This window comes from Benincasa hispida, chromosome 4 (genome assembly GCF_027475165.1).
Source record: "Benincasa hispida cultivar pf3 chromosome 4, pf3_genome.v1.1, whole genome shotgun sequence".
Lineage (NCBI taxonomy): Eukaryota > Viridiplantae > Streptophyta > Magnoliopsida > Cucurbitales > Cucurbitaceae > Benincasa > Benincasa hispida.
The window spans coordinates 16,686,275-16,758,363 of record NC_143481.1 but is presented as its reverse complement, the minus strand read 5'-3'; the positions used below and the strand labels follow the sequence as shown (position 1 = coordinate 16,758,363).

Here is a 72,089-nt window from a genome sequence, read left to right as displayed (position 1 = left end):
TTTTTTAGGCGCCTTTCTTCACGCTGGCGCATTCTTCTTTCTTCCTTCTCTTTCTTCTTCCTCTCCTTCTTCTCTTCCTCATCTTCATCATCATCCTTCTTCTCTTTATTCTTTTTCTCCTTGCAATGATGAGATGACTCAGCTTCTCTAGCCTTTCTCCCTTTGCTTTTCTTCTTTTTCTTTTCCTCTTCAACTACTTTCGGTTGCGTCTCCACTGCAACCTCATCCATCGCAACTTCAGCCACCGCAACCTCCTCCACCACAACTTTGGAGGTTCCGTCATAGGTTTCTGCATTGGCAGTTACCTCAGGAGTCTCTAAGGTCAGAGTGCCTCGTTCCATCTCTTCTTTGTTCACCATTGCCTCTGGCACCACCACTTCTTCAGTCACCACCATCGCTTCATTCATCACCACTGCCCCCTCCTTCGTAGACAGTGGTTGGTTTACAACCCGTGCCTCGGGTAATCCACCTCCTTGCTCCAGATTGCTCAGAATATTGCCAAACACCTCAGTGTCATCGCATCTTTTCTTCTCGCTCTCGGTTGAGACAGCTGAGGTTGGAATAGGGGTATTTTCAGTGTTTTGCCCCCTCTTGAACAGAGGAGGCCAGATGGACAATGGGTTTCTCCGGGGTCTACCGGCGATTCTCGGGATGGTATGGGGTTGGGCAGCAAGTCTGTGACTGGTAGCGAGGAATGCTGCCTCTCGTATGGCGATTTGGTCAGAGGAAGGGGTTGAGGGTGAAACAGAGTGTTGGGAAGTTGGTTAGCCATGGATGGTAAGCTAGGGAAGACTAAAAAATTCGCTAGGGTTTTGGGAAGAAGAAAGCTTCATATGCTATGACGCTAGGGTTTTCAGTTTGCAAAATGAGGTAAAGAGTTCACAGACGGGGAAGGGTTCCTATTTATAGGTTGGGCCGTAATGGGCCCAACGCGGTTTTCGTGGTGACAGGTCTTGAGATACTCAAAAGGCCCATCGCTCGAACTTCCCTCATTTATGAAATTTCAAAAAAACGTCCTTTCATCTACAGAGTCATTATTGCTTTGGGATACGAAATGATTGGACTCCTCAAATGATAAAAAGAATTTTCTTTAATGTTTTATTCGAATGGACGCAATGTATAGATTAACGCAATGTGTTCACCAACGCAACTGCATCTTCGCAGAGGACGGGCAACAACGCATGCATCCCCACAACATACCCCTTAACTAAACACATTTCTGAAGGATCGGGCGCACAGTATTGCTACCAGCGTAACACTACCTCAACATAGTGCATTTAACCAAGGACAAGCAAAGGACATATACGCGCACAACACACCCCTCGGTTTCAACGCATTTGAGTTGCTTGAACGCAAAACGCGTCTTGCTTGGTTCAAGATGCGTCCATCCTCGCCTTGCATACTAGATGTTGATTGTTTCATTTTATTTTATTATTATTTTCTCATCAACGCAAGTTGTTAAGACTTGCGGCAATAAATTTCTCTTTATTTCTCAATCATTCACGAATTAAGAACCAACAAATTAATTACAGAAAAGTTAAAAGAATTAAAGACGGTATAAAAATAAATGCAAAGGGAATGAATGAAGAATTAAATTCACAAAGTCAAGATACGAATTAAATGAAGAAGTAAAGACAAAATTCAGGAATTCAATAAGATATGAATTTAAAGAAAGCATTAAACATAGATGTGAGATATGGACCAGAAGATGCGTTTCTTTGAATGAGCGCAATCCACATCTCTGCAGGCGGTCCGACTTGCCTGCATAATGTCCTAGGGACATTGTTCCTTTCCATTGGATCCTGGGGCTTCTGAGTTGCTGGGCAACGTTCCTGGTGCTCTATTTCTTAGTTCAGATCCAGCTGGCCCACTTGGATCTCTAAGTTCCGAATTGAAGACGCCTGCGCCTGCATTACTGCATCATTTTTGTCCATATATTGTTTCAGCAGGGCCTCCAATGAGCTTCCAAAGGTGTTTGATGATGAGAGTTACTGGCTATGCAATTGCCTTGGTTGCCCCTGGTTTGAGTTATGGTGAAAAGGAGGATTTCCTCGACTACCACTCTGATGGTTGATTGGCCCCTCTTGGTTAGGATTGCCTCCCTATCCAAAGTTAGGATGACTCCTCCAGCCAGGATTGTAGGTGTTGCTGAAGGGGGTTGTTTTGGATGGCGCATACTTGCTGGATATTCAATGGGCACATTTCTGCTACATGAGCCCCTCCACAATTAATGCAACTTATTGCGGCCACTTGAGCCAGTGTAGCGGATTGCGCTGATTGTTGGGAGATGGCTCCTTGATTAATTGTCATCGATTGAAGGATCGAGGTCACCGCGGCCATCTGAGCAGCCAACGTGGTCATTGTCTCCGCAGGGACAATGGCAGTTTTATTCTTTCTTCGTTTGGCACCTCGGCCTTCATAGCCATCATCAATCCAATCATCCATGTTCCGCTATATGCAATCAAGGATGACCTTGGCCTCAGTATATGTTTTGTTCATAAAACCTCCAGCCGCAGAGGCGTCAGCAACAGCCTGCGTCGATCTATTCAGGCCGTTATAAAAGGTCTCCATCAACATGCAATCGAGTATCCCGATATGCGAGCAGTTTTTCACCAATCTTCTAAATCGCACCCAGGTAGTGCTCAGGGTCTCATTCTCCACTTGCTCAAAGTTCAGCGCATCCTTTCGTCGACTGGCGTTGACGGTCGGTGGGAAGAACTTCTTCATGAATCGCTCTACCAGTTGATCCCATGATGTGATCTCGTTTGGCTCTAGTGAGTGAGCTCACCTCTTGGCTTCGTCCCTCAAGGTGTAAAGGAACAAATACAGTCTAATACTCTCCGGGGTAACGCCAGGTAGTGAGAAGTTGCCGCACATTTCGACAAAGCTGGTCAAGTGGGCATGCGGGTCTTCACCTTGCAGAACCCCAAATTGCCCTGCATTTTGGATCATTTGTAGCATGACCGGTTTTATTTCGAACCTTGCATTCTCCTCAATAGTAGGCCTCGAAATTCCAGGTGAAAAATCATACAAGTTGGGTGTCGTGTAATTCCTCATGTGGATGTTGCGATCAGCAACCAGGAAAACAGGATCCTGCGTTGGTCGTACAACCTCTTGATTTACTAAGGGAACTACATTGTCGTTCTTATCTACCATACTCGCTGCTTTCTTTCGCCTTATCTAATTCTGATGTGCCAGTGCGCGTAAGGTATGCTCGATCTCAGGGTCAGCTTCGAATTCTAGTTCAGCACTAGTACTCATAAACCGTCAAGCTGCTCTCCATGTTGAACAGCCAGTACAACGAGATTTGTCTTGCAAATACCACAAATATACTCAAACAATAAACCGTTAACCACTCCCCGACAACGACGCCATAAACTTGTAAACGCAGAAGATGTACTATGATGCATGTCCATGCCATAAACTTGATGACATAGATTTTATGCGATGATATGTGATACTACTTCTAGATATGCGTTATTAACAAATGTTCTTGTAGTATGTTGTACGTTGTCACAAGTTTCCTTGCGTTGAAACCAAGTATAATTTCATTACAAGTTTCTTGGTGTGATCCGAGGTCGAACACAGGGACTGTTTTAGGTTATTGCGTTATATTCGTGATATATGCGACCAGAGGTTTTTCAATTTATAAAAGAATTTGTGCACAAGTAATTAAACATGCGATAAAGTAAAGTAAAGCGGTAAAAATGCGATAATAACATAAATTGCGTTAAGTAAATTGCGATAAAGTAAATCTAAGCTTAGATGATACAAGATACATGATTCATGATACAAGATACTGAGGTCAAGGCTGGGTATGAAGATTATGCAAAGATCATGTAATGCGGTGACATATCTTATGTACGAAGCAGAAATCGAAAAGATAACTAATATAAACAGCACAAGTTCCTTAATTGCGTTAAAGATATAAGTACTGTTCTGCTTTTCCCTTGGCGTACACCTCTCGGTGATTAGTCACGTTCCCACATCTCTGTGGTGAAACAAGGATGAACGTAATGAACGCAAGGTTGCTTCCATCTCTGGAAGTACTACTTGCTTTAGCTAATGCATTCTTCTAACCTTCTTTTGACAGATCAGAATGACATCTTCACTTTTGCTCTCACAGATGAAGATGCCATCTAGCATGCCTTAGCTAAACACATTTATCTCTTTAGCATAGATTAAGTTACTCATTGAATCCATATTAATTACCAAGGTATTAAGAAAACTTCATGAAGAAAACGATTAATAGAGGAACGAAAATAGACAGGGAGTGGAAGTGAAAATGATCGAGACATTCAATAAAACTATTTAGCGTCTGATACATGATTTGTGAATGAAGAGATTAAGAAGATAAAATACACATGATGAAATAAATTAGAAACAAATACAAACAAGTGCCAACGTCTTAGCGCCGATCTGGATGGAGATTTGCTTGCCGGCGTGGATGGAGTGAACGAATGGATGAGCTTCCCTCTTAGGCTTGCTCAACCGGTAGCAGGGATCTAAGCACAGAGCTTCACGGTGGGGATCTGGCAGATTCACACTAAGACTCATCTCTTGGCCTTGTCTCTTCTCTTCCCAGATTTCTTCCGATTAATACTCAGCTTAGCCTTTCTCTTAATAATCCAGCATTAATTAGCCCTCATATCAGTTATACCCGTATCAAGTATATCTTCTCTGAATTCTATGGGGTATTTATAGGTGAAAAGCTTTGACTCTTGGCTTGTGGACCCCACTTCTTGTTATGGAAATTCCAAAGATGGAGGAATAAATATTCTTTCTGTTATGCAATCAAACCGTCAAATCTGCACAATGGTTAGTTGTACACGTGTCACAATCCTCCGTGTTTGCGTTGCTCAGCTGCATCTTTCGATCGGTTGCTTGCATACGGTGTTGTTTTTATTACTACATGCGGTTGAAATTCAGCTCTGGATCGACTGTCGCATTGCGCCGTCATTGCGTTAATCGTCTCTTCATTGTTGAATGACGGGTACAATGTGACAGAAACGCGTTGTTCAGTTTCTCGTTGAGCCTTGATCGCAAATGGTGACTTGGTTTCATGCAAAACAAAGTAAAAATATCATCTTCTATCATCTTGACGATGTTAGTGGGTGTAATTGCGATAATTCTTAATTATTGTATTTCTGAGCTACTTTTCATACAATCGATGCATATTCCTTCTCTTTTGGTCGCAATATCTAGATAAGGCAGCATAAATAACTTGTATTTCTACAAGTTATCAAGCATCAACCCCAACAATCTCCCACTTGTCCTAAAGCGAAGTGGGGTGTACAAAAACTAGTACAAAACAATAAACTAGGGCATAAAAGCCCAGTACAAGAAAATCTCCCACTTTCCCTAGTCCAGCCGTGGGCGACCTGTAAACCCATGCTCTGAAGGTGACCCTCAAACACTGTAGCTGTGAGGCCCTTTGTAAACGGGTCAGCAACATTGTGCTCCGAAACGATCTTCATGACGATCACGTCTCCTCTATGCACTATCTCGCAGATCAGGTGATACTTCCGCTCTATGCGTTTGTCGCGCCTGTGACTCCTAGGCTCCTTGGAGTTCGCCACTATCCCACTATTATCACAATAGAGGGTAATGGGCCTAGACTGTTGGGATTGGTGTCCTAATTCTCTTGGAGTCTCGTTGTTTTGTAAAGATACACATTGTTTAATGAATAAAATAAGTGTTATTTAATTCTGGCATTTACTCATATCCAATAAACAAAGCTCATTGGTTATCTTATGTGAACTTAAGCATGTATATGTGATATACAAGTGGGTCATACCTTAAGTGATAACCTAAATCGATCTGTAGTATAAGGATTAAGGTGGAATACCTGATCCTGGTGACACTACGGATACGGCTCGCTTAGTAGAGGTTTGCAAGTGTTGTAAACTACTATGATGGTAGATCCTAACCATTCATGTGGAGACGTGAAGCGGGGGTATCCTATACAAAGAGTTTGTATAAGACTTGAACCACGAGATGACTAGACTCTGTATATAACGTTGTTTATACTAGAGACTTGCATCTCACCTAAACGACCATAGGTGACATGATCTCAATCCTGAGTGTTTTGTGAACTCCTGCCTTTGAGGGTAGTCCTTTGATTAGTATGGGTGAGAGTGGCCAGATTGCCAACTCAACATGCCTACCTTTTTGGGGACTTGTCTGTTCTGGGAGTTGGGAACTCAATCCATAATATGGAACTCACTCCTTTCTCAAAGCAGGAATAAGTAAAGAGATTGCTCTCTTAAGGGCTGATTCTAGGATTTGAACATAGTGGTCACAGCTTCTCTTTGGAAGAGAAGACTCAGTCATAGTAGGACTATGACTTATGTTCATTAGAGAGATCAGTGGTACTTAAGGAGACAGATGTAACTACAGGGGCATAACGGTTATTGGCCCAGCTGTACTTACGAGCGATCTGTGAAGAGTTGTCGCACTGCTGATTGGTTAAGATGAACACATAATATATCTGTGGTAAGGAGAGTTCAGTTGTCGGTCTTTAGTGGATTTCCTGGTAGTTAACGGATGGTGGATCCCGTGACTAAAGAGTTTAGTCAGTTATTCACGTACCGATGGAGCTTCGAAGCTATAGGTCCATAAGGTCCCCTTGGTAGCTTGGATTCTGTTGAGGATCAGTGCTTGGTGTTGATTTGAAATGTTCAAATTGACAAGAGGTTTTTTTTATTATATATGATATAATTGGTATGATGTATGAGATACGTGGAAGATTGATGTAAATGAGATTTACATTAAGTATCATGGAATAGAAAAAGAACTAGGTTTATATGTTTCATGAGATAAAATATTAAAACTATAGGTTATAAATATAGTATGATAAGTTGGTTATCGTTTATGTTTATAATAATATTAATTATTGGATAATTAATTCTTTTTCTTTTAAATAACCAAAGTAGTGGGTGGTTATTAGATCATGGTAACCGTGAGTTTAAAAGGAAAATGATTTTCCTATTTTGAATAGAAGTTTTTTTTTAAAAAAACATTTGAAAAGGTTTTTAAGTTTTCTCTCCACGCAAAAGAAACTCACGAGGTCGTCAAGTAAATTCGGATTTACTAAACGACGGTTGAGTGAGCTAAACGATCATGCAGTATTTACTAAACGATCGCATAGCTTTGCTAGACGATCGCTGGCCCAAGGTAAACGATCATGTAGAGTCTGTAGATGACAGACCGAGCTAAACGATAGACTAAACGATCGCATATCTTTTGCTAGACGATCGCATAGCTTTATCTAAACGATTGGGCATCGACCTATACGATAAGTCTCTGATAACTTTTAGAAATACAAGTTATTTATACTGTTTTATTTAGATATTGAGGCCGAAAGAAAGGAAAGTTGCATCGATTGTATAGAAATTGGCTAAGAAATGCGAGAATTATAAATTGTCATCAATACACCTACTAACATCATTGCGATGGTAGAATGGAATGTTTCAATTCTGTTTTGCTGGAAATCAAGTCACCGCATGCGTTCAAGGCTCAAAGATAAAACGACAACGCATCTACGTCGCATTGTGCCCATCATTCAAGAATGAAGAGAGGATCAACGCAATGATGGCGCATGCGACAATCGATTAAGAGCTAAACAATCAACGCAAATTCAATCGCATGCGGTAATAAAAAAATAATACCGCATACGGGCAAACGATTGAAGATATGAAGAGCAATGCAGTTGCAGAGGATTCTGACACGTGTACAGCTGACCGTTGTGCATTTTGGACAGGATTGATTGCATAACAGAAGGAATATTCACTCCACCATTTCAGGAACTGCCTTAACAATAAAGTGGGGACAACAATGCAAGGAGTCAAGCTTCACCTATAAATAGCCTTTAAAAAATCACTAAGAAGGTATGCTTGAATATAGTGAAAAGTGTATATACTGATCTGAGAGAGAGACTGGTTGAGCGACTAATCAGAGTAGATCCGGGAAGAATTAAGAGACAACGCCGAGAGGTGAGTCTTCGGGCAAAGAATCCTTTTGATCCCCGTCATCGAAGCTCTGTATGTAGGTCACCTCTACCAGACGAGCAAGCCTAAGAGGGAAGCTCTTCTGTTCATCCATTCCACACGCCGGCAAGTAAAACTACCGTCTAGATCTGTGTCAAGACGTTGACACTCTTCTGTATTTGTTTCTATCTCTTTATCATCACTTGTATCCATCTTCTTAGTCTATCATTCACACCATGTATCAGACGCTTAATCTTAGTATTGAATATTATGATCATTTCCATTATTATTTCTCTGTCTATTTCCGTTCACCCATAATTCATTTTCTCCATGACGTTTTCTTAATCCCATGGGTAATTAGCAAGAATTAAGCAAGTAAATTAATTGGGTTAAGGAAATAATTAGTTTAGTTAAGGCATGCTGGACGACATCTTCACCGGTGAGAGCAGAAGTGAATATGCTATTCCGCCTATCGAGAGAGAGTTGAAAGAATAAATTAACTAAAGCAAGAAGTACTTCCAGGGATGGAAGCAACCTTGTGTTCACCACGTTCATCCCTGTTTCATCACAGAGATATGGGAACGCAACTGATCACCAAGAGGTGTACGCCAAGGGAAAGCGGAACCTTAGTTACATCTTTAACGTAATTAACAAACTTGCGACATTTGTACTAATTATTCTTTCCCCTTCTGATTCATCCATAAAGACTTGCCATCGCATACCACGATCCTTTGTATAAACTTCACAGTCAATCTCGAGCTCAGTATCATGTATATTATGTATCTTGTATCTTGTATCACATTAGCTTAGATTTATTTTCATCGCAATTTAGTTTATTAACGCAACTTTATTTTACCGCAACTTTAAATTCATGTACAAACCCAATTCTTATTAATTGTAAAAACCGGTCGAATGTATCACAAAAGTAATACATTAACGAAAACAATCCCTGTGTTCGACCTCGGATTACTCTGAGAAACTTGTGTTAGAATTATACTTGGTTTCAACGCAAGGAAACTTGTGACAACGCATTACTCCATAGCATACTACAAACATATAATTAACAACGTATATATCTAGAAGTAGTATCGCATAAAATGTGCATGAGCATTAACATAGCATAAGATTACATTTAGCGTTACAAGGTTATGACAACATGAGCTTGTAGCACATCATCATGCATGTCCAACATACGACTAATACCAAGGTCACCTTGTTGGTAGTATCAGACTCAACTCGACACCGTTGAAGTTTTTGGGAGGTCATTCGTGGTACTGTGGAGGCCGTTCGTGTTGCTGAGGATAAGCGCGGTGTTCGTTCGTGTTGCAGAGGAGTTCGTGACCGAGGAGATCGTTGAGGACGAGCGCGAAGTGTTTGTGCTGTGTTCATGCGGTGTTGCAGTCGTGTAGATCAAATGCTCATGGTTGCTGTTGTTCGATCAAAGTCGCGCAACGGAGCGTGGAGACGCATCTGCCATTGTTTGTACAGTTTTTCCTTTGTGCTTTTGAGACTTTTATGCTGTAATTTCTGTATGATTTGCATAACCGTTTATGTTTGAAGTCGACTGTAAATGTTATGTTAATTCATGATTGTAATTTGGAATATCGTTCTTCCGCTGCTCATGGAAATCTCGCTTCCGATTTCCTTCAATTGGTATCAGAGTCAGGTTCTCTGATATTCCAAATTACAGATCTGAATTGAACGCTTTTCTCAGTAGTGGTGGGTTTTTGCATTTGTGGTTAACCGTTTTCTGTATTTATGGATGAATTGATGAACGTTTCGGGTTTAAATTACTTTTTTGTTAAAGCTTTCGGTATTGCAAAGTGTTAATTGTAAGGGCTTGATAACTTGTAGAAATACAAGTTATTTATGTTACCTTATCTAGATATTGCGGCCAAAAGTTAGTAATTATGCACCAATTATATGAAAATTAGCCTAGTATTGCAATAGTTATAAATGTTTGCGATTACACCCACTAACACCAAGAAGATGGAAGAAAAACCAAACTTTACTCTATTTTGCAGGAGACCAAGTCACCGCTTGCGCTCAAGGCTCACGAGAGACTAATCAACGCATCTCTGTCACATTACGCCCATCAATCAACAATGAAGAGACGCTTATAGCAATGACGACGCAATGCGACAGTCGATCCAAGAGCTGTGCTTCAACTGCATGCGGTAATAAAAACAAACATCACATGCGAACCTATGATCGAAAGATGTAGTTGAGCAACACAAGAGCGGAGGATTGAGACACGTGTACAACTAACGGTTGTGCAGAATTGATGGTCTGATTGCATAACAGAAGAAATAATATCCCTCCATCTTCGGAATTACCATAATCATGAGTGAGGACCACAAGGCCGAAGTCAAAGATTTGCACCTATAAATACCCCATTGATTTTAGAGAAAAGGTATGCTACTTGATATGGGGCTAAGTGCTGCTAGATTGTAGAGAAAAGGCTGAGCTGAGTGCTTAAGAGAAGAAATCCGAGAAGAAAACGAGATAAGGTCGAAAGGTGAATCTCAAATCCAATATGCCAAACTCCCGATCGGAAGCTCTGTACAAAGATCCCTGCTACCAGTAGAGCAAGCCTGAGAGGGAAGCTCTTCCTACCATCAAATCCATCCTATCCGGCAAGCAGTCTCCACTAAATCTGTGCCAAGACATTGACACTTGTTTGTATCTGTTCTATCTCTCTTTCATTGTGTATTTCATGTTTTCTTTATCTCTTCATTCACATACCATGTATCAAATGCTTAGTAGAAATATTAAATGTTTCGATAAATTCCATTTACCATTCTCTGTCTATTTCCGTTCACCCATCAATCACTTTCTCCATGATGTCTCTTAACCCCTTGATGAACAATATGAATCACTAAGAACTTAGTCTGTATTAAAGATATAAAATACGTTTAGCTAAAGCATGTTAGACGGCATCTTCACCTGTGAGAGCAGAAGTGAAAGTGTCATTCTGATCTATCGAGAGAAGGTCAGAAGAATGCGTTAACTAAAGCGAGTAGTACTTCCAGACATGGAAGCAACCTTGCGTTCATTACGGTAGTCTCTGTTTCACCACAGACATGTGGGAGCGCGGCCGATCACTGAGAAGTGTATGCCAAGAGAAGAGCAGAACAGTATTTATACCTTCAATCCAATTAAGAACTTGCGTTGTTTGTATTATTTGTCTCTTTCTTTCTATTCTGTTCATAAGACTTGTCGCCGCATCCCATGTCTTTGCATAACTTTCACAGCCAGCCTTAATCCCAACATCTTGTACATGAAGTTTGTATCTTGTATCATCTAGCTTAGGTTTACTGTATTTTTATGTTTTTATCACATCTTTACTGCTTTCCTTTATTTTATTGCAATTTATATACTTGTACAAACATACTTTTAAAGATTGAAAACATGGTCGTATGTATCATGAACATACCACAATAACCTAAACCATTTCCCGTGTTCGACCTCGAATCACACGAAATTACACTTGGTTCCATCGTAAGGAAACTTATGACAATGTATGGCATACTACATGAACATCCATAATTAACGCATAACTAGAAGTAGTATCACATTATTGTGAGCAATTTATATCATCAATCCAAACTCGTTACAGAGCCCCTGTGTTTTTGGACGAAATTAACTTTGCAATCGAGTCTATAATTTGAAAAGTTCGAGTTCGTCGAGTCGTTCATGATGAAGCTTCGGCGCATGGCGATGCAATTCTCAACGAAGAAGAAGATCAAGCATTGGTAGGAACATGTAGCCTCAGGTACACGATTGTTGGGATTTAACTAAGCGATCGTTTTGATATTTTTTTTCTTTAGACGATCGTGTAGTATTTTCTAATCGATTGTTTAGCTAATGCTAAGCGGTGGGGTAAATCGTTTACCATATCACGTGGCGTTGGTTGCATGATCGCGTAGGCACTGGAGGTAGACGATCGTAGCGGGAGCATGCGATGCTCGTCATTTAGTAGAAGGCGCTCGCTAGATGATCGTGTAGTTAGAAAGCTTCATCGCTTAGTTACTACCTATGTGATCGCCCGTATGCGATACAAAAGCGCTAGCTAAGCAATCGCTTAGGCGATACTGCTTCGCGACATCGTAGTCGCTTAGACGATTGCGAAAGGCGGGTAGTGTGCGGAGCGCGCTAAGTGATCGTGTACTTCGAGCTTCTTCACTTAGTAATGGTACACGATCGTGTAGTAATAACTAAACGATCATTCAGATTTTTCTAGATGATCGTATAGTAAATGTTAAACGATCGTTTAACTTTGGAGCGCTGGTATGCGATAGAGCAAAGAGTTTGTTTTATCGTCTAGACGATCGCGGGGTGCTTAGTACATGATGGTAGGAGAAGTGATGCTTTGCCGAGCGGTTCAAGACCCGATTTTCCTGTTGATAACTTGTAGAAATACAAGTTATTTATATTGCCTTATCTAGATATTGTGGCCAAAAGAGAATAAATATGCACCAGTTGTATGAAAATTAGCTCAGAATTACAATAATTATAAATTATCGCACTTACACCTACTAACATCTTTAAGATGGAAGAAAAGGAGATTTTACTCTGTTTTGTAGGAAACCGAGTCACCGCTTGCGCTCAAGACTCAAGAAGAACTGATTAACGCATCTCTATCACAATACGCCCGTCAATCAACAATGAAGAGACGATTAACACAATGACGACGCAATGTGACAGTCGATCAAGAGCTGACTTTCAACCGCATGCGGTAATAAAAACACCGCATACGAACTCACGATCGAAAGATGCAGCTGAGCAATGAAAAAGCGGAGGATTGAGACACGTGTACAACTAACGGTTGTGCAGAATTGACGATCTGATTGCATAACAGAAGGAATAATATCTCTCCATCTTCGGAATTTCCATAACAACAAGTGGGGACCACAAGGCCAGAGTCAAAGATCTTCACCTATAAATACCCCATAAATTTTAGGAAAAAAAATATGCTACTGGATTCGGGGCTAATTACTGCTAAAGTGTTGGGAGGAAAGGCTGAGCTGAGTGCTTAACTGAAGAAATCCGGGAAGAAGACGAGACAAGGTCGAGAGGTGAGTCTCAGTTCTATTCTGCCAAATACCCGCCGAGAAGCTCTGTGTTGAGAACCCTGCTACCAGTTGAGCAAGCCTGAGAGGGAAGCTCATCCATCCATCTGATCCATCCAATCCGGCAAGCAGATCTCCACCTGAATCGGTGCCAAGACGTTAGCACTTGTTTGTATCTGTTCTATCTCTTTTCATCATTGTATTTCACCTCCTTTATCTCTTTATTCACACCATGTATCAAACGCTTAATAGATATATTAAACGTTTTGATTGCTTTCATATCTCATTTTCTGTCTACTTCCATTCCTCCGTTAATCACTTTCTCCATGATGTCTTCCTAATCCCCTGATAGTTAATATGAATTAAATGAGTATTTAACTTGTGTTAAAGAGGTAAACGTGTTTAGCTAAGGCATGCTAGACGACATCTTCACCTGTGAGAGCAGAAGTGAAGATGCCATTTTGATCTATCGAGATAAGGTTAGAAGAATGCGTTAACTAAAGCAAGTGGTACTTCCAGACATGGAAGCAACCTTGCATTCATTACGTTCGTTTCTGTTTCACCACAGACATGTGGGAGCGCAACCGATCACTGAAAGGTGTACGCCAAGAGAAAAACGGAACCGTACTTATGACTTCAACACAATTAAGAAACTTGCACTATTTATATTAGTTATCTTTCTCTTTTTGTGTTGTACATAAGACTTGCCGCCGCATTCTATGTTCTTTGCATAACCTTCACAGCCAGCCTGATCCCCAACATCTTGTATCATGAAGCCTGTATCTTGTATCATCTAGCTTAGGTTTATTGTACTTATTTTATTGTCGCATTTTTTTTATTGATTTCCTTTACTTTACCGCACTTTTATATACTTGTACAAAACACTCTTTAAGGATTGAAAAACTTGGTCACATATATCACAAACATACCACAATAACCTCAAACAGTCCTTGTGTTCGACCTCGGATCACACCGGGAAACTTGCGAGGGAATTACACTTGGTTCTAACGTAAGGAAACTTGTGACAACGCATGGCATACTACAAGAATATTCATAATTAATGCATATCTAGAAGGTAGTATCGCATCATTTCGAGCATAACATAGCATATCTTTTTAGCATTTATCCTAGCGTTCAACAAGTTTATGCCGCCGTTGCCGGGGAGTGGTTAACGGTTTACTGTTTGAGTGTGTTTTTGGTATTTTGCAGGGCAGAACTCATTGTACTGGCTGTTCAACGTGGAGAGTAGCCTGACGGTTTATGAGTCCTGGTGCTGAACCAGAATTCGAAGCTAACCCTGAGATCGAGCGTACTTTTCGCATAAGGGCACGTCAGAACCAAATTACGCAAAAGAAGGCAGCAAGCATGGTGGACAACAATGATAATACGGTATCGATAGAGAATCAAGGAGCTGTTCGGCCAACGCAGGATCCTGTTTTCCTGGCAGCTGACCGCAACATTCCAATAAGGAATTATGTGGCACCCAATTTGTATGATTTTTCGCCTGGAATCTCGAGGCCTACTGTGGAGGAGAATGCGCGGTTCGAGAATAAACCGATCATGCTGCAAATGATTCAAAATGTCGGGTAGTTCGAGGGTCTGCAAGGTGAAGACCCACACGCCCATTTGACCAACTTTGTCAAAATGTGCGGCAACTTTTCCTTACCTGGCGTAACCCCAAAGAGTATAAGACTGTATCTGTTCCCTTACACCTTGAGGGACGAGGCTAAGAGGTGGGCTCATTCACTGGTGCCAAATGGGATCACTAAATGGGATCAACTGGTAGAGCGGTTTATGAAGAAGTTCTTCCCACCTGTCGTTAACACAAGGCGACGAAAGGATGTGCTGAACTTCGAGCAGATGGAGAATGAGACCCTAAGCACCGTCTGCGTGCGATTTAGGAGACTAGTGAAAAACTGCCCGCATATCGGGATCCTCGATTGCGTCTTGATGGAAACTTTTTATAATGGCTTGAACCGAGCAACACAGGCTGTTGCTGATGCCTCCATGGCAGGAGGTTTTATGGAAAAAACATACATAGAGGCTAAAGTCATCCTCGACCGCATCTTGCGGAATATGGATAACTGGATCGACAATGGATATGGAGGCCGAGGCACCGAAAGAAGGAAAAATGAAATAGCCATTGTCCCTGCGGAGATAATGACCACGTTGGCCACTCAGATGGCTGCAGTGACCTCGATCCTCCAGCCAATGGCAATTAACCAAGGAGCCAATACTCAACAATCAGCGGAACCTGCTGCACCGGCTCAAGTGGCCGCAATTAGTTGCGTTAATTGTGGAGGGGATCACGGAGTTGACATGTGCTCATTGACTCTTTAGCAAGTATGCACCATTCAGAACAACCCCTTCAGCAACACCTATTATCCGGGCGGGAGGAGCCATCCTAACTTCGGTTGGGGAGGCAATCCCAACCAAGGGGGCTAGTTAACCATTAAGGGGGCAGTAGAGGGAATCCTCCTTTTCACCACAATCAAGGGCAACCAAGGCAACTGCACAACCAGCAGTCATCAACATTAAACACCTCGAGAAGCTCATTGGAGAACTGCTGAAGCAATACATGGATAAAAATGACATAGTGATGCAAGCGCAGGCGTCTTCAATAAGGAGTCTAGAGATCCAAGTGGGCCAGCTGGTCTCTGAGCTGAGAAGTCGAGCACCGGGAACGTTGCCCAGCAATTTAGAAGCCTCGGGATCTACAGGAAAGAACTCGTAAGGAAAAGTTGCCGCACATTTCGACAAAGCTGGTCAAATGGGCGTGTGGGTCTTTACCTTGCAGACCCCTGAACTGCCCGACATTTTGAATAATTTGCAGCATGACCAGCTTAATCTCGAACCACGCGTTCTCCTCCACAGTAGGCCTCAAGATTCTAGGCAAAAAATCATACAAATTGGGTGTCGCATAATTCCTCATGGGAATGTTACAGTCAGCAGCCAGGAAAATCGGATCCTGCGCTGGCCGAACAGCTCCTTGATTCTCTATCGGTACCACATTATCATCGTTGTCAGCCATGTTGCGGCCTTCTTTCACCTAATTCGGTTCTGATGTGCCCTTGCACGAAAATTACGCTCGATCTCAGGGTCAGCTTCGAATTCTAGTTCAGCACCAGGACTCATAAACCGTCAGACTGCTCTTCGCGTTGAACAGCCAATACAATGAGATCTGTCCTGCAAAATACCAAAAATACACTCAAACAATAAACCGTTAACCAGTCCCTAGCAACGACACCATAAACTTGTAACGCAAAATTTTGTTATTCTTTAAACAATGCACTGATACAAATATGGATATGAACGAATGCAAATTTTATATCTGTAAACATGTGGACAAATATGCGATACTACTTCTAGATATGCGTTACTTATGAATATTCTTGTAGTATACCTTGCGTTGTCACAAGTTTCCTTACGTTGGAACCAAGTGTAATTCCACTGCAAGTTTCTCGGTGTGATCCGAGGTCGAACACAGAGACTGTTTGAAGTTATTGTGTTATGTTCGTGGTATATGCGACCAGGTTTTTCAATCTTTAAAGAGTGTTTTGTACAAGTATATAAAATTGCGGTAAAGTAAAGGAAATCAGTAAAATGCGATAATAAAATAAGTACAGTAAACCTAAACTAGATGATACAAGATACAAGTTTCATGATACAAGATGCTGGGGTCCAGGCTGGCTGTGAAGGTTATGCAAAGAGCACGGAATGCGGCGGCAAGTCTTATGTACGAATAGAAAGAGAAAGATAACAAATATAAATAGTGCAAGTTTCTTAATTGTGTTGAAGTTATAAGTACAATTCCACTTTTCTCTTGGCGTACACCTTTCAATGATCGTCCGCGCTCCCACATATCTGTGGTGAATCAGAGACGAACGTAATGAACGCAAGGTTGCTTCCATGTCTGGAAGTACTACTCACTTTAGTTAACACATTCTTCTAACCTTCTCTCGATAGGTCAGAATGGCATCTTCACTTCTGCTTTCACAGGTGAAGATGTCGTCTAGCATGCTTTAGCTAAACGTAGTTATCTCTTTAACACAAGTTAAGTACTCGTTTAATTCATATTAACTACCAGGGGATTAAGAAGACATCATGGAGAAAGTGATTCACGGAGGAACGGAAGTAGACAGAAAATAGAATATGAAAGGAATCAAAACATTTAATATGTCTATTAAGCGTTTGATACATGTGTGAATGAAGAGATAAAGAAAGTGAAATACAATGATGAAAAGAGATAGAACAGATACAAACAAGTGCCAACGTCTTAGCACCGATTCTGATGAAGATCTGCTTGCCGGATTGGATGGATGGATGAGCTTCCCTCTCAGGCTTGCTCAACTGGTAGCAGGGTTATTAGCACAAAGCTTCTTGGCGGGTATTTGGCAGAATAGAACTGAGACTCAGCTCTCGGCCTTGTCTCGTCTTCTTCCCGGATTTCTTTAGTTAAGCACTTAGCTCAGCCTTTTTTTCTCAACACTTTAGCAGCATTTAGCCCCGTATCGAGTAGCATCAGTTTTCTCTAAAATCTATGGTGTATTTATAGGTGAGGATCTTTGACTCCGGCCTTGTGGTCCCCACTTGTTGTTATGGAAATTCCGAAGATGGAGGGATGTTATTCCTTCTGTTATGCAATTAGACCGTCAATTCTGCACAACTGTTAGTTGTACACATGTCTCAATCCTCCGCTTTTGCGTTTCTCAGCTGTATCATTCGATCGTGTGTTTGCATGCGGTGTTTTTTTTATTACCGCATGCATTTGAAATTCAGCTCTGGATCGACTATCACATTGCACCATCATTCCGCTAATCGTCTCTTCATTGTGGATTGACGGGTGCATTGTGACAGAGATGCGTTGATCAGTTCTTCTTGAGCCTTGAGCACAAGCGGTGACTCGGTTTCCTGCAAAATAGAGTAAATCTCCTTTTCTTCCATCTTAAAGATGTTAGTGGGTGTGATTGCGATAATTTATAATTATTGTAATTCTGAGCTAATTTTCATACAATTGACACATATTCACTATCTTTTGGCTGCAATATCTAGATAAGGCATTATAAATAACTTGTATTTCTACAAGTTATCAAGCGATTTTGCTACGTGTCTTACAAAATGAAAACAATTTTCATTTTATTCTTCAGTTACAAGAACTAAATTCGAACTTCCCACTTTCGCACGATTTCAGAGAATTACTCGGCCAATTATCTCATAACCGCCTAATTAATTAAATAATGAATATAAACATATTATATTTTTAACCTATAGTTTGATATCATATATCTACTATAGTTTTTTTGTCCTCTACTTGATATAAATCATATTTATATCTAATTTTCTCCAAAATAATGTATCTCATACATTTAGTCAATTAAATCATATACAATTAACTAGTTCAATTATATCATATATAATCGAACTCCCTCTTGTCAATTTGAACATTTCAAACTGACTCAAAAACTAATTCTCAACTCTATCCAAGCTACCAAAGGGACCTTATGGACCTATGGCTCGAAGTTCCAATGGTACGTGAATAGCTGACTAAACTCTTTAGTCACGAGATCCACCATCCGTTAGCTGTCAGACATTCCACTAAAGACCAACAACTGAACTCTTCTTACCACATATATATTTCTGTGTCAATCGGATATAACCAATCATGAGTACGATAACCCTTCACAGATGCTCGTAAGTATAGCTAGTCCAATTTACCGTTTTGCCCCTGTACTTACATCTCATTTCTTAAGTACCACTAATCCCTCTAATGAACAATACAACATAGTCCAACTGTGTGAACACCCCTCAGGCCAAGAGAAGGTGTGTGGCGCCAAATCGTTCAAGCCCTGAAATCAGCCCTTAAGGAGACTATCTATTTACTTGCCCGTGCATCAAGGAAGGAGTGAATTTCATCTTGTGTAGCTGAGTTTCCAGCTCCCAAATTAGACGAATCCCAAAGTGGTAGGTTTGAGTCGGCGACCTGGCCACTCACACCCATGCAAATCAAGGTACCGCACACAATGGCAGGAGTTCTCAACTCACATAAGATTGAGGTCATGTTACCTATGGTCATCCTAGTGAAGTGAAGTCTCTATCATGAACGGTGTTATATAACGAGACGTTAACACTTCGTAGTCAGGTCTTATACAAACTTTTTATATAGGATGCCCCCGCTCGCATGTCCCCTACACGAATGATCAGGATCAGATCATCTGTGACAAGTCACAACACTTGTGACCATTCCACAAAGCGGGCCGCATCCGTAGCGTTACCAGGATAAGGTTTCCATCCTATATCCATATACTACAGACCATTTTGGTTATCATTTAAGACATGATCCACTTGTATGTCACCACATACATGTTTAAGTTACATAAAGATAATCGGGGATTTTAGGTTTATTGGTTTGTGGTAAAGCAAATAAAACATTCATCTGAGCAAAAACAAGAAGTGAAGTAAAATATCATATATTATACATCACAAGCGTTCGTACAAACTGTTTACAAACTATAGGACATGAGACTTTAGGGCATCAACCCCAACAATCTCCCACTTGTCCTAAAGCGAAGTGAGGTGTACAAAAGCTAGTACAAAACAATAAACTAGGGCATAAAAGCCCAGTACAAGGAAATCTCCAACTTGCCCTAGTCCAGCCGCGGGCGATCCTGTAGACCCATGCTCTGAAGGTGACCTTCAAACATGGTAGACGTGAGAGCCTTCGTAAACGGGTCAACAACATTGTGCTCTGAATTGTTCTTCGTGACGATCACGTCCCCTCGATGCACTATCTCGCGGATCAGGTGATACTTCCGCTCTATGTGTTTGCTGCGCTTGTGACTCCTAGGCTCCTTGGAGTTCACCACTACCCCACTATTATCACAATAGAGGGTAATGAGCCTAGACATATCTGGAACAACTTCTAGTTCTGTTAAGAACTTCCTGAGCCAGACGATCTCCTTAACAGCTTCGCAAGTCGCTATGTACTCCACCTCCATAGTGGAGTCGACGATGCACCCCTGCTTAGTGTTTCGCCATACTATAGCTCATTCGTTAAGAGTAAAGATTGACCCTAACATGGACTTGCTAGAGTCCTTATCAGTTTGAAAGTCAGAATCCATGTATTTCAGCCCATAAATGGACCGATTTAGTTTGTAAACCTTTTGCTCTTGACCTTGGGCTATGAATCCCTCGGGCTACACCATATAAATGGTCTCCTTAAGATTATCGTTCAGAAAGGCAGTCTTGACGTCCATTTTCCATGAGGCAATGAATAGGAGAATGCAGATGAACTTCAACATGGAAACAGGTGAGAAAGTCTCCTCATAGTCGACTCCCTCCATCTGGGTATAACTCTTTGCCACAAGTCTAGCCTTGAAGGATTGCACCTTCCCATCAACACCTCGTTTCCTTGTGTAGATCCATTTACAACCTATAGGTTTCATCCCATTAGGTTGATCTACAAGATCCCATACTGAGTTAAAGTACATAGACTCCATCTTGAGATCTATGGCTTTGACCCATTCATCCTGGTCAACATCCTCCATTACCTTCTGATAAGACAGCAGATCCTCAACCTCGCCATCGGTTATCATAGTCAGGATTTCAGTGAAACCCATATAGCGAACAGATTGGTTCGCAACCCTCCCACTACGTCAAGGTTTCCTCAACTCTTGAGGTGGAACTGACCTACTAGATGAACTTCCATCAACAGCTCTTATCGACGAAGCAGACTCTTCAACAACTCTTATTGAAGTTTTAGTAGTTTCGTTGGAAAGTTCACACAATACGATCTTACTACGTGGACTGTGCTCTCTCATATGATCCTTCTCTAGGAATGTAGCGTTCATCGACACAAACACTTTGTTTTCCTTAGGATCGTAAAAGTAACTCCCTTGTATACCTTTGGGGCAGCCTACAAATAGACATAGCCTCGAATGTGGTTCCAGTTTCTTTGGATTAGCCTCAAGCATATGTACTGGGCAACCCCATATGCAGAAGTGATGCAAACTAGCTTTACCCTGTTCTACAACTCCAAAGGTGTTCTCGCAATATTCTTGGAAGGAACATAGTTGAGGATATAAGATGCAGTCTCCATTGCAAAACCCCAAAACGAGTCCGGTAAGGAAGCGTAACTCATCATCAACTGAACTATGTCCAACAAAGTTCTGTTTCTCCTTTCCGATACACCATTTTGCTGAGATGTACCAGAAACTAAGAGTTAGGAAACGGTTCCATATTCTATCATATAGTTTTAGAACTCTGAATCCAAAAACTCTCTACCCAATCCGATCGAAGTGTTTTAATCCGTCTATCCAATGTGTTTTCAACTTCAACCTTGAACTCTTTGAACTTTTCAAAGGATTCTAACTTCTGTTGCATCAAATAAACATACCCCTACCATGAGTGATTATTAGTAAAAGTGATGAAATACTCATAGCCTCCCCTGGCACGCACATTCATCGGACCACAATGGTCTGAATGCACTAACTCTAGAGGCTCTTTGGCTCGATAACCTTTTCCAGTAAAAAGTCTTTTAGTCATCTTGCCTTCAAGGAATGATTCGCACACAAGTAAAGATTTTTCCTCTAACTCGCTTAGAAGTCCATTATTTGCCAACCTTTAAATCCTATTGAGATTTATGTGCCCTAAACGAAAGTGCCAAAGTTGGATATTTTCTTTTGGAGAAACCTTAAGTCGTTTATTTTGAGTTACGTCAGTTTTAAACATCTCTATATTATGGAGGGAATTTGTTGCTAACGGTCTTAACACATACAAATTGTTTTCCAGTTTTGCTGAACAAATCTCAACACCATCTTTAAGAATAAACACTTTATTCAATTCAAAGTGAAAAGTATATTTACATTCAATCAGACACTTTACAGAAATTAAGTTCCGCTCTAACTCGGGAACTACATATACATCATTCAAAATGTTAAATTTCTTTTGTAAAGTCAATTGGAGTCCTCCCACTGGGATAACTGAGACGACGTGCCCGGTGCCTACTCACATCGTCATCTCTTCAGCCTCAAGCTACCACCAGGATCTAATCCATTGAAAAGAAAGACAAACATGATTAGTGGCCCCATAGTCAATAATCCAGGCAAAATCATCATTCTCCACTAAATAGGTTTCCAAAACTAGCAAAATAGTTCCCATATACCCTAAGTGAAAAGACATCTATTCTGCAATGATGCCCCAACGAGGTAGGAAAAACGTCAACAGGGGGGGTGATCAAATGCCCCTTCACTGGGGTGAGACGTTCTCAACCATTAGGCAAAAACATCTATTGTAATTGACACTAACAGTCACCATTTTTTGGTCCAGAACTGTTAATCTTTAACAATTCCGCATAAGTGTAACCCCTCATTTTTGGACTTAAAGTCTCGCCCTAATGCACCCACCGTAGGGAAAAAGTAGATTAGGACAAGAGACTAAAGCGACCTTATCCTATATAGGAGATAAGATAAAGAGTCATGCAAAACTGCCATCCTATAGGGGGACACTTCTAGGGTGCCTCGAAGTGATGCATAGAAACGTTATCCAACCTAATGAGAGAGACCGTGAGATATGTTGTCACACGTCTTGCTCCCACTTCCTATGAACATTCTCTCCATTCACCTTGGTATTGACCTACCCAAACACCATCCTTTAGGGGGACACTCCCAAGGTGCCTCGGGACGAGGATAGATCTCACGGCATGAACATAAAGGGAGAAACGTGAAGAGGTTTAAGTGAAGTATCATATACCCTAAGCATCTCCCACTAAATGTTCTACCTAGGGGTTCATTAACTTAGATCATCCAGCTAGTGATTTTATCTAAGTGTGTTTAATTTGCTAAAAAAAAACTCTTGTCTTTGATATTAAACAAGTTCAAGTCAAGTCCCATTAAACTCTTTAATGGACTATCCTCAAATTTGCATGCATGCATAAAATCTATCTAATTCACCTTTCCAGGTAGGTTCCCAGGTAGGGGTATTTCGTTTCCATCAGCTTAAGTACCTCAACCTAGACAGAACCCGTCTTAGACAAAAGATCCTTTATAGATAGATTTGTTACATATTTAATCTTTTATTAGTCAATTTAATCTTATTAAACTGATTAAAAGTTAAACCTGAGGTTTCTAATCTCATTAGAACCGTGATCTTACGTTTATCTCCATCAAGTTTTAAAACTCTTTTAAAAATATGATTCAAGCCTAAGTTCGCATGCATATCTCTCTTATTGATTTTAGTTCTAATTTCCCTTATAACACTTATAAAAGAAACAACCAAAATCATTCCCATTGCTATGCATAACTAGGTATTTATAACTATTGTAAATTTAACCTATGTGTCATGCTTCATGCAATGTCCATTCATTACTATATATAACTCTTATATACTTGGTAACAAACTAAGCATACATGTTTCCACACCCTTATACTATAACACTTATAATATAAAGATGATGCATGAATATGCTTGATGCATGCATAAATATAACTCTTATATTATATGATGCATGAGTATGCTCTCAAGTAATTTAATCATGCAAACTATTATATCATAACTCTTACAATATAGAGATGATGCATGGCCAATGCATAACCTATGGTGGGATTTCAACTATATGACATATAATAAAACATACATCTTATGTACATTCATCAAAGACTAATAGCCCAAGATGATTAGCCTCAAAAATCAAAAATTAAATTCTATCTATTACATAAAATCATCGAGCAGACCGGTTCACAAGCGAATCGGGTCTTGAACCACCCGGGCGAAGTCTTCCTTGATCGTTTAGTAAATTGGGCAAGTAACCACGATCGCTTAGCTACAATTGAGTACCATTTACAATGCGATGAAGCATGAGGCTATTCAATCGTTTAGCACACTAATTTAAACGCAAGTCTGAACGATCGGATAGATGACTACGATGCTGTGAAGCATGATCGTCTAAACGATCGAAGAGCAAGCGATAAGTGACAATTACTATGTGATCATGTAGTCAGTAACTAAGTAATGAAGCTTGCTGAGCTACACAATCATTTAATGCACGCGTGTCCACCTTGCTACCGAGTATCCCATACTCAACAATCGATGACCCCATCGTTTACATGATATGACCAATGCTTGGTCTTCTTACTCCTCGAAGTAATGCGCAACTCCTTGCTTTGAAGCTTCATCACGAGCGACTCACACTAACTCAAACATTTTGAATTACAGACTCGATAGCAAGTTAATATGCCTAAAAATATAGGGACCCTTATAATTAACTTTAAATGTAAAAGAACTCAACAACCAGAGGCAATCATCTCAGAAACTCCATTAATCCACATCCATAAACATATTTCACACTTAAACAGAATGCAGACATGTTTACACCCACCAAGAATGTAAATGCTATTCTATATAATAATGGATTTGGAATATCAGAACCTGGCTCTGATACCAATTGAAGGAACTCTTATCAAAGAGAACCCATGAGTAAAAGCACGATCGATCCAAATTCATTGTGACAAAATTACAAGCATTCACAAACATACAAACTAGTTATGCATCTTCTAACAAATTATGGCATGCTTTAGTAACTAATTACAAAAGGGACGAGAGACATACCTTTGAAGAACTCTTCTTTTAATGACCTCTCGCTCTCGTGAAGACTTGAACCGTCAACTTCTCACTATTACAATCATCTAGCCAATCGTCTGGTCAATCTCTCGATGTCGCTTAGATCACGAATAGTCTTCTCCACAAACAGACAGCCTCTCGGACACCACCACTCAGCAACCTTTGTATTCTCAGAGTGAGAATCCATGAGATGTGGGCTTTGTTGGATTTGGTAGAGGGATGGAGGAAGGCAACAACCAAACTAAACGACTAAGTAAGTGGGAGAAGGTCTATCGCATAAACACAGAAGATCCTTGATCGTTTAGTAAATCTCGCTCTTGTGAGAATTTTTTACACGATCGCTTAGTTTCTCGCTCAAATCATTTACACGATCGTTTAGTAAATCTCTCGCTATTACACGATCGTTTAGAAATCTCTCCCTATTGTTTAGTATCTCGTTGATGGTTATCGTGTAGTCTCTCGCTTAAAGCAAAACGATTAGTAATTTTCTTAATGAAGCGGTTCTTTTCAAAATGAAAACATTTTTCATTTTATCCTTTAGTTATGAAAACTAAAAATAACCTGCTACTTTCATGCACGGTTAAAGGAGAAACCACCCACAATTATCATATAATTGTTTAATTATAAATAAATATAATAACTAACTTATCATCTTATATTTATAACCTATAGTTTTAATATCACATCATATGTAACATTTAAACCATAGTTCTTTTCTCCTTTACTTGATATAAATCATATTTATATCAAATTCCTCCAAATAATGTATCTCATACATCATATCAATTATATCACATATAATTGAACCAGTTTAATCATATCATATATAATCAAACTCCCCCTTGTCAATTTGAACACTTAAAACTGACCCAAAAACTAATTCCCAACTTGAATCCATTGAGCTACCAAGGGGACCTTATGGACTTGTAGCTTGAAGCTCCAAAGGTACGTGAATAGCTAACTAAACTCTTTAGTCACAAGATCCACCATCCGTTAACTGTCGGGCACTCCACTAAAGATCGACAGCTGCACTCTTCTCACTACAGATATATTTCTGTGTCCATCGGATATAACCAATCAACAATACGATAACCCTTCATATATCGCTCATAAGTATAGCTGGTCCAGTTTACCGTTTTGTCTCTATAGTTACATCTAACTCCTTAAGTACTACTGATCCCTCTAATGAATAAAACATCATAGTCCTACTATGAGTGGATACCTCTCGAGCCATGAGAAGTTGTGTGGCACCACATCGTTCAAACCCCGAAATCAACCCTTAAGGGAGCAATCTATCTACTTACCCCTACTTCGAGGAAAGAGTCAATTCCATCTTGTATAACTGAGTTCCCAGCTCCCCAATTAGACGAATCTCCAAAGTAGTAGGTTTGAGTCGGCAATCTTGCCACTCGCACCCATGCAAATCAAAGGACCATCCTCATAGGTATTCCCAACTCACTCAGGATTAAGGTCAAGTTATCTATGGTCATCCTAGTGAAATGAAGTCTCTATCATGAACGGTGTTATATAACGAGACTAAACACTTCGTGGTTCAGTCTTATACAAACTCCTTTGTATAGGACACCCATGCTCGCATGTCTCCACATGAATGATCAGGATTAGACTATCTGTAGTACGTCACAACACTTGTAACTATTTACAAAGCGGGCCGTACCGTAGTGTCACCAAGATAAGGTTTCCCTTCTATATCCATATACTACAGACCATTTTGGTTATCACTTAAGACATGATCCACTTGTGTGTCTCTACATACATGCTTAAGTTACAACGACAACCGGGGATCTTAGTTTATTGATTTGTGGTAAATGCAAATAAAATATCTCATATTTCATAGAAAACAGTGAAGAAAATATCTCATATTATTACATCACAAGCGTTTGTTCATACAAGTGTTTACAAACTACAGGACCCTACGAGAGTTTAGGGCATCAACCCCAACACCTCCATCAGGGATAGGGACGGGAAACCTTCCCCCGCTTTGCCTCGACCCCGTTGCCAATCCTAGATGCAAGGCTTGCATGCTAAACGATCGTGTATACTGTCAGGCTCATCGTATAGTCAGTAGTTACACGATTGCATAGTATACGATACACGACGCTCGCTACAGGATCGTGTAGACTATCATGCTCATCGCATAGTCAGTAGCTACACGATCGCATGGTATGCAATACTCGATGCATGTTGGACGATCGCGTAGAATTTCATGCTCATTGCATAGTCAAAAGCTACGCGATCGCTTATATACGATCGTTTATACTCGATGCCTTGTTACTCGATAATCAAGAGTTTGTTACACGATCAAGCTGTAAAGGTTCTTGGCGAGCGGTTTAAGACCCGATTCATTTGTTTCGAATCGGTGGACTCAACTTTTGTAATAGTTCAGCTTTTTTTTTTTTTTGGAGATTATCTATCTCGGTCCATCAACTTCAGTTAAATATACATGTGATGTCTGTTTATTTTATATGTCATAATGTATGTCATATAGTTTTAAAACCCACCATAGGTTATGCATTTATTTTCATGCATCATTTTATATTATAAGTGTTATAATATATTAGTATGCATGATTTAAATTACATAAAGCATGCTCATGCATCATATAATATATGTATGCATGCATTATAGCATATCCATGCATCATTTATATTATAAATGTTATAATATAAGGTTGAATGTTTGTATGAACTGTATGCTATAGCTTAATTCATTACTTGTTTATATAAAAGTTATATATTAGTAATGAATGAACATTGCATGAAACATGACACTACCTTAGGTTAATTTATAATTGTTATAAATAACTTATATATGTCTAGCTTGCAATGTTAGTTGGTTTTAATTGTTTCATTTCTTAAAAATATTATAATAAATGAAATTAGAATTAAAATCAATAATAAAGAGTTGCATACAAACCTTAAGCTTTAATCATTTTTTAAAAGTGTTTTAAATTTTGATTGAGATAGACCTAAGATCACATTTCTAATAAGATTAGAAATCTAAGTTTAATTGTTTAAATCGAATTAATAGGATTAAATTGATTCCTAATAGAAGATTAAATATGTAACAAATGTATCTATAAGGGACCTTTTGTCTAAGGTTGGTTCTGACTAGGCTGGGGTACTTAAGTCGATGGAAACGTCACACTCCTATATGGGAATCTACTTGGAAAGGTGAATTAGATAGATTTATTACATGCATGCAAACTTGATGAAAGTCTGTTAAAGAGTTTAATAAGACTTGAATCAAAGTTGTTTAATCATCAAAAGTAAGTGTTGTTTTTTAGCAAATTAAACAAGTCACTTAGATAAAATCAGTATAATACTTATATTATCAACTAATAAAAATAAGTAACACATCCACAATATAATCAACGCTTATATTCTACATCATACAAATATAACTTTTATAATAAAGTATGATGCGTGGACATGTTACTACGCAAGCAATCATATAATATAACTCTTATATTAAATATGGTGCATGAGCATGTTTAATTAAATCATGCAATTCTATAATATAACCTTATATTATTTAAATATGATACATGATTTTATGTTTATCCTATGGTGGGATTTTAATCTATATGGCATACAATATGCTATATAAATATTAAATCATACATCACATGCATAAAATAATAAATAGCAACAATGGACCGAAATTGGTATCCTAAACAATTAATTAAATCAATATAACTATTATATTAATTTAATTAATTAAAAAAAACAAATTAATTAGAAAAAACTTAACTGCTCCAAAAACTGCAACAAAAAGGCTCAAACCCACGATCTCAACCATCAATGATGCACACGGATGAACTTCGGAGCTTAACGATGCTCCAAGGTAATGTCGTTATGTTGGCTTTTACTTGCAGCAACGAAACATTACGCTGCCAGGAGCGTAGTTACGTTGGGCTAAAAGTTTTCGCAATGTAACGTTGCCTTCTTGGTAGTGTAACTATGTTGAAGGTTCTGTGTTCCAGCGTAAAGGCAACATAACTACGCTGCCTGTTACGCTCTAATACAGAAGCGAAATTCTGCTTCAATCTTCAACCTGTTCTTGCTCCAATGGCCACCAAACTCTTCAGCAACTCAAATACAACGAGCAACACGAACTTATAGACTCAATAGCATAATTTAAACGCCCAAATTACTAGGAAATTACAACTTTAAACACTTTAAAGTGGTAAATCTATGGCAATTATTGAAACATCCATGTGCAACAACCATATATTCACAACACAGTATACAAAATCCCACCAAAACTCTGTAATTAAGTCTGAAAACGAAATTCAAAGACAACCTAGCTTTGATACCAATTGAAGGGCCACATCGGAAGTGAACGATCGCATGTGTCTTTGAAACCCATTTTACATAACTTAAAAAACAGAGCAAACAGAAACTACTGGATAAACGTTCACCCTTAGCATGCTTGTACAAATATAAAGAGGACAAAGGAAGAAATTACACTAACCTTTGAAGATCTAATCTTCTCGCTTCCTCTCTCCAGTGAAATCACGATAAACACTTGTCCTTGTTGATCTCAAATACCACGAACACAACCACACAAACACCTTGGTTTCTTGAACACCACCACAAGGAGTCTTTCGTGTTATTCTCAAGGAGAGAACCAAAGGAGAGGAGTGGGCTTCCTTGTTAATTTTGGTGAGAGAATTTTGTGTTCTTTTTTAGAGAATTTTTTAGATAATTCAATTGAGCAACATGAGAGGAAGAAGATGATCTTGAAGATGCAACCCCTGTGTTTGAAAAAAAAAACACGTTCATTTCAAATAACCAGCTATGTTGGTTATTAATATGTGAGAGAGAGGAGTTATTAATTTTGAATTCAAAATTCAAAATTAAATTATATTAAACCAATTTAATATAATTAAATCCAAACTATATGTTATATCCCATATAACCTATAACCTATAGTTTATTATATCGCATATAGTATAACCCATAGTTTATTTTCTCTCAAATAACCTATAATATTAATATGAATCTATTCATATAGTTTAATATTTGAATCATATTCAAATAATCTCTCACATCCAACAATGTAGTTTTAATATAAATCATATTCATATTAATTTTAACTATAGTTTTTATATGAATCAAATACATATAATCAATATTTGAATCATATTCAAATATTTAATTCTCTCAATAAAACTTTATATTATAATGTATCACATACATTATACTTTATAATAATGTACCAACATATATTATATTAATTGTATCTCATTAATCCTTATTGAGCTAACAAGGAGATCTTGTGGACCTACAAATTGAAGCTCAAATGGTACAAGATTAATTGATTAAAATTTCTAATCAAATTAATCAACATTCATTAACTGTCGGTCACTCCACTAAAGACCAACAACTGCACTTTTTGCACTGCAGATATATTTTTGTGTCATTGGATATAACCAATCAATAGTGCATTAACCCTTCACAAATTTCTTGTAAGTACAGCAAAGTCAAAATTATCATTTTACCCCTGTAGTTACATCTAACTCCTTAAGCATCACCGATCTCTCTAATGAACAATTAATTGTAGTCTTACTACAACTAGACTCCTCCTTGACTAGTGAGAGAGTGAGGGCTCTCATTATTCAAGATTTGAAATCAACCCTTAAGGAAGTAGTTCATCTACTTACTCGAACAAAGGAAATGATTGAATTCCATCCTACGCAATTGAGTTCCCAGTTTCTCACTCAGATGATTTCCCAAAATAGTAAGCATATCAAGTCGATGAATCTGGCCACTCTCATACATGCAAATCAAATGACCGTCTTCAGGAGTTCACAACTCACTCAGGATTAAGGTTAAGTCACCTATGGCCATCCTAGTGAAATGTCAGTCTCTTCTAGTAACAGTGTCAGAAAGAGAGATTAATCATTTTGTGGTTTGGTATTATACAAACTCTTTGTATAGGATACCCCGCTCACATATCTCTACATGAATGATCAAGATCAGATCATTTGTTGAAGAAAATCGGACACGAGGATTTCCATGAGCAGCGGAAGGATCATTCCAAATTTCAATCATATATGAACATACACAATTACAGTCACAAACAGAAACAATACGATTATATACAAAACAGAAATTACAGTATGCTTCTCTAAAGATCATGGGAAGAATTCACATGCCTTTGAAGACTCATCTTTAAGACCCTTGATCACGAACGCTTGATCACAACAACATAGCAACACACGAACGCTCGTACACTACGACCGCTACACAACATGATCACAGCAAACTCGAACACCACGAACGACCTCCACAGCACCTCGACTGTGTCGAGTTGAGTATGACACCACCAAAAAGGTTACCTCGGTATTCTTCGTGTGAGAAGCCAGTGTGTGGGCTCTGTATGGACTTGGTTAGAGAATGAGACCGGAGGAGGATAATCGTGTAAACAATTGAGCAAGTGGGAGAAGATAAAGCCTATCGTATAGGTCGATGCCCAATCGTTTAACAAAAGCTATGTGATCGTCTAGCTAAGCTATGCGATCGTTTAGCTCATCGGTTAGCTGAGCGTCTATCGTGTAGGAACACTTCACGATTGTCTAGTCTCTTCAAGCTGTCGTTTAGTAAATCTGATTTACTTGATAGTCTTTTTCTGTGAGAACTTTCTGAGATTGGAAATCTCAAATTAACATCCTTCCTAAATTTAGGAAAATATTTTTTCTTTTATCTCACGGTTACCATGAAAACCACCAATAACCTCCCACTCAATTGGTTATTAGAGAAAAAGAGATAATTATCCAATAATTAATATTATTATAAATATAAATAATAACTAACTTATCATACTATATTTATAACCTTCCACTCGATGTATCTCATACACCATACCAGTCATATCATATATAATCGAATTACCTTTTGTCAATTTGAACATTTCAAATCAACACCAAGAATTGATTCTCAACTTGAATCCATTGAGCTACCAAGGGGACCTTATGGACCTGTAGCTTGAAGCTCCAACGGTACGTGAATAATTAACTAAACTCTTTAGTCACGAGATCCGCCATCCGTTAACTACTAGACATTTCACTAAAGACCGACAGCTGAACTCTCCTTACCACAGATATATTATGTGTCCATCTTAACTAATTAACAGTGTGGCAACCCTTCACAGATCGCTCATAAGTACAGGTCGGCCAATAATCGTTATGTCCCTGTAGTTACATCTAAGGCAAGAGTTCCCAAAACACTCCGGATTGAGGTCATGTCACCTATGGTCATTTAGGTGAGATGTAAGTCTTCAGTATCAACAGTGTTATATACAGAGACTAGTCATCTCGTGATCCGGTCTTATACAAACTCTTTGTATAGGACACCCCTGCTCGCATGTCTCCACATGAATGGTCAGGATCTATCATCTATGAAGCATAGACACAGATACGGCTATACAATACAGATACAATCGGATACGGCGATTCGCCAATTTCTAAAAAACTAAGATATGGATATGTCTAAGGATGTGTAATTTTTTATATATATTTTTAATATATATATTTATAAAAAACGAGGATACGGATACGCTCAAGATATATTTTTTTCTTTAAGAAAACCTAGGATATAGATAAATTTTACATACAAGTTAATAACAATAGCACAAAATAGAATACAAACACTGAAATACAATACAAAAAAAGCAGCATTTAAGATGTTGAAGTACAATAGTTAATAAAATGCAACAGAAAAGTGACTCATATTGCAAAAAAGAAAGAAGAAGGATATTAGAGAGAGAAGTATGAAGATAAACAAATAACTTATTGTTGAAGATATTCAAATGGTTTATATTTTAGTGGACTTTGTGGGGACTCAAATGTGAAGATGGAGATTAGATAATTCTAGTCTAGGGTTTAGTCCATTATTTATTTATTTTTCTTTCAGTTTCAAACTCGAGTAATGAACTCTTTAAATAGGTTGTCTAATTTTAGATTGGGAAAGATTATATGAGTTACTTGTCTTTTTTCTTAAAAAAAAAATACGCATAGAAATAGATACGTCAAATCACGTGTCGGATATGTATATGAAAAGTATCTGAAAGTATAGTTACGTTAAATCGCGTGTCAGATATGTATCTGGGAAGTATCGATATCTGATACGTGTTTGATATTGATTCTTTACCTCACATGAAGTATCTGTGCTTTATAGTCTATCATCTATAGTAATTTACAACACTTGCAAATCCCTATAAAACGGACCGTATCCGTAATATCACTAGGATCAGGTATCCCACCTTAATCCTTATACTACAGATCTATTTAGGTTATCACTTAAGGCATGATCCACTTGTATGTCTCATATACATGCTTAAGTTTACATACAATAACTATGGAGATTTGTTTATTAGATATGAGGAAATGCTAGAATGAAATAACACTTATTTTATTCATAAACAATGTGTATAATTACAAACAACGAGACTCTAGGAGAATTAGGACACCAGTCCCAACATTTGCAACACTTTACAACAATTGTAATAATTACAAAGCGGGTCGTATATATAGTGTCACCAGGATAAGATACTCATCCCTATCCATCTACTACAGACCGTTCAGGTTATTACTTAAACATGATCTACCTATATGTCTCCACATACATGTTTAAGTTACATAAAATAACTTAGGATCTTAGTTTATTGGATTGAATTAATGTACATATAAAATAAAAATTATTTTATTAATAACAATTTGTTTACACAAGTTTACAACTACGAGAATATAAGAGATTTCAGACACCAATCCTTACGGGCAACACGTTCGGATAATGACGACACAGTCTCATATGTCCATACCTACGTAAAATATAATAAATATACTAATAATTCAATGAGAATAAACGTCGCTGAAATTAGTTATAACAACTTACCTGGAAGGCTTGTGGGAATCCTTGCAGGGTGCATGTTTGTTATTTCCTATCCCGACTCTCCTTATGCTCGTCAACCTTATCTTGAAGGCCCTTCTTAAACCGAATCATGGTCGCGTCAAAAATAAATTTACCCCAATCCTTGTTAAAAAACACCTCACAGTCATCAATGTAACTTAGGAAATGGTAGTCAATGCTTGTATTCCTCTCCCTTCCCATAAGCCTAAACTCAATAAAACAACGACATATTGATGGCATCCTTGTCATTATCAAACTGTAGGTTCATATACTTGGCATCTAATTCATATGCCTTCACACCCTCGACATCTTTCAGGTGTCTCCTCCTAAGTCTAACATGTGGCTAGTATCTCTATCTACCCGTCTAATTTGGTGTTTTAATCCTGTTACTAGGTCAAACTCTCTCCGACCAAATGATACTTTCGTGTCCAACAAGTTAAAACTAATTGTATCTCTTCTATTCTCATTGACCTCTCTAAGAAATATATAATGAATTAACGGTCCGTTAAAAATTATACTAGCATCTAGTAAAGGATTGAAAACGATTTGCCTAAATAAAGCACAGGGTGCATAGACACATCCTCAGATCCCTACCCGCCTAAGGCAAGTCCAGGTTGTTGCCCTATCCCTAGAACCTAGCCCATCTCTTGCACCCGCCCAAGACTCAACCAGGACAACATCGGGTGCACAAAAACCACATCCCCGGATTAATACCCGATTAGGTTCAAATCGGACCAATTTGTATTTTCCCCAATATTCTCAGCCTGATCAATACCCGGTAACCCTTGTATGAAGCCCGATCGAGAATATGGTGATTTTTAGATACTAAAGATCAAACTTTTATGCAAAAAATCCAACTTTTGGGTCCAAATGAGTCCGAAAATGCCGAAAATGAAATTTAAATGCAAAAAGTATGCTAAAGTCAAAGAAAATTATACAAATATGAATACAAAAGAAGATAGTTCATATACACACATAAACCCTAAAAATGCTCGCTCATACAGTCGAAAAATCTATAAAAGTTAAACATGTGAACATTGGAAACGTTGATTTTAACCAAGAAAAATAAGTATCTCAGAACATCCTCAAATGAAAAAAAACAAAATACACGAAAAAAGGTAAAATCAAACCTGATATTTGAGATGAGAAATTCGACGTGAGGTTGAAAGAGTTGCGAAGGAAATGGAGAAAACGTGAAGAAGAGGAAGAAAGAAGAAGAATGAGAAGAAGAAGAAGAAGAAGAAGAAGGAGAAGGAGAAGGAGAATGAGGGGTTTGAGTCATGTAGAAGAAGAGCGAAGAAGAAGAGAAAATGAAGGGAGCGGGGACTTTTGAAATTTTGAGGGCAAATTTGTAATTTTACCTTCCTTTTAAACTTGAAAGGTCCAAAAATACAGCTTTTTCAAAAAGGGTCCAAAATTTCAAAAATAACCTTAAAAATCGTTGAAAATGTCAATTACCCCATATATTTCCCATACCATAATATATGACCAATGACATATACTCGAATATATTGGGCTGGAATTGGATTTCTGGTTAGAAAGCCCACGACATAAAACAAAGGTTGTTCAGCGCGAAAATGGTGCTGATTGCCTATAAATAAACCACCTAAACCCTAACCCAGAAGCACTCTCGACGGCCGCCTTGGTGACCATTCTTGGAACTTCATTTAAGCAGATTGTTCTGTATGAAACTATCAGAATCTTCGTCTCTTCTTCTTTCTGCAATTTTTCGCGTTGCTTTGATTTTTATCTTTGCTTGCATTGTTCTGTTAAGTTCATTGGTTTTCATATCGCCTTCGATAGGCGTTGCGTTCATCGGTGGGTTTTAGATCCAGATGGACGCGTCAACGGAGGCGTAAACTAACTGCAACTCTTCAAACCCGATCGTCTTCGTTTCAATCGGAGGCAAGGTATGAGTCGTTTTTTGACTCATAGCTTTACTGGTTTGACGTTGTGCCATTTGATTTGTTTTCGAAAACCTAGGGTTTATCCAATTGTCACTCCTAAATTCATTACTAAAATTGTTGCTTCTTACTGGTGAACTCTCTCAGATTTAAATGATGGATGTTCATGTTTCCGAAGCATAAATTGATTTGAAATTTGCCAGTATTAAACAGCTCTGTGTAATTTACTATTGCACTCAGCTACCTGTCTCCTGGTACACTCCTTTTTACACGTTCATCCTTGCCTTCTGATTTCTCTAATGATTTCTCACTTTGAAGATTAGATTCAAACAATGTTTTCACCGAAGCTGAAAGATCGGCAAGTTTTCTTATTGTTTCAGTATATTCAATCGTTTGAATTCAAATGAAAACTTCAATCCCTTTTGACAGTTTTTTCGTCCCGAATTTTTTTTCTAAAACTTTGTGCTAATTCATCTTGTTTGGAAAATTCCATTGTTAACCCTTCATTCTCTGTTGTAAAAACTGTTCGAAGGATGATCTAATTGAAGGAACTTAATTTCTTATGATCTGGATAATACTAGGCCATTAGTCAAAATGGGATTTAACGTAAGCTCTATCAAATATATTGAGAGAATCAAATTCGAAATATTGTTAATGAAGTTTTGTCAAGCTTTTACAGAAATGGATCGATTTTGTTAATGAAATTCTAATGAACATGTTTCAGATTTTCTCACATTCAAATGGGAGATTTAAATGTCAAGTTACATGTCGCACATAACTAATTAACAAAACTTGCTTAACTTGTGGCTCGATAATTCAAGGAGTTTGTAAACAATATAAAACCTAAATCTCCACAAAAAGAAATTTATAAAATGATCTAATCAAATGATACTTAATGCTAGATATACATGAATCATCAATATTGAAAATTTAAAAATACCTTAGAACATACAGGGATAATTTAATTAGATCTTTAGCATAAACTGAAATGAATCATCAATATTGAAAATTTAAAAATACCCTAGAACATACAGGGATAATTTAATTAGATCTTTAGCATAAACTGTCATCATTCTTCATCCTGTTAAAGACTTGTGACTACTATTTCTAGACATTATATTATAATTATACATATTTTTATTCATATTTCCACATTTAAAATCATATACATGAATCATCAATATTGAAAATCTAAAAATACCTTAGAACATACAGGGATAATTTAATTAGATCTTTAGCATAAACTGAAATGCTAGATATACATGAATCATCAATATTCAAAATTTAAAAATACCCTAGAACATATAGGGATAATTTAATTAGATCTTTAGCATAAACTGTCATCATTCTTCATCCTGTTAAAGACTTGTGATTTAAATGTTAAAAGGGTTGATTTTAAATGTGGAAATATGAATCAAAATATTTATAATTATAATATAATGTCTAGAAATAGTAGTCTATCTGTCTTTAATAGATTGTAATATTTTATTATATTTAATAATATTTTCAATAATTTGATATTTAAAATAATTTTACATATTAAAATGTTAATAAAATGTTTTTTTATAAGAAATTTGGAGAATTATTATTTTTAATGAAGATTTAAGTTAGTTGATGTGAATGCTGAAAAAAAATCTCTTTAAAAATAAAGAAGGAATGAGGGCAAATTGTTAGAAGAAAATTTGAAATGTTTTCATAATAACTCTTTTGAAAAATCTGATCAATTCAAAGATTCAAATGAAAATTAGAAATATATATATCAACGAATGATCATAAATTTATTATTATTAAAGTAAAGAAATTATAAGTTAGAACTTGGAGAGATGATATGGATCAATCCAAATTTGTCAAAGGAATTGGAGGCATGCTCTACCATTGAGCAAATATCTGTGGATGGAAAATGAAATTCTCCCCTTGAGCATGTGGAAACGTGGGCCAATGACCTAATATCTGGGTCCATAATATTAAATGCTAATGTCATCACAATATGAGATTATAAGAAACATGTAATGGAAAATTCTTTAAAATATAAACTTTATTTGAACGGAATTTTCAAAACCAAATGGAGTTCAATGGAGTTTTCAAAATGGGTTTTTTTTAGAGCGGTATGAATGTGGTATTAAAAAAGATAAATAATATAATGAAAGGGGTGTGAGAAAGAGCGACAATGAGAAAGGTGGAGATAGAGCGGTAACGAGAGTCATGAGAGCGAGAGTAATTGAGAATGAAAACAAGAGTGATTAATGACAATATTCATCTACTTAATAAAAAATATAAGTTGTGATGTTATGAGAGTTAAATATAAAGCTTAACACTCCATGTTGATGTTCGCTTCCTTCTTTTTTGGGAAGATCTTTGTAGAGTTCAATATGTAAGGCTAAAATCGAACCATGATGGAAACTCGTAACAGACCTATGCTTGGTAATGAGAGATCAGGAGGTGTATGAGATATCAGTATGATTGGGAATGTAGTTCTTCAGAGGTGATTGGGAATGTAGTTCTTCAGAGGTGTATAGACTCGGTTAATGAGAGTTCAGTAGGGTTGAACTCTATCTTTATGTTGTAGAGAGGAATATAAGATAAGGAAGTCAACTAATTCGTGTAGTGAAAATCTTAGGGCGTGATATATTTAAGATCACGAAGTATATGCAGTTGCACACATGTTCTATTGGAATTTTAAATCATGACTATAGACAAGTAACGACTGTGTAGTTAGTAAACTAATCAAAGATAAATTGCGATAAGGCGTGGCATGCGAAGGAAACCATTTATGCTTGACTAAGGGTACTCTAGAAGAGTCATACGTTGTTTTACATGCATACGATGAAGCGTTAAAAATGAAGAATTCAGGTAATGTGCATTTCAAGTACAAGTTTATGGCATTAGGGCCTTGTACTAGAGGTTTTGCAAGTTGTGATAATTGTTGATGGATTGCATTTGAAAGGAAAATACAAAGGGACCATTTTGGTCGGCGTTTCCATGGACGGTAATGACAGAGCTCAAAACTTATGTCGTTAATAAGCTTCAAACTTTATCAAAAGAAAATTTATAAAATCACCGAACTACTCCTATTACTACTAAAATGTAGCAACAGTGGTAAATGCAGGGTCGAACCATATAGAAACGAAGAATTAATTTCTTTTTGGGTTAGATTTGATTGTGGAAAATAGTAAAAATGAGGTTTTGGTTTTTGGTTTTAAAATTGAAAACATGCAAGAAAAGAAAATTGCAAGGAATATATGAAATGATAATGGATTCATCTAGTTCTCGGATCAAGTAGCCATTTAATGTAATTCAAATCATTGTTTTCCGTCAAAGTATCATGTTATTGAATTATGCATGCATAACTACCCAATTGATTCGAATTAACTAATCTCTACAAAGGCCGACAATCAATTAATTCGAAACCAATCAAGCATTCTAATTCGTAATTAAGGCTGGAAAGGTCATGCCCTAACTAACCTACATGCTCCTAAATGCAATTAGTAGCGGCCATAAAAACTAGAAATAATGCATTAAAATTCAGCATAACCATGTTCAAATAATCAATTTATTCTTTAAATTTGGATTAAACGTGCGATGCAAAGATTCAAGGTCAACTTATACACCTAAGCATGCTCATCTAATCAATGCTACAAGGGTAAACTTAAAGTATGGACGATTACAAGGATACGTGTGAGCTTGAATTTAATTAGCTAAGATATGCAATCATAATAAGGGCATCAATCCAACACACAAAAGAAAATCTAAATCAGGTAACATTCAAAGAAAAACATAATTCTAATTCAAAGCACAAGATTGGACAGAAAACTCATCAAATCATAAGAATGCTTGAACCAAGAATTAAACGAAAGAATTACTTCATCGATTCATAGACAAACCAACGAGATACGTCCAATACACGTCCATAACTAACCTAAGGATACTGAAAACATAAAGAAAAAGGAAGAAGTCAAGGCTTCTTCTCGGCCTCCATTGAAAAACAATACAATTTTCAACATATTCTGACCTAAAACTAAAGAGTAATATTTATAGAAAATCAGGGTAGCATCGCAACGCTGAAGCGGCTGAAGGGGAGTGTCAAGGCAGAAGTCCAACACTGGCCCTAACGCTCACTCGCACACACACTTCGCACTCCGTTTGTCGAAGTTCGTAGTGTTGCAATGCTACCTATTTTGTCGCACAACATTGGGTTGGAGCGTTAGACGGCATTGCAACGGTGGCTCTGATGAATCTCCGGAGCGTTGCAACGCTCCCATGCATCACGATCTACTGCCTCCAAGCATTGCACGAGCATCGGACCTAGGCAAATTACGAGCGTTATGATGCTCTAGTAGGGGCATTTTGGTCTTTTTGATTCCTTTGAAGCCGAATGCTCAAATCAACTCCAAATTTCTTCAAATTAACTTCGGTCGACTCCAAATCACCCATTCTACCTACTGGTTGCTTGATACCTACAAAATAGGAAAAATAAACACATAAAATTCAATAACGAGACCAAATTAAGCTAGGAATAATAACTCTTTTTGAGAGCTATCAGGTAAAAACCAAGTATATCTAATAGCATATGCCATAGTGGACAATGAAACTGATCATGCTTGGAAGTGGTATATGTCGAAGTTGAAGTGTGCTATTGGAGAACCCCCTAACTTGGTGTTCGTGTCCGATCGAGCGGTATCTATTGACAAAGCCTTTCATGCAGTTTTTCCTACGACATTTCATGGATTGTGCACATATCATAGAAAATAATATTCTTTCCATTTTAAGGACGGTATGATTGTTGGGATGTTCAAGGATGTAGCCAAGGCATTTCGCATGTCAGAGTTCCAATCACATTGGGACCAACTACATACTTTTCGAAATGGTGTTGTATAGAAATATTTAGAGGATATTGGTCTTGAAAGGTGGGTGCGTGTTTACCAAATAGAACGAAGATATGATAATATGACGTCCAATAGTGCAGAGTGTTTCAATTCATTAACCAAAGAATATCGATAGCTGTCCATAATGTGCTTATTGGAACATGTTTGAGGCCTCATCCAGTCATGGTTTTATGAACGGAGAAATTATTGGACATCTCGAACAATGTCACACTTGAACTACTGTGAAAACTGATTGGCAAGTGAGTGTGACAAGGGTAGATGATATAGAGTTGAGTCGATTGATTGTATATAGGATCCATGTGTGGAGCAATCGATTGGATGGTATTGTGAACCTCCATACGAAGGAATGCACGTGTAAGAAATTTAACTCACTCGGTATCCCATGTTCGCATGCAATTATGGCTGCACGAGAACAAAACATCTCTATTCCAGGCCTATACAGTCCATTTTATAGCATTGACTCCCTCATGGCTGCTTATGCAGAGTATATAAATCCACTTGGTCACATATCTAAATAGAAAAGACCTTCAGGATATGTGAAAAAGCATATTGCACCTTCTAAAAGAGTGGTACAGGTCGGACGACGAAGAGTACAAAGAATACCATCCAGAGGAGAACACCGCAGACAAATAAAATGTGGCAGGTGTGGGAACAATGGGCATAATCGACAAAACTGTAGTGAACTGCTCACGTTCATGTGACCTACTGAATTAAATCCAAATGATTCAAATTTCGGTCGAGTGTGATTTTCATATGCCACTTATAATCCTCAATGTACATAGTCGGATTTATCAATTTCAAATGTATATCTTTTTCTCTTTATACATTCACGAATCTTTCTAGAAATGTCTCGCTCTCTCTAGGTCTCTCTCTCGTTAATCTTGCTATCACTTATACAACTTTACTCAAGTTTTTATATTCACGAATCTCTTGAAATTTCTCGCTCTCTCTGGATCTCACTCTCGCTAATCTCGCTATCACTTACATAATTTTACTCAAGTTTGTTTATTTACGAATCTCTGGAAATGTCTCGCTCTCTCTAGAAATGTCTTGCTAATCTTGCTACATTTAATCAAGTGGTTGTCTATTCATGAACCTTTCTGAAATTTAATCAAGTTTGTCTATTCATGTTACTTAAATGTTTGTCTATTCATGTTAGTTCTACACTGACAATTCATATAACATGTTAGTAAAATTACATCAACGATATACATAATATACATGTATATCAATAATATGGAGTGTTCGTCCACAGCAACATGCAAACTGCATCCTATAGTCACTCATCTTCTCCTGAGTGATTACAGAAGGGGAATTACCTGTCACCAAATGTTCTAAGAACTTTACTACAAATATTCCACAATCTAACGACCTGTGTTGCATGTTTATAGTAGTAGGTCGGGATATTTTTCAACAAGACGTTTCTATGTCCGGCTTCCAAAGTTTGATGTCACAATAGTGAAGAAGCGATGGTAGGGTGTAAGTCAATGGTTCAAGACAAGACTCCAGCTTCTTCTTCAATGTCATGAACGGTAGTGAATCAAATACGAATAACCGGCCTCTGTTTAGATTGAATGCAACCAACATCCAATGTTGATCGTTGTTTGTTGCCGTATACCCGAAGTCCACATCTAACCACTTGACGTCAAATTTACCCATGACATAATCCGGATACGTCTCTTCCCCTCATACTATGGCAACATGCAAAGTTGACTTGTTCTTAATATGTTTGTAGACCCCATCTCGAGCACTAAGGTGACTCTACACAGTGAAATGAACATTAAAAACACATAATAGTCAACCAACATAGTCCTATTCAGAAGTGCAATAAATGGTTACCATATTCCAATTGGCAGGATGGTGAATCTATTTATACATATTTTCAGTTGCCTATAGAATTTATCTTTTACGAACTAAAGCAGGATATTTAGGGTCTGTATCCAGAACAAGATATACGTTAGGAGAGCGGAATTCACTATATGTACTTGGTAAAAAGGACAAGGATCGTAAACTTATGTCACATTCAACCCGTGAACTTAGTTCGGTGATAACTGGCAGAAATGCCAGTTATTATAAGCCTTTTATTTAGAATCATGAGAGCTAATAAGTAGAACATGCGGTGATAATACTTAGAATTTGTAAAAAACCGAGTTTTGCGTCAATTAGCACCTAAATTCTCACTGACCTCAATATTATGCATTACTCCATGCCAAAGTGTCTATTTTTGTAGTTATCGCAAGAATCAAACGCATGCGTTGGAAATAAGCAATCGAAGACAAACGCATGCGCTGAAGCCAGGCGATCGCAAAGACAAACACATGCGTTGAAAGTTGGATCGTATGCGTCCATCGCATGGAAGTTGTGGTGATCGTATGCGTCTATCGCATGGAAGTTCCGTGATCGTATGTATCCATTGCATGGAAGTTGCGGTGATCGTATGCGTCCATCACATGGAAGTTGCGGTGATCAAGCAAATGCGGTGATCAATTGGAAATTGCGGCCACGGAGTGACAACCATAATAGAAGGATGATCGCAAGATGGGTAGAACGCGTTGATGCTTCAGCTGAATCAAGCTCGGACGCCTACCTTGGGAGTATCAACAAGATAAGACGATGTGACATTGCCCATAACGCGACAAAAGCATCAGTGAGCCATAACACAATCATGATAGCTATCGGCATTTAAACTCTATAAATAGCCTTTGGACCTTCATTTCAAGACATCCGAATTTCTGCCTCAAGGTAGGGGTTTGTGATCACAGATGAGAGCTTGAACGAGATTTTTAGTGAGAATTCTTCATCTCCACAAACCAGACCGAGTGATGACTGGAGCTTTCACCAGAGATAGAGCTCGAGAGAGACATCTCCACCATTCATCCATGGCACTACTGGCATCCTTGACGCAGAGTCCTTCATTTCTCTTCTAATCTCTGTATTGTATTACATTTTAGCTTAAGATATTAAGACATTTTGTGATCAATGCAAATCTTGACTCCTTCATTGCCGTCTTTTTCATCATCTTCATCTCTATCATAGTTTATCTACAACGTTTATTTATCAAAGGTAATCGCATGCTTAATCGTGTAGCCTAGAGAAAGGACGCATGAAGCAACCCACCGAGATGTGTGCGTTGTGCGAGTATAGTGAGTTAATTCTCTTTGCTTGGTGAAAGGCTGTAGCAATGCTTGTCTATGAGATGTTGCATTTCTTGTCTATAAGTTAAATAGCCGCGTCTAACTGTCTGAGAAGGTAAGAGATGGAACGCACTAAAGCAAAGTACGCATTGTTCCTAGAGATAGGCACAATCTTATGCTCGACGCAACCATGCACTATAGAGATATAGTCATGCGCTAACCACTGAGAGGTGTGTGATGCGTTAATGCAATGAGCTGGGATTACTCAGGCGATTTAAGATAATAAACATTACTATGCGTTAATGGTTATTGTGTCTCTACCTATTCTCATCGCAAGTCTCTATTGCTTAATCTGTTTAGTTAGGAGTAGAAGTAGTGTGTAAATCCATTAAACTTCTTTTTATTTTTTATTTATCACCTCAAATGCATTGCTTCACAAGAATTATTGAGTGACACGCCCCTGTGTTCGACCTCGGATTACTTAAGAAACTTGCGTTTGCGTTATACTTGGTGCGAGCGTAAGAAAACTTGTGATAAGAATGCATGGTCATTGCATACTAGATTAACGCATCTTCATTCCGATGCATGACCTCAAACGCATGGGTGCAAATGCATAAGCCATATCTAATGCACGATTTCATGTACAACCCCATCCGTCCTTAATAATAATAAACAATTATCCTAACCAACATTCGGTCAACTCTTGGAAGAATGATTTGGATAATGGCCGAAATGCATTTTCTCACACCTCGTTGTTCGTATTCTTATTGACAATCTAGTTCATCATTTCCGTAAATACAGCAACCTCATGCTCCAAGGAGTACTGGATCATCGTTTTAAATCGTATCATAGGTACCCGGAGAGGGTACTTAATATCCAGACAGTTCAAAGGAAGTTGAACCTCAATTTCTTTCTGTTTTGTTATTTTTTTCTTTGGTTTGACCGGAGGTGTGTATTTATTAACAACCTTTCTCTTATGAGTTGTTTTTTAACTCTCAACCAAAACCTATAGAAATATAACAAAATGGTGAACATGTCAAATAACAAATAGGAAGAAAGAAAATTTTGAATCACATAATGATCATACCTGTGAATCAAGATGTATGGTGTAAGAATGTTTCTCAGAAGGTGGAACCTCGTACTCCTCAGGTTGTACAGATGAATCGAGATGTATAGTGTCAGGCTGTATAGGAGATGAAGGTGACCTAAGTAGAGGTGGGGTAGGCGACTTAGGTAGAGGTGGGGTAGGTGATCTAAGTGGAGGAAGGGTAGATGACCTAGGTAAAGGCTGAATAAGTGACCTAGGTACAGATTGGGTGGGTGACTGAGATAGAGTTGGGATGGGTGACATGATGGCATCGTGACCTATCTATAGAATGGGGGACCTCGTCGCCTCAAACATTGTGGAACCCTTCATAGAATGTAATAGAGACTAAATGGTTAACAATTGTGCTTTGATGTCTCTTGTGTTTGTTTCTAGCTTCGATACACGACCATCCAAGCTTGATATTGAGCTGTCGATACTCTGCAGGTACGAATATACAAGAGGATCAACACTGGCTCCTTCCCTTCAGCCCGAAACCTCAGGCTCAAAACGATCCTCCTTGGAGACAAAACGCTACTCCTTAGGCTCAGGACGTACGTCAGCCACCAGCACATCATGAAACATATTCCCGTTGGGGGTGTAAGCAAACTGGTGGACATTCACATCCTCATTAGATTCATCATCCATCATTCCACCTTCTAAATTGTCTTGTTCATCACCTTCTCCACCTTCAGAACTATCGCTAGAACTACTGCCACTCTCTGAACTACTAGAGCTCCCTAAACTCTCAGTATCGGAATGTACTTTTCTTACGGCCTGTCTATCAATTGGGACGTTTCGAAACTCCTTCTCAACATTGGACATGACAAGACCCTCTTTAACTTTGGTTTGCATTAAGGATCCAACCCAGTAAGATGGTTAGTATACATTTAACAACCGAATAAACATACTGTGGCTAGATTACACTTACATTTTGAGACTAAAAAATGTCTCTCTCGAGTACTTTGAATGACACCGAGTGGAAGCATGACCATCGTAATATATAAGGCACAAATACCTTGCTCTTTCGAGTGGCAATGTTCCCTGCTATCGACGATAGGATCTTGTATGTCCACACCTAAATATGAAACAACTTGTATTTATAACTATATTAATGTTAAAGCAAAGATAAAGGTAAGTTAAAGAACATCTACCTAAAATGCTTGGTGAAATCCACGAAGCGAGTACTTCACAACATAATTTTTATTTCCTCTCACCTTCTACTTGTATAAACCACCTTATCATTCAGTGCAGTCTTGAGGGTGTAGAGTGTCCTCTGCCAAATAATTGTACCTCAATCAAGACTGTTGTAGTAATCTGTCTTTTACATCTTCAAATGGAGTACAATCGACAACACTCTTTTGTTTGTTCTTACCCATCGTTACAACCTCTATGTAATATACTAGGGTGATTTTAACAGCATCATTGCCGTTTTCAAATACCAAATTCTTGTATTCTTCTTCCAGTAAATTTAGGTGGAATGCATCTGAGGTCGACCGATTATCAAAGTACCTCATCGCAAGTTGTTGTGAGAACTTCTCACTCCGTACAACTTGCTTAGAGGACTGCCACAAACCAATGATCAATAAAAAATTGTTCTTTGAAAATGTGACGACCTTTCCTCTGACAAATAAACGAATCGTGTTCGCTCCTTGCTTCTTCACTTCCCTCAATAACATATGGTGGATAAGTGGGCTATTGAATACAAATTCAATGTCTATAAATCGCCCAAAAACTGTTCTCTTGAACATCTCTAATTACCTTCTGGTAAGCTTCTCCTTCACAACCTTGTTGGCATTCGCAACGTGGGCCAGACTCGTTACTTGCTCGAGAAACCTATTAGTTTCACGTATTTTCAAAGCTCATCTTAAATTACTCCTGCATTGTATGAACACTGAATTTACAATTAACAGGTTCGTACTAAAAAATCACTAACAATACATACTGTTAAAGTCTCGCTCTCGCCAATCTCTCTTATCTCCCTCTCGCTAATCTCACTTATCTTGCTCTTTTCAATCTCGTTTATCTCGCTCTCGCCCTATATCACTCTCGCAAAACTCGTTTTCTACCTTGTCTGGCTCTAACTATACCTTCGTCGTCCTCAACCAATTCAGAAGACAACGAAAACACATCAAAACCCAAAATAAAAAAACAAACGCGACCGATTAAACCCTGAAACCTACCTAAACAAACGAAACCAACCTAAACGGACAAAACCAAGAACTTTGCAAACTAAACCAACCTAAACAGACGCAACACTACATGCAAGACAAAAATTAAATTCACTTACTCAAGAACTTCGATTACAACAGTAGATGGATGATGGTTTTGTAGAGCGAGATTGAACGACACTTACACGAGAATTTTGAGCGACTGGGACGATCGATGCGTTTGAGCACACGAGTATCATATAGGCTGGAGAGGCATTTTTGTAATCTCATACTGTGATGACGTCAACAGAAGGTCAATTGATATTTTTTTTTTTATAAAATTGGATCATTTGGCATTATGGGCTGAAATATTAGGTCATCGGCCCAAATTTCCCTGAGCATATTTTGACGTATGATTTGAAATTTAACACTAGTTGTGGAGAAAAACAAATTATAATTCCAAGGGGTTGTCCCTAGTTGGAAAGTGCAGAGTTATTTGTATGGGATATGATGTCTTGACGGTGGTCATTGAAGATGATTTTTGTCAAAATTTGTAGTCGAAGGTGATTGTCAGAATCTACAAAGGTGGTTGTCGAAGTTAGTCATCAGAGTTTATTGTTGGAGTCCAAAATTGGTCGTCAGAGTTGGATCACTTGAGTAGTCATTAGAGGTGGTTGTTAAGAGTCTGAAGTTGGTCACTGGAGTTGTCGTTGGAGGTAGTTGTCGAAACTTAGAATTGGTCGCCGGAGTTGTTGATAAAATATACCGATTCCATTCCACCAATATTTAAAGTCGATAGATCAAACTATGAATTGATATATTATACCAAGTCATGTTGGTGGGTCAAACACTCCGGAGCATTGCAACCGTGATAAGTCCTATCTATTATAAGTTATATCCGTATAAAGCATTATCCTCTCCTTTCATTTACCATTTCTTTTATTCAAATGTAAGCTTTTCAAAGAAGAAAAGGATTATACTGCAAAGAAAGGAGAAAAGAAAAGCTCATAAAAGCCGATCCTCAATGTAAAATTTGGTGAAGAAAAAGCCCAGAAAATACTAATTTGGTCGTTGACTAAATCAATAAATAATATTTTTAGTTTACGTACAACGCTCTCAGTAGGAAGTTGGTAATATTGAGTATGGAAATTTCTTATAAACATACATTACAAATAAAGGGTAAATGTCCAAAAATACATTGAAACTATATCATAAATTTCTGAAACTGAAATTACAAAACAAACTTCACTTCCATGCATCCATGGAATTAGATATATATTTTTTTTAATTTTATTTTGAAAACCACACTGCAAACAACAAACTCAAGCATACTATAAAGGGAAAGTTCCTGCATGGTGTCATAAGTTAGGAAACTTGTGTTCTTAAAAGGAGCTTTGAAAAACTTTAGTCGTTGCAACAGCGATACATGATGAACTTTTCCATGGCACTACCACATTCAGAACAAACCACCTTCTCTGGAATGGTGCCATTGGAAGAAGGAAGAATCAGACGGTTGCAATGCTCAGGAGTGTGGATATCTTGGAGGTCTTTGCTCATAGCCGGTATAAATCCTTCATCTTTGACATGGACCTTCCAACGCTCTTCATAACCGGAAACCACATTGGTTATGGTCTCAGCTTTGGCTCGAAGGATATCGGTTGAGCCTTTGCAGAACAGGGCCCATCCCTGGTCACCACTGTCGAAACTCAACATCGTCATCGTCTCTTGCATTACAGGGTCTTCTTCAATTGTGTTTCCCCTTTGTGTTTTTGAGTACCACATGCTCTCTAGCCTCACCCAGAAGAACCAAATCAGGGTAGGATCTACTAGTGTGTGGATAATTTTTTCTGCTAAGATTGCAGCTATGTTCTTCTTGATTTTCTCCCCTGGGTTGCTCTTCCCCACATAGAGTATCTCCAAAGCTATCTCAGCATCCTTGGCTACTTCTAATGCCTTTGTGCTGAAGCTTCTTATCCATCCTAAATCTTCCCCTCCAAGAATGCAAATGTATTTCCCTGTCTCCATCTGAAAATACACCACATTACAGAAAGAGAGTGAGAGTGAGGTAAGTGAGAACAATCAACATTGCAAAAGTGAGTTGAGGTTTATTACCCATTGGAAGATGAGGGGTTCCACTGAATCTACTAAGAGCTCAAGTCGCCAAGTTTCTTCCTTCCAAAGTGACTCCTCTCGGGCGCTTGTGAAAGGGTAGGCCAAGCTTCCCCAAATCCAGAGCATATGGACGGCGTTGGTATTGACCACTTTACCTTGAGGGTCCAAAACCACCAACAGAGGCTTTTTGATGAAGTTCCATACCTGTCTTACGTACTTAATGACGGCGGATTCGATTAATGAAGGATGTGCCACCGAGTACCATGGCATCAACCCTAACAACGCATCGAATTTCACCTGTTTCTCTTCTGTCCATGGGGAATCCACAATTGGCATCCACACCACCTCATAATCGCTTTCTGTTCTTGTTTTGTTCTGTCTCGATTCTCTGTAGATTTGGTCTAGCATTGAAAGCTCCACTACGGACAGGTCCAGGTCAGAGATGAGAAGCAACACGTTTTTCTTTCTCAGCACTTCGAGGGTAGCCTGCGATGTTTGATATAGGGTACTTCAAGAATTGTATTGAAACCGAAATAGAATATGTGAGGAAGTCTAGGAACTGTAGACATTCTCTCTCATTATATTTTGTGTAGAAGGTTTGTTAGAAAAGGGGAAAGTGCTGACCTTTTCCTTGATTAAACCATCGATTAGGGGTGGCTTATCATCCTTGGAGTAAATTAAAGCCCTCAGAATCTTGTTGTTGTCAATGTGGGGTATCTCGAAAAGGCGGACCAGGTTCATATATGCTTCGTGATGCATCTTCTCATCTGTGTATCAATCACAAACACAAACAAGGAAAAATAATATTAATTCAGTCTCAACTGCCTGCTTATATTGAAGTTTAGAGAGCAACGGAAGCCTCACTTATGTAACGATGACAAGCAAGAAGCAGTTGTTCGAGGTGCTTGCGGATGTTGTCAATCTTATGGGCCAAACTAGACAGCTCCCATGTCTCAGATGCTGATGCTAAATACCTGAAGAAATGTTGCAGAGAAGAAACTAAAAATGGTTAGCTAGTTAGCTAAGTTAGATTATCAAAGGTAGGAGACGGTGGCATACTCATGGCCAACTCCAATGAGGCCTGCATTCTGTGCAGCACAGGCAACAATGCTTCTGATTGTCCAATAAATAGCTGTTGGGATAAGAGTGGTTGCACTCTTCATTTCAGGCGTGTCTGGAGTAATGTAATGGGGAGGAAGCATCTTGAAGTCAACAATGCACTTGGCCACATCCACGAGTGCCTTGATGAGTTTGTCCAATGCTTCAAATTTTTGCTTCACAATGTCGACCCTCTCAAATATTTCTGGGAGTTTTTTGAGGAGGGAGATGTCTTTGGCAAGTAAGTCGGTCGAGGATTGTTGAACCAATAGCCAAAACTCTCCATAATTGATGGCAAATGCAGCCAAGGCCAGCACCACCTTAGCATCCCATGGCCAGCTTGATAACAAATTGAACACTTCCATAGTTACAGTATGGGGATCCCCAGCTCCTGAACACTTGTACTGTATCTGTGATCATTCAAAACAAGCAAAGAAAATGAATCTCTGAAAAGACATGGACTTTATGTATACCCAAAAGAAAGAAGAAACTCTAAACAACAACCTCATTGGAAACTTTATTAATAGTGAATGATACAAAATCCAACAGGTCCAGTAAGTCTGCTGGGCTTGGGGAATTGTCTTCGATTGCCTCCAGCTGAGCTCGAGTTGTTCCCTAGAGACAAAATCAATCAATAAGCCAAGTTGACACAAAAATTTTGAATTTCCTTTTAAACCAAAGAGATGGTATGGTTTGATTTGACGTGGTGAATATGTAAGAAAACACTCGTTAAAACATATGTATTTGCCTGGTGAGCATTGAGTTTAGCTCGAAGGAAAATTTGTTCAACGAGGCTGAGCAAAGGGGTGACAGGAAACTCAAGAGGCTCCTCGGAATGCGTGGCCAAAACTTGCTTTGTCAAGGCATTCTCGTCGCCTGCTGCGAATAGCTGACGGTCTGGCTTGATGAGGCTCAACTTACGTGGTATGGCAGTAGCCATGGTTTTAATTTTTCAATAGGGAAGATAAGAGTGGAGAGTGAGTAGACAGGAGGAAAGTTGGGTTATATTCTGATTTATGGTGATTTTGGTTTTGAGTTGAAGCCCTTATATACTATCATAAAAAGGGATTAAAGGTCAAAAGGTCTGATGAATTTCTACCTTGCTTCCAAGGGGGTTTAAATTACTATAAAAGTGAAAAGAGAGGTTTAAGATAAGGGATGTGTCTTTGGCTTATCAGGAAGTATGCTTTTTCTTTAAGAGTGGGAAAATGAAGTTTTTTATCCAATTCTGTTACAAAAGCAGCTGCCAACTGGGGATCTAGATTCAAGTTTTGCCTTGTGTCAGTATCTCTGGCGAACTTTTTGGAAGTACAAATTCAACATCATGGCCATAAGAGTCTGGAAGATCATTAGAAAGAAGAAAAAAGAAAAGAAAAGAAGGAAGGGGCATTTAAAATGGCTGGAGACAGACAGCTTTCCTTTGGATGTTAACTGAGACAAAGAGAATGTCACTTTATAAAGCCAAAGTCTGTAGCAAATGTGCAGCACATGCATATAGTTTACACTGTGATTAGTCTAATTACGGTTGCCATTTAAGAGCATAGTTTTTGTAAGTACAAAAAATTTATTTCTGCTGACAGGTTTGTCTTTGCTGAAAGACCAGTACTTGGGGATTTGGCACTCGAAAGTTAAAGTGTAAAAGTTAAAGTTTAGTGAATAAATCAGCTTAATAACCTATCAATTCTTTGAATCAACTAGGCTATATGGCTAGCTTGAAGAGAGAAGAAATGTGGTAGCTTCAAACTTTGATAGAAAGCCAAGCAATTAATTAACTGTTGATAGGTAGCTAGGAGGATAGAAAAGCCAAAGAGAGTGGCGGTGGCTACTATTCTGGATGAGAGCACAATGGATTTATTTCCACTTCCATGCTCCAATTTACATAGAGTTAATGGCTGGCTCGTAATTGTGTTCATCCAACTAGAAAAGTTAAAAATATCATTTTGGTCCTATAGTTTTTATTTTGATTAATTTTGGTCTCTATATTTTTAAAATATATTTATTTTCTATATTTTCAATGTTAGTTTATTTTAGTCAAAATATACATTTTGATCATTGAAACTACCATTTTGGTCCCTTCATTTTCATTTGAGTAATATTTGAGTACATCTCAAAATGTACTTACTGGACAAATTTGATTAGATAATCTAGTGAGATACACAAAAGATTGGTGTAACCCAAGATACAACTTAAATATTTTTTTTTAATTTTTAATTCATTTATAAGGGATCAAAATAATCACTTTTTAAAAGTACAAGAACCGAGATGAATATCTTAAAAATACATGAACCATAACATTTTAAAAGTACATAAACCGAAATGAAATAAAGCCAAAAGTACAAGAACCAATGCAATATTTAAACCCTATGTAAGTATATTAATAAAGCCAACATTGACTGTATATATCTTTTTTTATATAATCAACCATGAACTAATAGCTGGGCAAATTTTAAGATTTGTTAAAGAACAAGGACCAACATGATATTTTAGTTTAAAAATATATATATATATATATATATATATATACATATATACACGTTCTTTTTCCTTTTTTTTTTTTTTTTTTGATACGATTCAATGGAAAGTTCAAGCCAGATTCGTACCAGTTTATGTTTGTGCAAAGTGTGTCTGGGGAAGAATACGAAGCAGCAGATTCTTGAAATTTCTTTGCTTAGTTAGTATATGTGACCAAAATTCCTGAAGTATTGTTTTTAACATTAAAGTTTCTCCAGCAGGCAAATAAAAAAAAAAAACATTCCTGTAGCTGAAATATTCTATCTTGAGATGGAAGCGAAGCAGCATTCCCCATTTTGTTTCCACCATGATAGAATAGAAAAATTCTCTACAACAAAACGAAATTATGTTGATCCCATGGCTTAACTGAGCTAAACACTGAAACAGAATGCCTAGTTTCCATAGGCTTCCTACCTTCTAAAGAGCACGTAGCAAAATTTTGTACAAAATTTCATATTTGAAAGGTAAACAACTTGCCCTTGAGGTGCTTGACTTTACATGATAGCAAATCTACCCCACTGGAGTATCTCTCATCGACCATCAGCTCCTTCCCAAGCTTTCTTCTCCCCTGTTCTCCATTGAACTTCATTGGACAAATTAGCTTTTTTTGCGCTGAAGGCCTGGAGAATTTCATCCCATGCATTTTCCTTTCCATTTCCTGAAATGACCAGAAACAACATACAGAATTGAGCAAACAAGATTGTTGTAAAACTAGATTTACTTAATCCTAACACATAACAGAAGTAGCGTCTATACCCCGTCCACTGGAATGGTTTTCCCACTTTTTCCAGCTTTGTTTTGGTGCCCCGTGGTGGTCGTGGTTCTCCGCCCATTTGTTCCAGCTTTGTTTTGGTGCAGTGGTATTGTTCTCCCACTTGTTCCAGCTTTGCTTTGTAGCAGATGCTTCACTGATACGACCGGTAGCTGCTTCAAAACCTACTGAGTTTTTTTTATCAACAATTCTGATGTCAACAAGTGAGGAGTAATCTGCCTGCATAAATTAAACCGCCACTTGTTAATCTCTTCCAAAAAGCAATTAGCAGCTCACAACTGCATAAATTAAACCGCCACTTGTTATAAACCTAGGAATTAAATGAGCATGATTTTCCATCTTGGCCATCTACAAAAAAAATGACGATCATGAAGCTGAGCCAAACCTCACAACAGAAAACAGGCAGCTCAAAGCTGGTCACTATAATTTAATTAGGTTTAAGAATGCTCTAAATTTGATTGTCCCTAAGTCATATGCTTCTTACATTATCTGATTATTAACTCCAATTCCAAGTGAACAAGATAAATAAATACTGTTAACTAGCTTTTAGCTTCATGGGTTACAAATGACCGAATCTGAAATCTATATCAAACACCAGAAAGATAAAAAAACCCAACTACCCAGGACCCTTTCTCAAAAAAGAAAAAACAAGGAACTAAAAGTACATTGGATAGCAAAGGACCACTAAACCCCCAACATTGGTCGATGCTTGTTTAAGACCATGGGTAAACAGAAAGATGATGGCTAATTTTGGCACCTTTAAAGAGCCATCTTCCGCATATGGATGTTTAACTGATTCCTCACTCATTGTCTTCTTATAAACAAATGGATATTCTGGCACAGGAACCAGCATAATCTTATTTGCTTCAGGTTTACACCATGATACCTTTCCAACCTAACAGGCATTGAGCAAGACATAATTATGTGCCTCATCTAAAATATTTATATCATAAGGAAAGCAACGGAATTATTACTCTGAAGGAGGAAAGTTCTGGAGTCCAGGATGATGATAATTCTATTAAACGATATGCAATTATATCACCTCTCTGCATATACAAGTTCATGGCTGAGATGATTCCAATTCCAAACAAGGGTCAATATAGACATACACATATGTTAGCAACAGAAGCTAATTCCAGAGTAGTAGGAGAGGACATGCAATATAGAAACATTCAAAAATTATCAAAACAAACCTTGGGCAAGCTAGCACAAGGTTTGAGTTTATTGAAGTCAATTGGGCAGTTCTTAGTTGCTGAACCTTTTCTGGCTTGCAGCTTAGAACTTTGTCCTTCATAGTTCTTGCAATCACTCATCCTAGATGAGGATTTCCTTTTACCCCGTTTTCGTACATTCTTAATTGTTATCCCATTCAACTGTATGGTGTCCTGAAACACTCAATTTGATTGTCAAAGAACTTGGTTTCACTTGCAAGGACTATAACAGGAAAGAGATCTAAGCACAGGGATAATACCATTGAAGCTTGAGCTGGATGGACAATCTGGTTTGCCTCTACTGGAACTAAAATTTAAATAAACATGTTCAGTACTTGCATCAAGCAGCATAGAGTTATAACATGCATTTTCAGATAATAAGAAACACAAACGGACCTTGACCAGGAGGCAGAAAACGAACATGTCCTGGTCTAATTACCACAGGTACAATTTCTTCATCATCACTACTGCCAGCTAGCTGTTCAGAGTCCTCAAAGTAATTCTCATCAGGTAACTTACCGTTCCTCTTCTCAACTCTTTGTTGCTGTACCTGCAGAATGATCAATGGATAATAATCACTAAAGGATGCAATTGAAGCACTCTCATCTTTAGATGGCTAAAAGTGTGTGCCATATGTTTGTCCAGTCTAGCAATAGTTAATCAATTTTACCCATGTATGTGCTTATAGATATAGGTCACATCGAATAGAATGTAGAGTTGACGTTGAAACAGGTGTCAACTCCACTAAGTGTATATGAAAGGTAAACCTTCTCAGGAGCAGGCACCCAGAGCACGGTGTACCTTTTCCTTCTGAGTTTTGACATGTTTCCTCATCATTTGCCTTTTATCCTTCGCCGGAGGAGAAAACTTTTGAAGCTGAAAAAGATGAAAAACTACGATGAGTTCATTATTATTATTATTATTATTATTTTAAGTATTTAGATTATTTTGATATAAAAAGTAAATTAATGTAGAAAGTTATAAATCCTAGAAACTAAAGAAGATTGAATCAATTCCTAGTTTCTGTAATAGTTTAAGAGACTAATTTCATGTAATCTTTTATTAACTAATATCTTAAGAAATCAATTTCTACATACTAAATCTCTAAAAGTTTAAATAAACATTGATTCTGGGGATGAGGACATTGTCAGAGACTCATATAATTGGGGTTGGAACAAGCAACACAATGAACTTTTTTCTTCATCCCTCTGTTGAAAATTTGGATCTTCCATCCACACGAGGGAATTGATCCTCACAAGATGCATTACCATCCAACTCATAGATGCAATGGTAGGAATCTGTCACATGCTCATAACATCTACATCAAAAACGTCCTTTTAACACTTAAAATAGAGTTTTGTTTTGTTTTGTTTTTTGAAAGAAAGGCCTTCCATCTTTCAATTGAACTACACTGAAAAGATATAGCATCCTCGAAAGACTATTACTTTACTAGCCTTTTGCTTGTTGGAGTCATTTGTATCAGTGTGACCAGTGGATGATTTGTGCTTCTTTACCAGACTCTTTTCAGAAAGAAAAACTTCCTGCTGAAATCTACCGTTATGCCCTGTACGAAACTGCAGACATTTGGAAGTTGGAGCAACTTTGTTTTTCTTTATCCTACAATTTGGACAGAATAATAAGAAACAGGAGTAAGCATAAGACAATTCTTACAAGGTACAGCCATGCAATATGAAATGAAACTTCTCCAAACTAAATGAAAAATGCCCTAAAACTAGTATGCGGATATTGGCCATATATCTAGTATAGAGACTAGACTACAAAGAGACGGCATCACCTGAAGACCATGGATGGGGAATAAAGTAAAATTCGACCTCATTCTAGCTCGTATTTGCTCATAGAAGTTGCATGGTCAAGGTGATGTTACCAGTGAACAACCAGAACCCAGTTTACAACAACACAAATCATCCAAACTTAAATATTTAAATGTGATACTTAACCCTTAAAAATAACAGCATGAACTACCAAGTACGTGACACATCCTAGTTCTCGTTTTACGAACTTCACAAACTTGTTTACAAAAGAAATCGAATCATATAGTGATTTAAAATCACTTTCAAATCCTACTAGAACCATAAATAGATTTTAAAAAATGGCATAATTCACAATGAAGAAGCTAACATAAACAAAAGCAACATATAAGCACCAAGGGCCCATTAGGTTTCAAGTCCCTTCAAGAACATGGTGTTTGAACTAGAAATGTTGCCCGCCTATAAAAAGCTAATGTTATACGATTCGTTAGCATTTGCATTGACAGAGAAAGGTGCTACATACTTTGAGCTGTGAAGTGTTTTCAGTGCCCTCCTCTTCCTACAAACTGTTTTCTTCTTCACAAGCTTTTCGTTGGCTAGAAGCTGAACATATACATCAGCAGGTTGCCCCTCCATCATGTGTGCCATTTGATCAACCACAGACACATTGTCCTCATTCTTCTTCACCCTGTTAGAAGAACAATGCGGCAAACTGGGACACTTGATCTTATAGAGACGAAGTATTCAAAGAGCAAATATCGCCCACAAACTGACCTAACAATATCTTTATCCTTCAAAATAGAAGTAGGCTCAAAAGGTGGTAGAACAAAACCATCCATCTGTAAGAGGGAAAAGAAAAGTTAAACATGCATATCATAATGAAATGCTTAAACAAAGATCAACCAAACAAAACCACTACATTTAGGAGAAGTTGAGTTCATCTGAAGGTCAACAAACCCAAGTTTCTTCCATGAATTCCAAGTCTTCCCCCTCCTCCCTTACATAACATGCATGTAAAAATGACACCCCCAGATTGGGAATTGCAAGTGGAATGAACACAGAAATATCCAGAAAGCGAGAGACACAAACTTACAGAAAGAATGAGGCCATCAGGACAAGCACCGCGAAGCAAGAAAAAGTCAAGAAGATAGGAAGAGAAGTCGGAAATGGAACGGAGGTGAGATTTCAGAAGAATCCAACTCCGTTTCAGTCCATTTTTCCTCTGCGACTTGCTCAGTAGGTGCCCCTCTTCGAAAACCAAACGTATTCTCAGAGTCCCCGAATTCATCTATCATCCGAAGAAACCGTCTGCAACTAAGATTGACTCGAATTTGCAACAAATGGAACACAAATTAGGCTTCAAATCCCTCGATCGCGGAGCTTTGGCGTCAAAAAATAGTTTTTTTTTTCTTTTTTAAAAAAAGGCTCGAAGAAATAAACTTCGGAATTCTTGAGGCACTCGAAATTTGACCAATCTTTTATAAATACTCGAATTTTGACATTGTGATTACGTCAGTCGCGTGTGAAATGTCCATTTAGTCTCCAAAATGCTCGTAGTCGTGCATGCATTACATATTCTCGCTCGTTCATCTCGTTTCGGCTCATTCAATCCATTCATTCCTCTCGTTCTTCATCAGATTGAAATTAAACATTTTAATTTTTAAATGGGTGAATGGAGATAAAACCTACTATATAGGATAAATGGGTTGATGTTCCCATCTCTAGCTGCAGCAATAGCATGTGAACACGAAATCTCCAAACACTAAAGTTATCTGCAACTACACTCAAGTGTGTTAAGGCTGACTTAACATGCACAAACTTTTCATTAAATTGATTTGAAAGATTTGTGGATTTTTCGAAGTATTTGGAAATTCATATAGCGGCTATTAATTACATGAAAATTGACGAAAAATTGATAAAGAACGAGATGCAGAAATGAGAGGAAAGAAGATGAAGCGAGAGGAATGAGGGAGTTGGACTGAAAATTGAGATTTAAAACATTCAATTTATGTTTGAAGATGAATGAGAGGAAAGCACGAGAAAAAGAATTAAAAAACAAGAGGAATGTGCGAGAATTCGACGGTTTCTTCCAATGGGCATTCCAATGAGAGGAATGAGTCCAAAACAAGATGAACGAGAGAGAATGTGCGATACGTGCGCGACTTCGAGCGTTTTGGGAACTAACTAGACATTTCACACACGGCTGACATCATCAGAAGACCAAAATTCGAGTATTTATGAAAGATGGGCCAAATTTTGAGTGGGCCTCAAAATTTGACCCATCCGTACGAAATTCCCAATAAACTTTAAAGGGTCATATTTGTCCATTTTTCAGAATATAGGGTTTAATTGCAGGTAATTATGATTATAGGAAAATCAACTGTTAAAGATCCCATTTAGTAATTATTTGGTTTTTTTTGTTTTTTTTAATTAAGGTTATTCCATTCACAATTCTTACCACAATTTACATATTATAATGCTTGAATTCTCAGCCAAATTCTAAAAACAAAACAACTTTTTGAAAGCTACTTTTCTAGTTTTCAAAATTTGGCTTGATTTTTTAAACCATTGGTGAAAAGTAGATAACAAAAGATTAAATTTGGAGGTGGTGGAAGTAGTCTCCATAGACTTAATTCTCAAAAACAAAAACAAAAACAAAAACAAAAAACAAAAAATAAAATGATTACCAAACAGGATCTAAATGAAGTAAATTAGGGTTTGATAAATTTCAACTTGAAGTTAAAAAAATAGGTTATTGATAAATAAATACAAAAACACCTTATTTTAGACCTAGTAACTAAAATATACTTATAAACAATTTTTTTATTTGTTTGTAATTTAAAATTTTAAATAATTGTTTAGAATGATATATTTTGTTTGTTATAGATTAATTTTTAAATGCTAATAGAAATAGCTTTATTTTTTAAAAAAATAATATTGTATATTTTTTTAAGAAAAATTTTTCATTCAACTCATGAAAATTAAAAAAATATATATAGATTTGATTAGGTGAGAAATAGATAGATATATAAAATAAATCTTATTTTTAAAGTATAAAATTGAAAACTAAAATAATGAGATACTGCTTTTAAAGTTAAGGGCAAAAGAGAGGGTAAGATTTATATATAATTAAACCGTTGATAAGTGTTCACTGAAAAGAAAAAAAGGCAAAACTCTCTTCTCCTTTTTCGTGCTCCAGTCGCAAGTCATCAGCCTCCATCTCAACCATTAACCTTCTTTGCCTGCCTCTTCAGCGCAACGCCAATCGGATTCAAAGCCCAACCACACATTAGCACCGCCCGGGCCTTCGTCTAGGTCCAGTCGCGAGTAGTCGGATCTCGCACCTCTAACTGCTCGTCGGGGGTCTGAGGCTCCAAGCGTTCATCAATCGTCAGGGTTGTTTCTGCCCTCGTCGCCAACTATTCAATCACCGATCTTAGTTTGCCTTGTTGTCCGTCATTGCTGCTGTGGGTTCACCGCCGCTACTCGCAAGAAGAGTGTTGTTGGGTTGAGTTTTGATTGGTTGTTGGTTTTTAGAAATGATTTTTTTATTACATTGGGCTTTGAATTAGTTTAGTTTTTTTACCTAATGTGTTTGACCTTAGATTCAAGCTTTGAAGAAATTTTAAGGTTGAAAACGTGTTGTCCGTGTAGGGATCGAATCCTGGGAGGAAGTGTGTGAACGTCTTGCATCTCGAAAATCGATTTTTGAATAAACAAAAACAGTGTTCTAAAACAGAACATATGAAGGATATGAAGGAAATCTTATTCAAGAGTACCTACGAGCGGAAGCGGATCTTTCCAATTTATTGTGACAGAATTTCCACATATACATTCAAACATACTAAAATGCATTCATAATGCTAAAATATTAACATGCTCGAACAGTAAATAGGAGATCGAGATATCATACTAATTGAAGACTTCTTCTTCACAGCAAATCTCGCTTTTGCTGAGACGGCAAGCTATTGCTCAGCAAAACCCAATTGTCTACCTCGAACAGTCTCCACACGAACAGAAAGAAATGGAGATGACACTACCACTCAGAGCCCTCAATATTCTTGGAGTGAGAATCCAAAGGGTGGGCTTTGTTCAGATTTGGTAAAGGGAAAGAGGAAGAGAGATCGTATACAACAATCAAGCAAGTGGAAGATAGGCTCGTCTAACGTATAGACAAAATGCTTGATCGTTTAGGTGAAGTATACGATCGTGTAGGAAAAAGGTAAGCGATCGTCTAAACGATCGTGTAGGAAAATGTAAGCGGTCGTCTAAACGATCATGTAGAAAAACTAAGTGATCGTCTATACGATCGTTTAGTAAATATCGGGCACTTAAACGATCATTTAGTAAATAGCATGTGGGGGTGTAATCGTTAAGCGATCGCTTAGCATTATTGTATAGGTAAGCGATCGTTCAGGAACTATCATATAGGCACATATTTTCTAAACACTAACACACTTCAACACAACGTCCATGCATCCCATGCTTAATACACTGTGAGCTATTTATGCGTCTCAAAGTGGTCTTTCAACTTACTCATCCATTATTAAAATAGAAGAGACGTCGGCCCATTATCCTTTTAACCGTCCAATTAATAGACAATGAATATGATCACATCATATTCATAACTTATGAATAAATATCATATATTAATCATAGTACTTTTCCTTCACTAGATATAAATCATATTTATATCCAATTTTCTCCAAATTAAGGTATCTCATACATAAAGTTAATTATATCATATATAATTAACTAGTTCAATTATATCATATATAATCGAACTCCCTCTTGTCAATTTGAACATTTCAAGCTGACCCAAAAGCTGACTCTCAACTTGTATCCAAACTACCAAGGGAACCTTATAGACCAATGGCTCGAAGCTCCAATGGTACGTGAATAGCTAACTAAACTCTTTAGTCACAATATCCACCATCCGTTAACTGCCAGACATTCCACTAAAGATCGATAGTTGAACTCTTCTTACCATAGATATATTTCTATGTTCATTGGATATAACCAATCATCAGTATGATGACCTTCATAAATGCTCGTAACTACAGCAGGCCAATTTACCATTTTGCCTCTGTAGTTACATCTTACTCCTTAAGTACCACCGATCCCTCTAATGAACAATACAACATAGTCCTACTATGTGTGAACACCTCTTGGGCCATGAGAAGGTATACGACACCACATCATTCAAGCCCCGGGATCATCCCTTAAGAGAGCAATCTATCTACTTACCCCTATTTTGGGGAAGGAGTGAACTCCATCTTGTGAAGCTGAGTTCCCAACTCCCAAATCAAATGAATCTCCAAAATGGTAGGTTTGAGTCGGCACTCTAGCCACTCACACCCATGCAAATCAAATCAAAGGACCGCCCTCAATGGCAAGAGTTCCTAACTCACTCAGGATTGAGGTCATGTTACCTATGGTCATCTTAGTAAAGTGAATTTTCAGTCATGAACGGAGTTATATGACAAGACATTAGCACTTCGAGGTCGGGTCTTATACAAACTCTTTGTATAGGACGCCCTTGCTCCCATGTCCACTACACGAATGATCAGGATCAGATCATCTGTGACAAGTCACAACATTTGTAACAATTCCACAAAGCGGGCCACGTCCGTAGTGTTACCAGGATAAGGTTTCTCTCTTATATCCATATACTACAGACTATTTTGGTTGTCACTTAAAACATGGTCCACTTGTGTGTCACTACATACATGCTTAAGTTACATAAAGACAACCAAGGATATTAAGTTTATTGGTTTGTGGTAAAGTAAAAACATCTAAATGTGAAAAGTCAAGAAGTGAAGTAAATATCATATATATTATACATCACACACGTTCTTACAAAGCGTTTACAAACTACAGGACACGAGACTTTAGGGCATAAATCCTAACAATCTCCCACTTGTCCTAAAGCGAAGTGGGGAGTACAAAAACAAGTACAAAACAATAAACTAGGGCATAAAAACCTAGTATAATAAAATCTCCTACTTGCGCTAGTCTAGCCGCGAACGGTCCTGTAGACCCATGCTCTGAAGGTGACCCTCAAACACTGTAGCCATGAGAGTCTTCGTAAATAGATCAGCAACGTTTGCTCTGAGGCGATCTTTATGAAGATCACGTTTCCTCGATGCACTATCTCGCAGATCAGATGATACTTACACTCTATGTGTTTACCGCGTCTGTGACTCCTGGGCTTCTTGGAGTACGCCACAACACCACTATTGTCATAATAGAGGGTGATAGGCCTAGACATATCTGGAACAACTTCCAGCTCTGTCAAGAACTTCCTGAGCCAGACGGCCTCTTTAGCATCTTCACAAGCTGCTACGTACTCGGCCTCCATCGTGGAGTCGGTGATGCACCCTTGCTTAATGCTCCGTCACACTACAGCTCCTCCGTTAAGAGTAAATACTGACCCTGAAGTGGACTTCCGAGAGTCCTTATCAGTCTAAAAGTCAGAATCCGTGTATTCAATAAGGATCAAATCCCTAGACCCATACACAAGCATGTAGTCCCTCGTTCTTCGAAGATACTTGAGGATATTCTTAACTGCGGTCTAGTGACCTGGCCTAGGTTAGACTGATACCTATTGACTATTCCCATAGCATAGCAAATGTTTGGCCTAGTGCAGAGCATCACATACATTAAACTGCCAACGACAGATGCATATGGGACCGTCACATGTCCTCAACCTCTTGAGACGTCTTAGGACACATGTCCTTAGACAAAGTGACTCCATGCCTGAATGGTAGTAGGCCCCTTTTGGAGTTCTACATCGAGTACTTGAGCAAGATTTTGTCAATATACAATGCCTGAGACAACGCTAGAACTTTGTTCTTACTATCCCGAAAAATCTGTATACCTAGAACAAAGTGAGCCTCTCCCAAATCTTTAATTTGGAATTGGGTCACTAGCCAGTTCTTAACTACAGTCAATAGACCTACATCATTCCCAATGAGTAGTATATTGTCTACATACAACACTAAAAAAGCTACTAAACTGTTGACTATGTACTTATAAACACAAGGTTCATCAACAATTTGGTCGATTTGATCGCAGCATCAAACCGAATATTCCAAGAACGAGACGCCTACTTTAGCCCATGAATGGATCGATTCAGTTTGCAAACTTTTTGCTCTTGACCTTGGGCAATGAATTCTTTGGGTTACACCATGTAAATGGTCTTCTCAAGATTTCCATTCAGAAAAGCCGTCTTGATGTCCATTTGCCAGATCTCATAATTATAATAAGCGGCAATGGATAGGAGGATGCAGATCAATTTTAACATGGCAATAGGTGAGAAAGTCTCCTCATAGTCGACTCCCTCCACCTGGGTATAATCCTTTGCCATAAGTTGAGCCTTGAAGGTTTGCACCTTCCCATCAGTATCCCGTTTGCGCTTGTAGATCCATTTACAACCTATAGGTCTTACCCCATCAGGCTGATCTACAAGATCCCATATCGAGTTGAAGTATATCGACTTCACCTCAAGATTCATGGCTTTGACCCATTCATCCCGATCAACATCCTCCATTGCCTTTGGATAGGACAACGGATCCTCAACGTCACCATCTACCACCATACCTAGGATTTCTGTGAAACCCAGATATTGATCAGGCGGGTTTGTAACCCTCTGATGCGTGTAACTTGTGATGCGTGATGGTGTGAGTTTGCGGTGATCATGCAAGATTTCCTAACAAGACCCAAGTATAAGCCTTATTAGGTTTCCTGGTAAGTTCAGGGTCGAACACGGGACTACTAAGTAAATATGCGACAATCACTTTGATTCTCTTGCGGTAGTAAAAACAAATGAAGTGGATAGTGTTTTGATAAAGAATTTTTCTTATGCGACGGAGTTGAACAGATAGTTGATAAAAGCGTAGAGTTATAATGAGTATGCGACGAAGGGGTTGAAAAGGGGTTTAGCTTACAATTTCTAAGATTGTGCACAAGTTATGCGATCATGCTACACACAAATAACAGCACGTCATCTCTCAATGCAAAATGCCATAACTCCTATTTCTAGGACACATGCAATGAGTATACGATAAAGTCGACAGGACTTATATCTAAGCCTCTATTCTGGTCCATGTAATGATGAGTAATGCACACATAAAACAAGGTGACCGCATACAATCATACCTATTTCTAGGGTGCATGCGATGTGTAGATAGCAATAGAACTTATGTCTAAGTTTCTGTTTCTTGCTTATGTGGTTCTAATCTGACTCTCTCAAGTCTAAATTCTAATCTGACTCTCTCAAGTCTAGATTCTATCTTTAGACTACTCTCTCAAGCATCTCTAAAGGGTGAATGACGCATACATAAGACAAAATGATCGCATAGAATGTAAATCTTAAGTCATGCTAGCTAAGTACTTCTCAACCCATTCAGAAATTTAGCTACTCATGCGAAGTATGGAGAGATTGAACATAGAGTGAAATGAGGTTTCCATTTTCTGTAAATAAAGTACTAAATACAAAATAACAAATGGAATTGAGAGATAAAAAGCCTGGTAAGCAATGTCTTGCTTCCCGTGGCCTTTTACACTGTTCTTTTTCAATCCAACTCTGTTCTAGATGTATATTCTTTCTCTCGAAAGTGTTGGCCCTTTCTCCTTTATAACACTTTCCGACAGTCTCTCGATCTGTCCGGGAATGATCTCTCGACTTACTCGTCTCCTTGCTTTTCTTTGTCCTCTAAGTATAAGTATGAGTATGTACGTGAACGGACTAATAACTCTTTAACTCCTAACTTGTTAACCCTTTTACACTGGTGGCCTTTGGTATTTATAGAGCTCAAGGTGAAGCAATCTTTTTATCGAATGATTGCAATGATGGGCGGTCATTAATTCCCCTGCTTTGATGCGCCGATTAATGGTCACCGATCGCAATCTTCAAGTGCGCTGACGCCTTATTCCTTTGGAACGCAATTTCCCTTGCGCCATCGCATTTTTCCTACACAAAATAAATAAATTAACCACTTTTATGTGATGAGCGCTTGCGATTGCAATTCCTATCAGTTTAGCGCTTTCAGACATTATATTGCTTATTTTGCCATCACATTGTCTCATTGTTTTACTTATTTGAGCTGTAATAACTTGTATTTCTACCCGTTATCACCCTTCCACTACGTCGAGGTTCCCTCAACTCTTGAGGTGGAACTAACCTACCAGATGAACTATCATCAACAACTCTGGTTATGAAGTAGGTCCTTCAATAACTCTTGTTGAAATTTCAGTAGTTTCTTTGGAAAGCTCAATTAACAAGACTTTACTACATGGACTGTGCTCCCTGATATGATCCTCCTCTAGGAAAGTATCGTTTGTGGAAACAAACACCTTGTTTTTGGACGGATCATAAAAGTAACTCCTCGTGTACCTTTGGGGTAGCCTACAAAGAGGCACAACCTCGATCGTGATTCCAACTTCTTGGGATTTGCCTCAAGCACATGTGCTGGGCAACCCCATATGCGGAAGTGACGTAAACTAGCTTTACGCCAGTTCCACAACTTGAGAGGTGTTCTCGTAACACTCTTAGAAGGAACACAATTGAGAATGTATACCCTAGTCTCCACTACGAAACCCCAAAACGAGTCTGGTAAGGAAGCGTTACTCATAATTGAACGAACTGTTAGAGATGATGCTCTAAAGTCTTGTGTCCTGTAGTTTGTAAATAGTTTGTACGAACGCTTGTGTTGTTAATATATGATATTTACTTCACATCATGTATTTTTGCTCGGTTACTTATTTTATTTGCTTTACCACAAACCAATAAACATAAAATCCCTGGTTATCTGTATATGACTCAAGCATGTATGTGGTGACATACACGTGGATCATGTCTTGAGTGATAACCAAAATGGTCTATAGTATATGGATATAGAAGGGAAACCTTATCCTGGTAACGCTACGGATGCGGCCCGCTTTATGGAATGGTCATAAGTGTCGTGACTTGTCATAGATGGTCTGATCCTGATCATTCATGTTGGGGACATGCGAGCGGGGGCGGAATACAAAGAGTTTGTATAAAACCTGACCACGAAATGTTAATGTCTCGTTATATAACACCGTTCATGACAGAGGCTTTACTTCACTAGGATGATCATAGGTAACATGACCTCAATCCTGAGTGAGTTAAGAACTCCTGCCATTGAAGGCAGTCCTTTGATTTGTATGGGTGCGAGTGGCCAGGTCGCCGATTCAAACCTACCATTTTAGGGATTTGTCTAATTTGGGAGCTGAGAACTCCGCTACACAAGATGAAATTCACTCCTTCCCCGAGGCAAGGATAAGTAGATAGATAGCTCTCTTAAGGGTTAATTTCGGGGATTGAACGATGTGGCGCTACACACCTTCTCTTGGCCCGAGAGGTGTTCACACATAGTTGGGCTATGTTGTATTGTTCATTAGAAGAATCAGTGGTACTTAAGGAGTGAGATGTAACTACAGGGGCAAAATAGTAATTTGGCCTAGCTGTACATACGAGCATCGGTGAAGGGTCATCCATGATTGGTTATATTCGATGGACACAGAAATATATCTGTGGTAAGAAGAGTTCAGTTGTTGGTCTTTAGTGGAATGCTTGACAGTTAACCGATGGTGAATCTCATGGCTAAAGAGTTTAGTCAACTATTCACGAACCATTGAAGCTTCGAGCCACATGTCCATTAGGTCCCCTGGGTAGCTTCGATAAAGTTGAGAACCAGTGTTTGGGTTAATTTGAAATGTTCAAATTGACAAGAGGAAGTTCGATTATATATGATATAACTGGACTGGTTAATTATATATGATATACTGTATGAGATACATTATTTTGGAGGAAATTAGATAAAAATATGATTTATATCAAGTAGAGGAGAAAATACTATAGTAGATATGTGATATCAAACCATAGGATAAAAATATAATATGATTATATTTATTAATATTTTAGTTGGTTAATTATATGATAATTAAACCAAAAATCACGTTTGGACGTGGGTTAGTGGGAATGAGTTGGTTATTGTTACCGATGAAATAAAAATGAAATTGTTTCATTTTGAATCGTAGTCCAAAAGAAAGAGTGAGTGCGCGTTGGTAGAATCCTAAGAGATCGCTTAAGCATTTTGAAAGCCTATACAATAGCTCCTCTCCACCTAAACGATTGTCCACTTCACGCCTAAACGATCACACACTATTTCTTACACGATCGCATCGCTTCTCTAAATAATTGTATAGTGTGCCAATTTTGTTATATGATCGTATACCATTTCCTAAACGACCGTTCAGTAAAACCTACACGATCATGTGCTTCTCCTAAATGATAAGTATTGTGCTATGCAATAGCGCCTTTTTCCTTCCCACTTGCTTATCATCTACACGATCCGTGCTTCCTCCTTCCTCTACCAAATTCACCAAAGACCATGCTTTGGGTTTTCACTCCGAGAATACCCGAGGCTCTTTTCTGGTGGTGTCGTCCCCGCAGTGTTCGTGTTCATATGGTTGTTTGTGCTGCTCTAGTCGATGCGATTGCTGGGCGTTGGTTGATCAGGTGGAGGGTTCGCTGCTGTGAGTTATGAAGTTTCGAAGATTGTCTTCAACTGGTATGGAATCTCTCCCTTGTTATATCTTGTTCTTAGCATACCGATAATTACTTTTTGTTTGCATAACTGTATGTTTTGAATGTAATGTGTATTTCGGTCACGGTGAGATCGGAGCGATCCGAACGTGCTCATGGAACTCTTCGGTAAGAGATCCTTCAATTGGTATCAGAGCCACGTTCTGATACTCCGATTTCATCTGTTGCAACGAAATGAGAATTACATTCATGTTGGGTGGATTTCTACACTGATTTAATGGTTAAACTTACTGTGGATGTGCATATTAATGGATGTTTTCGGGATGATTAGCCTTGGTTTGATTTAGATCCTTTTACATTTGTGATTGTTTGTAAAGGCCCTTGCATTTTTAGGCATTAATAATAGTTATCGAGACTGTATTCAAAGTTTGTTTGAAGTTTTGAGTCGTTCGTCGAAGTTCTAGGCAAGCGTTGCGGTTCTTCGAGGAAGAAGGCGATCTAGGGTTTATCGCATTATGCAGAAGATGTGGTACGCGATCGCTGTTGATCGCATCATAAAGTTGATAGAGTACGTGATTGAATGCATCAGTTAAACGATGAGGTATGCGATCAAGAGTTGATCATATCGTGTTGACGATCGAGTACACAATTGCAGAGTATCAGGTTGTGTAGACAATGAGATGCTCGCGGATCGTTTAACGCACGTTCGCACTGGACAATCATTTAGGCCAGCAAGCTTCATTGCTTAGTAACTGACTAAATGATCGCTTAGTAATGTAAGGTAAATCGTTTACCTGGTTGAACGCATTGGTTAAACGATGGGGTATGCGATCAAGAGTTGATTGTATCGTTTTGACAATCGGGCACGCGATCGCAAAGTATTGAGTCGTGTAGACGATGAGATGCTTGCATATCGTTTAACGCGCGCATGTTAGACGATCGTTTAAGTCAGCAAGCTTCATCGCTTAGTAACTGGCTAAACAATTGCTTAGTAACGCACGGTAAATCGTATACCTATCGTCGTACTACGCGATCACATAGAGGATCAAGCTTTGCAGCCTCGTCGTTTATGTGATCATTTAATTATGCTCCTATCATCTAGTGCGCGCTGTACGATCGTCTACCTACTGGAGTTTACTACACGATGGAGACCTCTTGGCGGTTCAAGACCCAATTCGCATGCAATGTATATTTTTTTTATATGTCATATGGTATGAACATATAGTAAATCCAACCTTAGGTTATGCAATGTTCATGCATCATCTCTTTATTGTAATTGTTATAATTTAGAGAAGCATGATTTAATTATGTAAGAGCATGCTCATGCATCATATAATATAAGAATTATATTTATGCATGCATAAAAAACATTGACATGCATCATCTTTATTATAATTATTATAGTATAAGAGTGAATGATAGCATGTTTGCTAGGTGGTTACGCGTTATATAAAAGTTATATATAGTAATGACCGAAAATTGCATGAAGCATGGCACATAGGTTACTTTATAAATGTTATAAACACCTCGTTGTGCGTAATGGTTTTAGTTGTTTCTTTTTAAAAATTAAAGAGAAATTAGAACTAAAAGGAATAAGAAAGACATGCATGCTCACTTAGGTTTAATTCATGGTTTTTAAATTGTTTAAAACTTGGATCACATAGACTTAAGATCACGGTTCTAATACGATTAACATTCATAAGGCTTTAATCTTTTAATCAGTTTAATAGGATTAAATTGGCTAATAAAAGGTTAAAGTGTAGCAAACCTATCTATAAGGGACCTTTTGTCTAAGGCGGGTTCTGTCTAGGCTGAGGTATTTAAGTTGACGGAAACGTAACACCCCTACTTGGGAACTTACATGGAAAATGAATTAGATAGATTTGATGCATTCATGCAAGTTAAGGACAGTCCATTAAAGTGTTTAAATGTGACTACTTGAACTTGTTCATATTTCATAGACAAACGTTGTTTATAAGTAGAGTTTAAAAGGACGACAAGACCAAAAAGCAATAGTCGGATTGTCTAGGTTAATGAATCCCTAGGTAGAACATTCAGTGGGAGGTACTTGGGGCATGAGATGCTTCACTTAAACCTTTCACGTTTCTCCTAAATAGTCCACATCGTGAGATCTACCCTCGGCCTCGTGGCACCTTGGGCGTGTCCCCCTAACGGATGGTGTTTGGGTAGGTCAATATCAAGGTGGATGGAGAGAATGTTCATAGTAAGTAGGAGTGGGAAGTGCAACAGCATATCCCTCGGTCTCCCTCGTTAGGTTGAATAAACTTACTGCGCATCACCTCGAGGCACCCTAAGAGTGTCCCCGTAAAGGATGGTAGTTTTGCGTGTTTCTTTATTTGATATCCTGTAAGAGGATAAGGTAACTTAGTCTCTTGTCCTAATCTACTTCTTCCCTACGGTGGGCTCATTAGGGTGGGACTCTGACACCGAAAACGAGGGGTTACACTTATGCGGAATAGTTAAAGGTTAATAATTCTGGACCGAAAAATGGTGGCTGCTAGGTTCAGTTCCAAGAGTTGGTTCTACCTAATGGTTGAGAATGTCTCATCCCAGTGAAAGGGCAACTGATCACCCCATCGATGACGTTTGTCCTGCCTCACTGGGGCATCATTACAAAATAGAAGTCTATAACTTAGGGTACTTGAAACTATTTTGCAAAACTGATTGGTTTAAAAATGGTTTAGCAAATTCTAATAAAGTTTTGTTCATATTTTCAGCAACTTTTTCAAAATGGCAACAGCCATGTTGGCATTACTAAGCACCGAAAAACTTACTGGTGATAATTTTGCAACATGGAAACATATGATCATGACGATCCTGATCATTGAGGATCTCATGTTCGCTCTGACGGAGGCTTGTCCTCCTATTTCAATTCCTAATGCCACTTGAAATGTTCGGGAGGCGTATGAGCAATGGACAAGGGTGTATGAGAAGGCCTGAGCCTACATCTTGGCAAGTCTTTCTGAATTCTTGGCCAAGAAACATAAGCCTCTGGTCTTAACGGGTGAGATCATGGACTCCTTGTGGGGGATGTTTGGACAACCGTCTGAACAGCTTATGCATGAGGCTCCCAAATACATATTCAACTCCAAAATGGAAGAAGGCACCTCTGTTCGTGAACATGTGCTTAACATAATGGTCACTTTAATGTGGCAGAGTTGAATGGGTCTACCATCGATGAGGGCAGCCAGGTTAGCATAATCCTGCATTCTTTATTGGAGAGCTTCCTGCACTTTGTTAGTAATGTAATTCTTAACAAAGTGAAATATAACCTTACAACTCTCCTCAATGAGTTGCAGAGATAACAATCGATACTAAAAAGTAAGGAGAGGCAGAAGGGTAAGGAAAATGTTGCTTCATCCTCCAGGACATTCCATAGAGGTTCGACCTCAGGAACGAAGTCTGCACCTTCCGCTTCTAACTCTGCAAAGGGGAAGAAGAAGAAGGGTGGTAAGGGAAAAGGGAAGGAACCTACTAACCCATCGCCTGTCACCCCAAGGAGGCGTCTATAGGTTGTTAAGGGAAAATGTTTCCACCAAGATGGACACTGGAAGAGGAACTGTCCTCGATATCTGAAAGAAAAGAAAGCAGCCAAGGCTGATAAAGGTAAATGTGATTTACTTGTGCTTAGAACTTGTTTAGTGGAGAATGATGATTCTGCCTAGATAATTGATTTGGGCGCCACTAACCATGTTTGTTCTTCTTTTCAGGGGATTAGATCTTGGCGACAGCTGGAGGCTGGTGAGATGACGATGCGAGTAGGCACCGGACACGTCGTCTCAGCTGTGGCAGTGGGAGGACTCCAGTTAGCTGTACATAATAGGTTTCTTATTTTAACTGATGTATATATTGTTCCTAATCTAAAGAGGAACCTTATTTCTATAAAGTGTTTATTGCAATGTAAATATACTATCTTGTTTAATGTGGATAAAGAGTTTATTCATAAAGATGGTGTTTTTATTTGCACATAAAATCTGGAATCGAATTTATATGTGCTAAGGCCGTTAGCCATTAATTCCCTCCATAATATTGAATTGTTCAGAACTACCATAACTCAATCAAAACGTCGACAAATTTCACCAAATGAAAATGCCCAATTTTGGCATCTATGTTTAGGGCACATCAATCTCAATAAGATTGGGAGATTGGTGAAGAATGAACCTCTAAGTGAGTTAGAAGAAAATTCTTTGCCAGTGTGCGAATCTTGCCTTGAGAGTAAGATCACTAAACGTCCTTTTACTGAAAAAGGTCATAGAGCC

General features: G+C 38.2%; 2 protein-coding genes, 1 long non-coding RNA gene and 1 other non-coding gene across 8 annotated transcripts in view; 2 read left to right on the top strand and 2 right to left on the bottom strand.

Annotated features, from left to right (window-relative positions):
• LOC150036538 (uncharacterized) overlaps positions 1-10,723 on the top strand; it is a 21,369-nt gene extending 10,646 nt beyond the window's left edge. The window contains exon 4 of the long non-coding RNA XR_016528993.1: positions 9,212-10,723. This is a non-coding gene — a long non-coding RNA (uncharacterized LOC150036538). The remainder of the gene's footprint in view (positions 1-9,211) is intronic.
• A 24,906-nt stretch (positions 10,724-35,629) lies between these two features.
• LOC120076934 (small nucleolar RNA snoR137) lies at positions 35,630-35,772 on the top strand. The gene has a single exon (XR_005481681.1). It is a non-coding gene; the product is annotated as a small nucleolar RNA snoR137 (small nucleolar RNA).
• A 12,105-nt stretch (positions 35,773-47,877) lies between these two features.
• Positions 47,878-50,988, bottom strand: LOC120075056 (sieve element occlusion protein). Its single transcript, XM_039028211.2, has 7 exons — positions 50,720-50,988; positions 50,476-50,586; positions 49,933-50,381; positions 49,738-49,847; positions 49,498-49,640; positions 48,874-49,359; positions 47,878-48,786 (listed from the first exon to the last, which is right to left on the bottom strand). The coding sequence occupies exons 1-7, from the start codon at positions 50,909-50,911 to the stop codon at positions 48,166-48,168; spliced, it is 2,112 nt and encodes a 703-aa protein (XP_038884139.1). The 5' UTR covers positions 50,912-50,988; the 3' UTR covers positions 47,878-48,165.
• Positions 50,989-52,747: 1,759 nt separating this feature from the next.
• Positions 52,748-57,691, bottom strand: LOC120076899 (coilin-like). Of its 5 annotated transcripts, none has more exons than XM_039030853.2 (12): positions 57,328-57,691; positions 57,009-57,073; positions 56,758-56,922; positions 55,920-56,082; positions 55,267-55,341; positions 54,862-55,015; positions 54,726-54,772; positions 54,448-54,639; positions 54,229-54,300; positions 54,012-54,149; positions 53,239-53,473; positions 52,748-53,140 (listed from the first exon to the last, which is right to left on the bottom strand). In XM_039030853.2, exons 1-12 carry the CDS (start codon positions 57,520-57,522, stop codon positions 53,013-53,015), a joined length of 1,629 nt encoding a protein of 542 aa, XP_038886781.1. In that variant the 5' UTR covers positions 57,523-57,691; the 3' UTR covers positions 52,748-53,012. The 5 variants fall into 5 exon arrangements, with proteins under 5 accessions (XP_038886781.1, XP_038886780.1, XP_090168644.1 ...); XM_039030852.2 differs by having other exon boundaries at positions 55,911-56,082; positions 57,328-57,686; XM_090312518.1 differs by lacking the exon at positions 57,328-57,691 and adding an exon at positions 57,154-57,172 and having other exon boundaries at positions 55,911-56,082.
• Between the last annotated feature and the right edge of the window lie 14,398 nt (positions 57,692-72,089).

What these genes read in the sequence shown, in the direction of transcription:
- LOC120075056 (XM_039028211.2), bottom strand. Translation starts at nt 50,911, where the DNA reads ATGGCTACTGCCATACCACGTAAGTTGAGCCTCATCAAGCCAGACCGT. An exon ending in CTCATTGGAGTTGGCCATGA is followed by an intron (nt 49,848 to 49,932) that starts GTATGCCACCGT and finishes ACATTTCTTCAG; the next exon opens with GTATTTAGCATCAGCATCTG. An exon ending in TGCTTGTCATCGTTACATAA is followed by an intron (nt 49,641 to 49,737) that starts GTGAGGCTTCCG and finishes ATTGATACACAG; the next exon opens with ATGAGAAGATGCATCACGAA.
- LOC120076899 (XM_039030852.2), bottom strand. Translation starts at nt 57,522, where the DNA reads ATGAATTCGGGGACTCTGAGAATACGTTTGGTTTTCGAAGAGGGGCAC. An exon ending in AAGGATAAAGATATTGTTAG is followed by an intron (nt 56,923 to 57,008) that starts GTCAGTTTGTGG and finishes TTCTTCTAACAG; the next exon opens with GGTGAAGAAGAATGAGGACA. An exon ending in CGGAAGATGGCTCTTTAAAG is followed by an intron (nt 53,474 to 54,011) that starts GTGCCAAAATTA and finishes TAATTTATGCAG; the next exon opens with GCAGATTACTCCTCACTTGT.